Source organism: Myodes glareolus, chromosome 1 (assembly GCF_982192425.1).
Source record: "Myodes glareolus chromosome 1, mMyoGla1.1, whole genome shotgun sequence".
In the NCBI taxonomy this organism is placed as follows: domain Eukaryota; kingdom Metazoa; phylum Chordata; class Mammalia; order Rodentia; family Cricetidae; genus Myodes; species Myodes glareolus.
In genome coordinates this window covers 21,721,028-21,781,975 of record NC_142026.1, presented here as the reverse complement: position 1 = coordinate 21,781,975, position 60,948 = coordinate 21,721,028, and the positions used below count along the sequence as shown (strand labels likewise).

The 60,948-nt window shown below is 40.6% G+C and overlaps 1 long non-coding RNA gene across 1 annotated transcript; it reads left to right on the top strand.

Annotated features, from left to right (window-relative positions):
* Positions 1-4,915: 4,915 nt before the first annotated feature.
* LOC146896157 (uncharacterized) lies at positions 4,916-28,259 on the top strand. The gene is made up of 3 exons (XR_015004510.2): positions 4,916-5,020; positions 21,870-22,051; positions 23,394-28,259. It is a non-coding gene; the product is annotated as an uncharacterized LOC146896157 (long non-coding RNA).
* The last annotated feature ends 32,689 nt before the right edge of the window (positions 28,260-60,948 follow it).

The following is a 60,948-nucleotide window of genomic DNA, read 5'->3' as shown; positions in this document are numbered from 1 at the left end:
GAAGTAGAAAGTAGAAAACGACAAGCTCTCCTGAGTAAATTGGGAGCATGGGGACCATGGGAGAGGGTTGAAGAGGGGGGAAGACAGGGAAGGGAGCAGGGAAAAATGTAGAGCTCAATTAAAATCAATAAAAAAAATAAGAAAGAAAGAAATCCTGGAATGAAAGCGAGATGAGAATGGGCATTGTTAGCCCGGGACTGATGGGGGTGATGTGGAAATAAATGAAGGATTAAGCCAGCCTCCCCAGAAGCAGATTGCCTTTAATCAGGAAAGGATATCAGTCTCCCTGGGAGAAAAATGACTGCACTCATGGTGCAGTAAGGTTGGGGCTTTTATGGTGAGGGAAACTTTTGGGATGGAAAATTTCATCTGGAGGTCAGTCCCCCTGCAGTGTCAAAGTGGCAGTGTTCAGTGAAGGTCAGTGTTCTGATCCTCTTACCTGAAGCCTCCTGGGTGTGACCAGTCAAGTCAGCTCCCCTGCCTGGACTTTCCCAGTCTTCCTGAGGCCTTTAGGTCAGGAAGCCTTCAGTCATGACTGTGGCATGGAATGAATGTTGCTGTGTGTGTTGAAACCCTGCCCCTGGTGTGTGGATATTTGGAGAGGAGGACTCAAGGGATGGTTGCATCAGGTAGGTTCTGCACTTTGCCTCAATGGAATGTCTTCAATGTTTTCACAAGAAAAACGAAAAGAGGCCAAGTGCGCTGTAATCTCAGCACTTAGGGGAAGGAGAGAATGGAATCAAGAATTTAAGGTCATCCTCTACTGCATAGAGAGTTTGAGCCTAGCCTCGGCTACCTGGGACTCCTTCAAAATTAAATAACAAATAAACAAATAAATATGATAAAAGAAGAAAAGAGTTAAGAGGCTAGAACATTTGATTGCTTCTCTCTCACTCTCACGGGGAAGAGATGGCTGTTCGCCACCCTAAGAGGGCATTCACTGACCCTTTGAGGCTGGATTTTTCTCAGTCTCAGAACTGCTGGATACAAACAAGCCTTAATAAGCCTACCTCGTCTATGATCCACATGCTACAGCAGCTTGGAGAGACTGTAAGTCAAAGAAAACCGTGAGACACTCCATGAAAGGAACTGAAAGCCCTCAACGTTTTCCAGGGCAAGAACTTCCTAACAAAGACACAACGTATTGCTTGACAGGAAGAAAGACTTTTCTGCTTCTAGTTTTCCAGTTAGCTTGCACAGTGAAATCGACATCTCACAGCTGAAACTTTGAATTGTAATCATCTTTGCCAGGCGGGGGAGGAGGAAGCAGTTCTGACCCACACAGCTCTCAGGAGGGCATTTGGGTCATTCTGCCAGGCCGTTGCCCCTCTCCTCCTCCTCGGAAAGGAAGGAGGCTTTGACGTCGGAGGGATGAGTCATCTCCCCTCCCAGCACCTCCAGGCTGGACTTGCAGGCTCTTTGTAGCAGTTTGTTAGTCATTCACACACACAAGAAAAGCATATTGCCGGAGCAGAAGGGAAATGCTTGGAGGAGCAGGTGATTAAATTTCTATTTTCATGACTGAGGACCGGCTGACTTGCTCACAAAAGCAGCCTCATGCAGTATTGCGCACCCTAAGGGCACCCGGTAAATACTTAGGGCTTGGATGGCAGAAGGATCTGCTCGGCCTTTGTAAACCTTGGTGCAGAAACTGAATTTTCCAAAATGATTATGTGGCTGGTAGAGACCGCTTTGCGCCCGCTTACTCCTCTGTGCTGCTGTGAAATGTCAGCTCAGACTGACCTGATTTACATAGGGAGGTTAGTCAGTCTCAGGGTCCCACCATCAAGGACATTCTGAAAGGAAAGAAATAGGGACCTTTATCTGCAGGGACTCAGGCGAGAGTCCACGGGAGGAAAGTTGAACTATGATCTAAGAATTATTCCCCTTGCTCCTTTAGGAAGATGTCATCACGTCTGTTAATCTCTGCTTGTTAGGAAAAAAGAATAAAAATATCTCTCTACCTGTTATCCACAGAGGGGAGCAAGCAAAGGGAAGAGAAAGGAGGACTAATTAGACTTAGATCCTTCCAGTAGAAGCTGTTTTCTTTATGCTTTGTTACTACTGACTGACAGGGACTCTGAGCTCCATCCCGGGCATGGCAGTTTATTAACCACTGCAGTCTGGCCCGGTCCTTCATCTCTCCTCCCTCTGTCTTGCAGGTTTTACATCTCATGTACATGCCATGACTCTTACATTTATAATCTCTAGCCCTGGGCACAACCTCACATAGATGAGTTTTGTGCTTTATGTCTTTACTTGTTGGCCTAATATATTCAAACCAAACCTCATAATCAACCCTGAAAATAAAAAAAAAAAACTAAAACAAAATAAAATTTAAAAAGTCAAAACTCATTCCTTTTCTAGGAGGAAACACTGCTTGCAGCTATCCAATCCCAGAAGTCTAAGATTAATTCTGCATTCCTCTGGTCTTGTTTTCTCAAATTCATTAGGAAGTTTTAAATTCTGGATCTGTTCCCTTCTCTAGGCTCACTGCAAACACCCTGCTAAAAACCATGGTTGTTTCTGATGGATTTGACCTGTCTTCTTTCATTTCTAGCTCCAACGATGTATGTTTCCAAACATGAATTCAGGTAAAGGTGGGACCCAGGGCAGCCTGGCCATACATATGGGGCCCAGGTGGACAGCTGCCGTGGCAGGCTTTGATGGGGACCAGCTAAGAAGTAGGCCTAAGTTTCTCGGTTTACTGGCAGGCAGTACTGGGTTCCAGGAAAAGCCATAAACTGACACCACCCAGGAAGGGCCAGCCTCTAAAGGAGAGTACCTGGCATTCCAATCATTAGATAAGATTAGACAAGACCAACAGGTGTCCTGGAGCCCAGGACTCAGCTATTTCCCCTTTTGCAAAGATACCCCTAGACAAATGTCAGTCAATCAGGGTCTTGAACCCTGGAAATCCCCCTCACCCCAACCTCTACTATGACAAAAACCCTACCCTGACTGAGCTTGTCACTCTCTGCCCTCAACATTTTTTTTTTTTTTTTTTGCTTTTACATATGGGATTTGGTCTCTACGGTGCTCTTTTGGGGGGTCCCCCTTGTTAAGTTGGGAGCATAACTGCAGGCCTGAAAGTAGTATTGGTCTGAACTCCAAATCCTAGCATGCCAGGTCTTGACCCCTCCCTGTGGGGGGTATGGACCACTCCCACGGGTATTTAAGTGAGCTCCCAAGGGAGGAACATGTGGTCTCTTTCTTTTCCTCCCTGTGGTGGTTGCATTGGTCGCCTCCTGATTCCCCCTTGGGGCCACCCAAGAGCGCAGGAATCCCATTAAACCTGAATATTTCTTAATTTGGCTTGTTGTGATTTGGCTTGATTGGGATTTTTGTGTCGGCAGAGAGCTTGCGTTAGGAAAAATTCCTAACACCCATGATCTGGTCATAACAGTAAAACGCTGGAAATACAAATCAGACCCTTTACAGCTTAAAGAAAAGGTTCCTAGCTGCCCAGTATCTCACTTTGACATCAGACTCTTTATGAGTCTGGTCTATCCAATCGCACATTCCTATTGTTGTTAGCTTATTGTCAATTTAACATAGCCTGGAATCCACTGGGAAGAGTCTCAGTGAGGGATTGTCTAGGTTGGGTTGGTCTTTAGTCATGCATATTAATTGATGTGGAAAAACCCAGTTGACTATGGGTGGCACCATTCCCTAGGCAGGGGTCCTGGACTATAGTGAACTGAGCACAAGCTAGTAAATTGGAACAGACACTCTCTGTGACTAACTGCTTCAGGCTTCGGCCTCCGTGACTTTTTTCAGATGATAGACTATATAACCTGGAAGCTAAAATAAACCCTCTCTGCCCCAGATTGATTTACAAAAGAAAAATCAGAGAATTTTATCACAGCAATAGAAATGGAAGTAGAAAACTTATTCTTACTTAGGTTTCTCTCAGTTCCTCCACTATGTATGCCCATCTCATGCTGCCCAATAATCCGTCCAGCTTTGCAGTTGCCATTCTCTTTGGTGGACATCATTCTCCTTCCTCTTTTCTGTGGACCTACCTGTAATGATCTGTTCTGTCTCTTTAAGAAGCAAGCCACGCCCACTCCTTCCCCTGTCTGCTGAGGCAGGCAAATCTTTCCTGCTTGCAGCCCTTACCATCTCCCTCTTGGAGACCTTCCCTTACCGTCTCCCTCTTGGAGAGGCAGCTTCTGTCTCTCTCCTCTCTCTCTCTGCCTCTCTGTTCTTCTCCCTTCCCTCTCCATAACCCAACCAATAAATATCCAACCTCACTCTACATGGCGTGCCTATACATGTCTCTGTCTCTTGCCCGCTACATGTCTCCCTGCCCGGGGCCAGCCGCCTTCAGAGACATGCAGTGTGGTCTCATGGTGTGCCCATCTGTCTGTCTCTTCTCGTGGCCTGCTGCAGCCACTCGGGGAACTGAGCCAGTCCCTGCCTAGGACTGGCTGCTCTTGGGACCTGCTGTCTGCTACCACATGGCCTGCTGCCATCACTTGGGGGACCTGCGGTGTTTCTGCTGCTGCAGCCGCCGGGGATCCCGCAGCATTTTTAATTAATCCATTACACTATTTTTTTCCATCTTTGGATGTCATCTCTAAGGTCACTCCCCTGGGAAGTCCTTTCTGAATACCCTCTGTAAAGGAGCAGTCCTTCTCCTCTCTCCCATCCTTATGTATCACACCACTATTTAATTCCTTTGTAGAACTAGTGGCGTGCTGAAATTATCCAGATTCCTCATTTTCTTGTGTATTGCTTTTCTGTCATCTCCCTGCCTTGTTCTAAATAAGTTCTATGTGAGCAAAGGCTTTGTCTCAAAAGGAGTATTTACCATGAAGGCATAGCCTTAATTCAAAGCCCAACATTGGGACTTTCTAGGTATGTGACCCTGGGGAATTTTCTTAATCTCTCTGTTCTCTCCTATCTCCTGCAGTGGCCGTGAAAAGATCACTCTCATGGTGCATCCCCAGCACAAAGACCCATCCCTAGTAAGCAGGACTGGCCGTCGTGCTGTTAACAGCAGTGACTGCTGAAGGTATGGAAAACTCATGCATGGGTTGCATTTATTTAAAGATTGCTTCTGCTGCTTTAAAAGAGGTTTTGGAATATGCCTGGGAAGATGCAGCAGGGGCGCTGTCTTTGGAAGTTGTCAGGGAAGAGATGCTGCTGTGGAGAGATAGAGAATCTGGAATGGGGGGCTGGAGAGATGGCTCAGAGGGGCTGGAGAGATGGCTCAGAGGTTAAGAGCACTGTCTGCTCTTCCAAAGGTCCTGAGTTCAATTCCCAGCAACCACATGGTGGCTCACAACCATCTGTAATGAGGTCTGGTGCCCTCTTCTGGCCTTCGGGCATACATGCAGGCAGAATATTGTATACATAATAAATAAATAAATAAATAATTAAAAAAAAAGAATCTGGAATGGAAAGTCATAACAATAGAAGCCAACGTTTATCTTGTATTTATTTTGTGTATATACCCAGGCTCATTTCCTATTTTTTCTATCAAAATTGTTGATGGGTTTCATGGCAAGTTGTATCAAGAAACACTCCTTATGGTCACTGCTTACACCAGGCTTCCTTACACCACTGAACTGCTTGAGGTCATGCCCTAAAGGGAATGTCCTTTATCCTCTACTCATTTGCCTTCTGGGTACCCATAGGTCCTCAGCTCTCCACGCAAATGCAATTCATTCCCTTGGAGGCGCCTCACGTGACTCTACAGAATGTTCCAGATGTTCATGTCTCTAGAATACATCATTTTCCTGGTCTTCCCTTGATGTATCATGACTTAGCATTACGTGATTCTTTTCTGAATCTGCTTTCCCAGTCAGATGGCAAGTTTGGTGGAATCAGGCTCTACCTTGTATTTTTTACTGTCATACGGTGAGAGAGCTCCAGAAAGCCTCCCCATTGGGCAGGCAGTAAGAAACACCCGATGAAGTAGATGTCAGCTAATCAACAGAACAAAATGTCTAAACCCAACTTCGGCTCTCCTCCAGAAGTGGAAAACACTGGAGAATTTGATTTGAATTAAAAGTTTGTCCTGCTTTTACTTCTTTCCCATCTAAAATTAACTTGAAGTAATGATGCTAGACAAAATTTTTCTTCAGCTCTAAATGAAAAGAGAAGTCAAGTCAGGCATGGCTGTGTGTACTGAAAGCCCTAGGTCTTGAGAGGCTCAATCAGGACTGTTGTGAATTTGAGATCAGCCTGGGCTACAGACTGAGTCCTAGGGCGGCCTGAACTGAATTAGAGCCAATTTTTTTTAAAAGTTCTATTTAAATCAAAGAGAAATTAAAGTTTAAACTGTAGGAAATTGTTAAGTTTAAGTAAAACCAAGATACTTTAAAATTTTTTTTTATCATATTAAGAATATCTAGGGGGAAAATGACTTCTTATTTTTTGCTGCTGAGCAGATGTATTCCCATGGCTTCACGAGACTCCTGTAGACACAACACTGCTCAGAGGAAGACTTTATTCTCCTCAAAAATTTAGATTACAGTTCAAAGAATTTCTGCTGACACCATCCATCCTACAAATGAAAAAAACGAGCCAGAGTAATTGACATTATTTCTTAAGAGTTTGGCTCAACAACACAAAAATTCAAACCATGGAAATTCAAAGAAAAGGGAACACTGAGAAGCAGTATTTTCATGATCACTTGATGGGGTCCTCATTCAGCACCTTCTCATTTTCGTAAAAGTAAACATGACTTCACTGCAGCATGAACCACGCTCATGGTTGACAACTCTTGATTATTTCTGGCCACTTTCTCCAACCCCCAACCAGGGCTTATTAGGAAACTAGCTAGGAGTCTGAGGCAATTCAGAGAGAAAATAATCCCACTCAAAGGCAAAATCTTTAGAGAGGAGAAAGATGACCAAGAGAAGATATCGTTTTTACCCACTGAAATGGTGGCTTCTGAGAAGCAGGAATGCTTCCAAGGGGAGAGGTCAGAGCTTGGGACAGGAGCTCTTTTATAAAAGTTCATAAAAGAAACCATGACAGGTTTGAAATCTAAGACAAATCACAAGATATTTGTCAAGCGTGCTTGTGGAGAAAGCTGTTTCAGACATTATGTAATGCCAAGTCTCTTGTCTGGAATTTGAGGACCTTTCCCTTGCTTTTGACAAATTAATATTCAAGCAGGGATATGATTTGTTTGCACAAGGGAATGTGAAAGGTATATTTACCATTTGGCATTAGATGTCAGAGTCCTAAACTGAAATTACATTATTGATGAAGTTATTAGAAGGTCTCAATATGAATTGGAGCATCAAAGAAAAGTTTACATAAAAATATCTCTTCTGAATCAGTGTTCAGCCTAGGAAATATGACTTATATGACAGAAACAAAGTGGAAGAGAATAATAATAATAAAAGTGAACATAAAATGAGGACATTCCAAACAGGAGAGGAATCTAATCACCTAGCCATCTTTTTCCTCTTATAAGTGCTCTTTGTCATTCTTTTCATCTAATTTAAGTGTAAATTTACACAGCAGTTCAGGAACTTGACTCATTCTACAGCAATTCATATCTGTTATGAATCTACTTTGGTTAACTTTGCTAAAAGTTTCCCTAGAAAAATGTCCAAGTTCTGTTCAGTTTTTAGAATGTTTTTGTATAGAGGTCTACAAGGTAATCTCATTTTTTAAAAAAATCATATGTTTTAAGGATTGTTTTTCAGTTATTAATCCTTTATGTTTTCTCTGCTTTTCTCACTGATTAAATTAGCCAGTGTTTTTTATTATGTTTCTTCTTGATAAAGTCCAACATCTTGTCTCAGTGCTTAGATCGAAATTCTTTTACTGTCTCCCTGATAAACTTCTGCTTTTATATTTGCTATATCTCTCCTTCTACGGTATTTCAGTTTATTTTATTTTCGTTGTTTAACTTTTGTGGTTGGGCATTTGTCTTCTTTTCTTATTCTTTCCTTCTTTTAAACTTTCTTTTTATTTATTCTTTGAGTTTTTCATGCCGTGCATCTCAACCCCATTCATTTTCCGTATACTCCCTCTGCCCTTGCAGCAACCCTCACCAGAAAAAAAAAAATTGAGAGAAAAAAGAAAAGAAAAATAAGGGTGGTGGGAGATCTCGTCTTGGAAACTGTAGTGTGACATAGTGAGTCACACAGTAAACCATTTTATCCATATATCTTTACTTGTAAGTGTTCATTGCAGAGAGTCAGTGGTCTGGTTCGAGGCCTGTGGTTTTTACTACACTGTTGATGCTGGGCCCTCACTGGAACCCCTCTTGGATATCCTGCTGCTGCCCTGTGTCATAGAGACCCTGCAGTTTTGGGTCTGCAGGACCAGTTCCTTCACATGCTCCAGCAGATCACAGATGGGGTGGGTATTGGGGCCGGCCAACACATAAGCCTGGTTCTGGGCTTTGGTAGTTGCTCGATTGGTCAACCTGCCAGCTCTCCTTTGTCCTCACCACCAGGGTGAGCTCTTCTGCATATTCTTGGTAGTTTTCCCTTTGCAGTGATGAGCAAGGGGTGGGACCAGTTCTCTTCCTTTCCTGTCCTCAGGGTCAGATCTCCCACTTCTACAGCTTCAGGGCCAGCTCTACTGTGTTGCCTAGGCACCTACCTCAGGCGTTGTTGGGTGGAGGGGGGCATCTCTCTCATGCCCATGCCACATGACAGCTTTTCTATGCTCACAATATTGGGGCTGCCAATGGGTTTGCCTCTATTTTGCTGCCCAGGAGAGGTGCAGGGCCTGCTTTTCTGACTTTTGCAGCTGGTGATGGGCAGGAGCAACTCTCCCACCCTTCCAAACTCAAAGCCAGCTCAGCACTTCCGCCTGCCTCAGGCATTGATGGGAGGTGGGGTAGGGGGTGGGGGGTAGGGGGTGGGGGGGTGGAGAGTGGGGGGGCGTAGGACAGAGGTCTTCCCTTTGTTTTAACAAACAACTTAAGACTACGAATTCCCCTCTGATAACAACTTTAAGTATGTGCTATGGACTTTAAAATAAAATTTTTATTTTATTTTAAATAAAATTTAAAATGTTTTCATGATCATTCATCCTTACAGATTCTGCTATTTCTGGTGCACATTTCCTTTTTTAATAACTGTTTATTCAGTGTTATGGCCATGTCACACACAGTGCACCTGATCTTGTCTGAATTTGGAAGCAATGCAGAGTCAGGCCTGATTAGTCCTTGGGCGTGGGAAGTGCTTTACCCTCCTTCCGTGGGTGTCCAGCCATGGAATCGATCCAGGAGTCCATTAACAGAGGGATGAGGAGAAAAAAACCAAAACAAACACCCCAAAGAAAACAACCATGGTCTATGTACAGAATGAAATTTTACTGATATACAAAGAATTGAATCATGTTCTTTGTAGGAAAATAACTGGAATTGGAGGTTACTATGTTAAGTGAAATGAGCTATACAAACAGCAAAGTGTCTCATGAAAGCCAAAAACTAAGGACAATGTCATTACCAAAACATGACAAGATGACCTTAACACAGAGGGTGCCTCCTAAGAAAAGGGAAGGTGGTGGGGGTAGGGCAAGCAACAGATGGTATTTAGAGAAGTAGGTAGATCAAAACACAACAAGTACACGTATGAAACCCATTATCTTATACAATTAATATCACTGAGTAATAACAACAAGTATTGAATTACGTTTTTTAATTTTAGCATTTTATAATTTTAGAGGTAGGGCAGATATTTTGCATGTATAATATGAGATTTTGATGTAAGTGTATTTTATGCGATGGTTGTAACAGTCAAGCTATTAGCATATGCACCATCTGACACAGTTACCAATTTTTATGTCATATGGTGAGAAATGATGGTATCTGCTCTAATAGACTTCAGTTCTAAAATACGTTACTCCTTTCATCATGTTGTATGCTGTCTAGTTTTGTGTCAACTTGGCCCAAGCTAGAGTCATCAGAGAGGAGGAAGTCACAACGGAGAAAGTGCCCAGCCCGTTGTGGCTGGGACCATACCTGGGATGTGACCCTGGGTTTTAGAAGAAGGTAGACTGAGTAAGCCATCCAGGGAAGCCAGTAAGCAGCACTGGCTTCCCGACCTCTACGTTAGCACTAGGTCCCTGCCCCGTTTGAGTTCCTGTCCTGACCTCCTTCAATGATAAACAGTTATCTGAAGGTGTAAGCCAAATAAACCCTGTCTTCACCCAGGTTGCTTTTGATCATGTTGTTTCTTAATGACAATAGCAATAATAGCCTAACTAAGGCATGTTATTTGTTACATCTCAAGAACTTATTCACAAGGAAAAGTTTTCATCCCTTGACCAATGAATGTATCTCCATTTATTCTGTACTGATTTTATATTTCCAGAAAAACTATAAACACAGTACAGAGAATCCTCATATACACTTCAACCATTTTTGTCTACTATTAATATCTTATGTTATTATGTTATATCAGTCAAAGATAAGAATCAATGTTGATATACTAATATGAGTTATTTTTCATTTTTTTATTTAGATTTCTTTAGCTGTCCCTGTTCAAGTTGTTTTTTCTGTACCAGAACCCAGTCCAGGTCACCACATTGTATCTCACTGCCACATCGACCCTCTGGTCTGTGACAGGCAGTTATATATAAGTTTTTAAATTTCAATGAAAAAAGACCTTATCGGTAACTGAAGATTTGATTGAGTTGTCAATAGAGGGCGTTAGTGGTCTATTTTGTGTAACTTATTCTCCCCCCCCCCCCTTTGACCTAAGATAGAATCACTGTTGCACGTGTTCTGTGAGTGATTTGGAAGAAAATGTGTTTTCTGTTATTAGGACATAACATTCACTAACAATTCATGAGATCCATCTTCTTGATTGTGGCATTGAGTCTTCTCTACTTTACTGTCTTATGCTGAGAGTGATGTGCTAACATTCCATATTACAGTATGGTTCCTGGCCTTTCTCTCCATGCATACATGCTCATAACCAATTGCTTTTCATTTTGTATTGTTACTGTTTAGCATTGAAAATCGTCCTTCACCTCATTTAATAACTCAAATTCCCTTTTGTCTGGCATCAAAACCTCAGGTGTCATTTTGTTATAATTTTCATTTTCTGTTCCACCTTCATTTTAAACTTTTCTGAATCATGTTCATTTTAGTATTTCTTGTGTACAGCATAAAACCAGGTCTTTCAAACTTAATTGGGCATTTTTTCTTTAAAAGTTAACACAAGCTCATTTGTGTTTATTGACACAGCTGTTACGTTTGGTTTAATGCTTTAAAATTATTTTATAGGCACTATAAGAGATATATTGCCCATACTTTTAATATAATATGCTTTCTTTGCTCTTAAAATATTTTTATTTTCATATTTTTGAAAATTTGTATTTTTCTATTTTTTTGCTAATCTTTTACTATCTAGTTTTTGAGTCTTAAGTCATATTCCTTTTTTTTTGTTTTTTTTTTGAGACAGTGTTTCTCTGGATCTTTTGAGTCTATTCTGGAACTAGCTCTATAGACCAGGTTGGCCTCGAACTCACAGAGATCAGCCTGCTTCTGCCTATCAAGTGCTGGAATTAAAGGTGTGCGCCACCACTGCCTGGCTTTTATGTCATATTCTTTAATGCTATTAACAATCAATGAGTTTGAGCTTCCTTTCTATCAGTCTCTCTCTCACTCCCTTGCTTTCATTGAAGATCACATATCTAATTATTCTTCCATCCTGTTCTGACCTTATTCTTAATTGGACTAAATATTCTAAGCATTCACCATGAATTCTTTTTGCATTGTTTCTCTAACTTTCTCTCAATTGGGTTAGGTTCATCTTCTAACAAGAAGCACACACTTATACAATAGACCCCAAATTCTTTACACTTAAAACTTCTGCATCTTTACATCTTGAATACATCAAAGTCAGCTTGGCTGGATACAAAATATTTTCATACTTCAGTCCTGTGAAAATGATAAGAATGTGTTCCCAGGTGGCTGTCAACTAAAGAAATGGATGTCGGTTGGAAGGTTGTCAAAAAGTCCTAGCTGAATATTTAGCTCCAGTTTGAGTCATGTTAACTACTTATTCACTATTAATTTTTTGACGTTTATGAACCAGGTGTTGTGTTTACATAACATTTGCATAACTCGTTTCTGTTAAGAATTGTCTTTTGTGATGAACAAGTTGAAGGTTTTAAAAACGATATATATCATGAGTCATATGGAAGAACTCTAGGTGGGAATTTATCTAAACCTACATATACTTGCTTAAGGTCTAATTGGGTGACAGCTGAGATCACAGACTATAGGGTCAGACATACCGGGTTCTAATATTGTCTCCAGCGTTTACTAGCATCTTTTTGTTGGGAAAGTCACTCACTGTCTCTGTGCTTCTACTACTCTTCCTGTTAAGCCGACCACTTTCTTTTATATCACTGTTCTTTCCAATGTATTCATGCATGGATAGGAGAACCCTTTTGTTGTATTGTCTAATCCCTATATTTTACCTAGAACTCAGCTTGAGGGCAGCTCATTTGTGAAATTTCCTTCAGCCACCATACATCCTTCTTTCTTTAGCCTTTTAGGGTGACATTCAGAATGAAATCTGGTCACATCTTTTCCATACATCCTGTCACAATTATTTTCCAGTCCAATTGCTACTGTATCACAAGCCTGTCAGGATAAAATGAGATAATCCTTTTAGTAAGTTGTGCCCTGCATAGTAAGTGCTCTCAATATTTTAGATACCACTATTGGCAGTAATTGAATCAATGACTCTTAGGATGAATGTGATAGTCAGTTTTGCTTGCCATCTTAATGGCATTGAGAGTCACCTAGGAGACACACCCCTGAGCCCATCTTGGGTGGTGTTTCCAGAGAGGTTTAAGTAAGGTTGCAAGATACACCCTGAGTGTGATTAGTACCACTTCATGGACAGGAGTCTTAGACTGAAAAGAAAAAAGACAAGACAAAACAAAAAAACCAGTGAAGTACCAATGTTCATCTCTCTTTGCTTATTGATTATGGATACCAAGTGACCATCTGCCTTACACTCAGCTTGCAGTGCTCCCCCATGATGATCTGTACCCTGAAACTTTGAGCTTTTGTAAAATAAACCATTTTTCATTAAGTTGTTTCCTGCTGGTGTTTGGTCATGGTAATGAGGAGAGTAACTAATACATGGGTTTTTATTTATTTTCCTAATCGTTAACTGAGGTTGGAAGTCTAAAACTGGAAGTAGAACCGCTACTTTGTTCAACGTTCCCCTAAAGATGAGCATATAGAAGAGAAGTCTGTATGGAGACAGCTAAAAGTCTAAATAAAGGTGATAGAAACCTGTGCACAGCAGTATCAAGGCAGCTTCAGAGTTGAGGAAGAAGTAAAGGGGAAACTCAATTTGGTGCCGAAGAAACGATTTGTCTGGCTGGAGGAGACACTTGAAATAACATGAGAATTCTGTATATTAAATGCCACATAGTCTCTTTAGGGCACAGTGATACATACTGATAATCCAGCAATCAGGAGGCATGAGCTGGAACACAATAGATTGTAAAGAGTGAAAGACCCCAAATAACTTAAGCTACCTTTAGAAGCATTGGACTAGATTGTATAGAGTTTTACTTTTAAAAGACTAAGAAAAAAAAAGTCAGGATATATTGATATTTTTTTTTAAGATTTCACTTCAAAAACCAAATGACATCTATTCTATTTTTCCACTAAAGACAACATACCTATCTTGATGGATTTTCTCTTTCTGTTATGCCTGACCGGACAGGGTCATCTTCAAGGTAGGTTGCGGATTGTCAAGATGGTGCTCTAGCACATTGGAAGGGCGCGTCCTAGCATGTTTGAGAGTGAGTGAGGCTTGGGTTGAAACCCCAGCAACTGCAGCTTTAAAAAAAAGGGCAAAAATCTTATCCTTACCTTTAATACTCCATGACATTTAAAAAGTTTTGTTCCCTTAAGAAGATTTCAGTGGTGGAGTAAGAGTGACAATGACATAATATTCTTCTTTAATGAGCTTTCTGCAATGGAGGTCGCAGAGTTTAATGGAATTAATTTGGCCAACACATTTAAGTTTAGAAGGAACTGTGGCACCTTCACCAGGCGGCATGGATTCTGACACGCAGAAACTCAAATCCTGCCAATTTCATGCAGAAGTGTGACTCAGGCAGTGGTAGTTTTGATTGAAAAGAAGCTCTCAAGGGTGCTGGTTCCTGAGATGACAGACAGACAGACGGACTGACAGACAGATAGATCAGCTAATATTCCTGGACTTCCATGGGAACAAATTCCTGGAGACCTTCAGGTTCTCCTCGATCTGACTCGGGGACCCACTTACTGTGTGTACTAAAAGTACATTCTGGTATAGGAGATGTAGGCTTCCCTGGGACTTAGCAGAGTTGAAGAAGGTTAAGTTGAAAGGTCAAAGTTACAGCTTCCTGTTGTGGATGCAGCCTTGTGTCCCATGATTTTCCCTTTTCCACCTTCACTTTTTTTTTATTTGGGCTTAAGAACAATAGCTTTGTGTTGGTGACATATGCTCTGGAGGAAATGTGTGTTGATGTCATCAAAGACCTAGAGGTGTCAGTATCAGGAACTAGATGGACCACGCTTAAATCACTAAAGATACAACTTCAGATTCAGACAGGCAACTACCATTGATTGACTCTTCATCTTTTTTTTTTAAAAAAAGATTTATTTATTTATTATACATACAATATTCTGCCTGCATGTATCCCTGTGGGCCAGAAGATGGCACCAGATCTCGTTTCAGATGGTTATGAGCTACCATGTGGTTGTCTGGAATTGAACTCAGGACCTCTGGAAGAGCAGTCAGTGCTCTTATCCTCTGATCCATCTCGTTAGTGCTGACTCTTTATCTTTTTATACTCATGTGCTACTTGAGTTGGAGACTTAACCTTCTCAAGAGCATCTACTACATAGGTAAGCACTAGGTGAAGAAATTTAAGCATTCAATATTAGCTATTATAGGTGGACTTTTCTGCCTAGACCTCTCATCCGCTTTCTCTTGTGAGTTACTCCCCAAATAACCAGACAGAGATGTAACATTTATTATAAATGCTCAGCCAATAGCTTAAGCTTGTTTTTTGCTAACTTAAACTAGCCCATTTCTATTAATCTTTGTGCTGCCCCAAGACTTGTTTACCTCATGTAGGTACTTCCCATCCTGCTGGTTCTGCATCTCATGGTGTCTCCTCAGACTTTGCCCTTCTTCTTCCCAGCATCCTCTGTTTTATGGCTGTCTTGCCTATCCTCCTGTGTAGCTAATGGCTGTTTAAATTTTTATTAAACCAATCCAAGTAACAAATCTTCACAGGGTACAAAGGATTATTCCACAGCAAGTTATCATTAAGACATAGATAATATCTTCTCTATTTCTTCTTCTTTTTCTCCCCCCCATCCAGATTCCAGGCTTCTTGGATTTGAGTTAAACCAGTTAGATTGATAGAAAAGGCAAAGAAAAGAGAAGGCCACAGAGACTTTACAGGGAAAAGAAAAGCACGAGATGTATGTTCTGAAAACATGAGAGTGGGCTCAGACCATCGTTAGGTTTGGAAATTGAGACAGAGCAGATGGTAAGGCTGTTAGTCTTCTGCTGCCACTTTAAGAACTAACCACACCCACCCCAGCCACTTTGGACTTCCCTCGCCGCCATCTTTCTCTCTCTCTGGTGCGTGTGTGTGTGTGTGTGTGTGTGTGTGTGTGTGTGTGTGTGTGTCTTTGTTTTCTCTCTGTTTTCTCTTCTTTAAGCAATAAATGTCTCCCTCTTCTTTAAATAATACTATGTCCTATGAGCCTTTTATCCGCCGTAACCGCCCACCTGACTCCCCTGGCCGCATGGCGTTGCAGGGACTCACAGCCATCCTTGCTGGACTCCGCGAGCCGTCCGGGACATCCCATCATCATATTATTTTTAAAAGAACAAAAAAGGCGATGGGCCATGTAGTAAGGAGAGGAATATGCTTGGAGATGAAATGTGAAGAGGTTAATTGCTCATAGGAAGACACTTGGAATTGATGAGACATTTAGTCCAAATGTCAAGCCAGTGAACACAGGAAAAATAATCTTTTACTTATTTATAGAAATTAGTAAAGAAACAACTATGAAATGAGTTTGATAGTTTTTTTTCTGGATATATATTCACTTATTTCTCTCAAATAAAATATGTACTTACTTTTACTTTGTGTGTATAAATGTTTTGCTAGCACATATGTCTGTGTACCATGTGTGTGCCTGGTGCCCATGAAGGCCAAAAGAGGTCATCAAATTCCCAGGGACTAGAGTTAAGAGAAGGTTGTAAGCTGCTATGGAGGTACTGGGAATAGAACTCCCGTCCTCTGGAAAAGCAGGTAGTGCTTGTAAGCGCTGAGCCATCTCTCCAGTCACTACTCTTACTTTTTTTAAATTTTGAGATTATAATATACTTAAATATTTCTCCCATCCCTTTCTCCCCTTCAAACCCTCCCATATACTCCTTCCTGCTCTCCTTCAGATCCATGGACCTCTTTTTCATTAATTGTTACTGCATGCACGCATCTTTTAGTAGCATATAATTTACTTATTTTTGTTCACCAGTATTTGAGACATTTTAAGCTAAATGTCTGAATTTGTGTTTTTTTTGTTTAGAGGATGTTTATGTTATAATTTTGGAATCAATATTGTTGTTTGTGGGGGGTTTCCTCAAAGAATTTGACCCTGATCTGAAGATGTGTTAAACTTTTGTTTACCTTAAACACTGCAAAGTTAATAAAGCAACACTTGAAATGTCCAACGCGAGTGAGAAAAAGACACGAGACGCAAACAAACCCATGGAAAGACGTGCCTACGTCAGACGCTGATGACAGGCGTCCCTATGCCTTGCACATGCGCACAAGGGTTTTGCGGGAGTACATCAGACGCTGATGACACAGATGGTGGACGACCCACCCATGCCCATACAGGGGGTTAGTTGACTCGCGGGTAGAGCTAACCACGCATGTGTGCTTGTGGGTCACGCAGGCCCTTTGTTCCCAAGGGTCCGCCCACATGTGCCTTAGGACCCAGAAGTGCAACCTTATGGTTGGCTGAATAATTCCAACATTTCCTGGAATTTAGGAGCTCGGATTATTCAGAACTGGACTCCTTACTTATCAGTTCATTGATTAGGAATTAAAGTGTTCCCTTTGAAAGAGCTTTGAGAAACTAGGCTGTGGTGGTGCATTCCCTTAATCCGAACTCTGGGGAGACAGAGGCAGGTGGACCTCTGACTCTGAGGTTAGCCTGGTCTACATAGGGAATTCTAAGACAACCAGAGAAACCATGTCTCGAAAAACCATAATAAATAAATAAATAAATAAATAAATAAATAATTCTAAATAAAATGCTGCGTGCAGGATAACTTCTATTATCAAGTCCAGATACCTTTTTTTCCAGGTCTGGGGAGGAAAAAAAAAATCAAAAAAGAGCGAATGAAAAGTAAGCACTGGTAGAAAATATATATTTCACTTCAGAAAATAATAAAAATATTTATAATGCAACTGTCAGTTTCTGGACAGGGGAAAAATTATGTCTGCTAAAGATTAAATCCTCATCACATTTGGGTGAAAAAAATCTTTTCCACTACCAATGTCAGTTTGAAACCTTAATTAGTCATGTGTACTTCTAAAAGTGAAGAAAAATGTTTTTATACTCTTAGGTGGGTTTACTTCTTCTGATGTTCAGTATTGTTTCCCAGATCTTTGTGTTCCCATTTCATCTTGTTTTCCTTTGCTCTCAAGGTGAATCTGCAGGTTATGGAATTGTTCAGTTCCATCTGACAACTTCTTTATTGACTTTTGAAGCATATTTTTGGGAGAGCTAAATATTTTGTACTGACATAAAATCATCAATTTATTGCTTGGAAAGTGTATTTTCTTACCTGTTGTAGAATATTATTTTAAAGTGCGTTACTTATGTTTATGCTCTGGAACATTTGTTTAATGATGCAAAGATGTGTTTGATTAAATAAAATTCTTCAGCATAAGGGAGTTGAGTCAGCAACTAGCTGGCTGGAAGCTGGGAGAAGCCAGGTGAAGGAAAAGGGTTCTTAAGGGGGGCAAGGAGACTTGGGAGGAGGTGAACTAGGTGACCTGCTTGCTATTCAGCCTCTTTGGGAAGCAGAATTCTACCTCAGCCTTTGAATCTTGAGTTCTTTGGAGGGACAGAGATTTAGATACAATCCTTTGGTAGCTTTGAAATAGCGCTGGAGGAAACAGAATTTCCTCAGGCTGTAGCTCTTGCTGCCAAACCACTGCTTGGTAGGGGCAGAGTTGCAGTTGCTGACTAGGGTAACTTTCGTTTAAAAGGCAGCAACGATAAAGAAAGCAAACATTGCTCGCGCCCACTGCCGCTAGTGAGAACCCAGTGATCATTTGACTTGGGGCCTTTTTGCAACACATTTTTGGCCTTGTTTTGTGTTTGTATTTCTGTTGTTACTGTTTTGTCTTTTGAGACAAGGTTTTTCTGTGTAGCCCTGACTGTCCCGCAACTCACTCTGTAGACCAGGTTGGCCTGGAATTCTGACATCTTCCTGTCTCTGCCTCCCTAGTGCTGGGATTACAGGCGAGGGCCACCACTGCTAGGCTGTCTTTTGTTTTGACGATGTCGTCTTTAGCCTTGGTTTCCACAGGACTGTCTGCAAAGCCAATGGCCCTAGTTATTTCATCTACCACAGGTAGGCACATTTAAGCCACTATTTATTCTACTTCATACTTTCACCTTCTCTTTTCTCATGATGGAGCTCCAATAAGAACTTAATAAATAAACCTTTTGATATCGTCCCGCAGCTCTCAAAGCTAGCATTATTTTTATCTTTGTGTGTGTGTGTGTGTTTATGTGTATTTGCATGCTCCTGTTTGCATGAGGCATGCATATATAGGCCAGAGGACCATCTGGGATGTTGCTATGCAGCTGATGTTCACACCTTTTCTGTTGCTTTGTTTTCACACTGAAATTCTCACTGATGTAACTGACTGGCTTGACTAAGCCAGCTGGCCAGTGAGTCTCTAGGATCCTATCACGACTTCCGCGGTTCTGAGATTACATGCTTGCCATCATGTCTGACTTTTATTATGTGGGTTCTGGGGAGAAAACTCCGGTCCTTGTGCTTGAGATGCAAACACTTCACCAAAGCATTTGTCTCCCCATCCCTTTTTGATCTGTTTTAAACTTGGGCCACCTTCCTCTTTCATCTCTACTCTGATGCTAACCTTGTCTAGTAATGTTTATTTTTCAGAAAAAGAGGGTTGGGGATGGGAATACAGCTGCATGCCTGAGGTTCTAGGTTTAATTTCTAGCACTGAAAAAAAAGTCATACACATATAAGACAAATATATATATATACATATATATATATAAACTTATACAACTATAAATTGTTATTTAAATATGTGTTGGTAGGGATCAAATAACTGACAAAAGCAGACTAGGAAGCAATGGTTTAGTTTGGTTCACAGTTTGGGAGTATGGTTTGTTAATACTGGGAAAACATGGCAGTGAGGGAGGCGTTAGCTGTAGTGGTAAGAACATGAGACAGCTGGCCACACTGAGTCTGAGACACATGCTGTTGTTGTTTGCTTTCTTGTGTACATCTAGTCTGGGAATCTACCCCATGGGTACATTTCTCAAGAAACATCAGAACATGATGATCATAAATATAAAATAAAAGTCTGAACATTTGTTTAATTTTCTACATGTGATGGTAAACCCTTTCTTCCCCTCAGCTGCTTAAAAAAAACCCAACTTTTATTGATTCTTTGTGGATTTCATATCATGTGTCCCCATCCTCCTCATCTCCCTGTCCCTTCGAATCTGCCCTCTGCCCTTGCAACCTCCCCCAGTCAAAATCAAACTTAAAAGAATAACCAAAAAAAAAAATCCAAAGGAACAAAACAAAACAACAGCAGCAAAACCAAAACAAGCAAGACAATCATTATTATCATCTTGTCATGGAAGCTGTAGTGTGGGCCATTGAGGCACAGTTTTCCCTTTAGTCCATCCATCTTTACCTGCAAGTGTTCTGTCAGAAGATCTGGCTCAAGGCCTCCTTTTTCTGCTACCCTACCAATAATGGGTTCTTGCTGGGGCTCCTCTTGGATATTCTGTTGTCCTGTGTCATGGAGATCCTGCTGTTTCGGATCTGTAGATTCATCTTCTTCACACGCTCCAGCAGTTCACAGATGCAGGGTATGTCATGGTGGGCCACCTCATAGCTCTGGTTAGGGGTCTGGGTGGTAGCTGGGTTGCTCAGCCGGCCAGCTTTCCCTCATCGCCATTACCTGGACAAGCTCTCCAGCACAGCCTCAGCTAGCTCACCTAATGCAGCGTGCAACAAGGGCCAGCTCTTCTACCCCCATGTCCTCAGGTTGGGGTCACCCACACTCAGATCACTAGGACCAGTTCTACTGTTTTGCTCAGGCACAGTGCAGAGCCCTCTCTCCTGATTGCTGTAGAAGACATACAAGGAGAATGCCCTGCACCCAACCTGGGCAGCACACTAGAGCTGACCTTGTTGTTGGGGGAAGTGAGCCAGCCCTGAGGGTGTCAGAGTAGAAGAGCTGATCCCTCAGCTGCTTTTGGTCTCAGTGTTTTTATCACAGCAACAGAAAACAAATTAGAACAGACCTGGTTTCAAAGAGTCAAACAGAAACAAGCACTTGAATATAGGGAAGAGCATACCTTTTATGGTGAAGGAGAATAAACACTATGGATTTTTTTTTCTTCAAGGGAATTTGGCAGTTTCTGGTAAAATTTAAAACACATATACTTATAAGAAGTAATTTCACTTCTAGAAATATCTATGTGATTATAAATACAGAAAATAAAAGTAGCAATCATTAATTCAGCTATAGCTTCTACACAGTGAGCGTTTCAGGCTGGATTCTTGTTCTATATACTTTTTATTATTATACCACACAAACACCAGGACATTCTTCAAGGAGTTCTGAAAGGCAGGAAGAAGACAGTGTATATAACCCAAAGTGTAAGATTAGTGACATCAGTTTATATCATGAATACATCTTGTTTTTACGACACTATGTGTTACATAAGAAAGAAAAACATTATGAATAACCCAAATCACAAACAAGTGCATTAAAATCTGTTTGATTATTAACTATGGATTGAATACAATAACCCACCCCTAAGAAAACAATTCAAATGTTAGATGACTTACTATTCATAAGGTTGAGGAAAGGCAATATTTTGAACCAACGGAGACATGTTATATCAATTGCTAAGTCATCTGGTGCAAATAACAGTTGCTATAGCAATCCAGAGAAGGAATCCCAGTACAGTACATGTAGCTTCTGGCAGGCAGATCCATCTCTATGATTCCTGCCGCCCTGAATTTCTCCAATTTCTATATCTAATGTTGCCCGGGTGGCTCAGTAATACAGCTATGGCTGTTGGTCCATCTGCTCTTCAATCGAGACATCTATTTCTTCTGGCTCAGGTTTAAATCCCTCTTGTTCCTTTCAAATTATGGCCAACACCTAAAGTAACTACAGACTACAGACACGGAAGAGAAATGTGGTGCTTTTACCTGTCAGGTTTGCTGGCCCTGTTTCTAGAAACACCCCTCATCAATAAGTTTCCTTTGTAATCCAAGCAGGGCACTATGGAATACTGTTCAAATACTATGGCATAAAGGAGTTAGACCTTTATGCCAGCAGCCCCACTGCTGAGCTGTGTGACATTGACAGTCTATTGTCACTCACGTGTTCATCTCATTCTCCCTAATATAGAGACAACAATACCTTCCTCGTGTTCTTTCAATGAAGTCCAAATGAGTCAATCTATAACACAAAGTGTTTAGAATAAATAGAAGCTTTAAGGTATAGCTGTTGAAGAAGTTTTAGTTACTGGGTTATTTCCGGGGTTTCCTTCCTCATCACGAAACTGTGTATTTCCTCAGGGATGCTGCTTGTACTCTGCCCTGGACCCCGACAGATGATTTGGCAGATTAAACCACATGTGATCCTCTGGCACTTGCTTATCAGCTTGACTCTTTGTTGCCGGCTTCGGGTACCAGTGTTCCACTCATACTTGGGCAATGCAGCTGCAGTTTTCGTGCATTCTGCTGGACAAATGTGGAAGGTAAACGAAGTTAAACTGAGAAGAACGAGAGCGATTCCAACAAGTTTCCATGGAAACAAAAAACAACAGAGACAGCTAAACCTGTTTTCTGAGACGATTGGAGCAGCTAATAAGGGTAGCCTGATAATGATGAGTTTTATTTTCAATTAACGAATTAAACATTGTGTGTGTGTGTGTGTGTGTGTGTGTGATGGGATCTATCTATGCAGCTAGGCTTGAGATTAACTCTGCCTCAAACTTGAGAGCCCCCTGCTCGCCTCCCAAGAGCTGGAGCTGCAGGCATCTGCCACTAGGGTCTAATTTGAAAAGGATACAATGAGGCCTCAGAAATGTGTCATGCTTCCTTTACTTGGTTGTCATGGAGACGTGAAAAGGGCCATGAAAGACAAAATGATAAAACAGTAGAAGGAGAAAGTAAGTTTGATAGGAACACAAGAGAGTTTCCTAATTGTCTCCATGGTTGATATGGTATAAATGTCCCCATCAGAGCTCCTGTTGAAATTAAAACCTCATTGTGACTTATCCAAAGGTCACAAGGACAGAACCTTTTTGAATGGACTTATCCATTCATTGATTAATGGACAGGGAAGTTGCTATATCATTTCAAGAGTGGCTCTGCGATAAGACAGAGTTTGGCTCTGTCCTTCACATGTGCCCACCTTACCTAATGTGATGGTCGACTCTCTCCTTGGAGTCCATGCAGACAATACCTACCAACAAGAAGTTGTGTGCCCCATGTGGCCTCTCAGTCTTGGCCTTCCCAGGTGCCAACACTGTAAGAACAAAACTCCTTTTATAAGTTGCCCGATCTTAGGTTTTCTGTTCTACTTTAGAAGCAGAAAATAAACCGGGACAAAGTTCTTCCTTTGCCTTAAAAGAGAAGTTCATTCATCACAACAGTGTTTGGATGAACTGAATGTAGAGAAATGAAGTCTATCTTCCCACTCAGTGACAATCTGATATTTTATTGACTAAAATTTGTAAACGTTTTCTAGACCCTGAGGTGGCACATTTTGTGATGTTGCCTGTTGCATAGTTACTGTGACTGCTGCTTTCAAATTGTTAATTTAGCTTCTTTTAAACATGTATTGATTTTCATGCCCCTTAGAGAGAAAACATAAATCATCTCTTTGGGTTTAGGTGTTTTCTATACTTTTAGTAGGCACCATGCTTAATACAGATGTTTATCAGAAAAAGCCAGAAGGCCATTTGGACTTTTGAAAGTGAAAAACTTCACTGTAAGATTCGATCGGAAGTCATGGGATTCAGACATGCATTTCATGCCGGAAGATAATAATCTTACTGTTAACACGTCTTTACTAACTTTGCTTCTCTGTTTCAGACAAACTGTAAGTCAGGTTGGCTGGCTGTGATGCCAAAGCTCCAAGAGCCGAGTACACCATCCTCTGACTCATTTCCTTCGGCTCCTGACTCATGGTTCTTTGTTCGTGTGGACCTTCGCAAGAGCACTCAAGATAGACTCGAAGTGCCCTGTGTTCTTTTGTAAGGCAGTAGGCGATCGCTACTAACGCTACCATTGTCTCTTGGATATGTGCTGCCTTTTACGGGCAGCATTGAGAGGCCACTGAATACCACCCACAGGGCTCAAGCCTTTCTTCTTCTCCATTCTTCCAAGCACGTCCTTCACTGTCTTCCTGTCTCCAGGATGACGCAACTGAACTTTGTTTCTTGGAACCAATTGGAACCCTCTATGTGGGAGTTGGTTAAACTGAGTCAGCTCTCTTGTCCCTTTCAATGCTTCCTTTCCAGGAGCTACCTGCCCATTACCTCACCCACTTCTGAGATTCAGTTTGAAATTCCAGCCTTGCTATCCTTTGTTCTCACATCCTGATATCCCTCTGTCAGCCGGATTAGTTGCTGAGGTAGGCTGATTGATTCCTCAGGGAACATGGCAGCTGAACTGCAAACAAAGAACAGTTGTCTCAGGAGTAGCCGACATGGACTCGCTTTTGTAATCAGAATGTATAAAAGGCATTATCTTGAGACATATGGGCAAACTTTATTACCCCGTCTCAGCCCAACTTCCTCTATTTGAGAAAAAAACCTTAGAGGAAATTGAGTTGAAAGGCCAGGAAGCAATAAAAACTAGGAAAGAATTTTATACAACTGGGAACCTTAAAAGAAGCCAGCTCTCAGGGCTCTGGAGAAGACTCACTGAGTAAAACCTGCTGGTAAGTTCGAGAATCCAAGTTCAGATCCTTAGCACCTACGTGAAAGCTGGTGAGGCTTATGCACTTGTCACTCCTCTGGTGGCAGCTTGGTGACGGTGGAGAGGATGTACAGAGACAGGCAGATCCCTGGTTGCTCGGTGGCCAGTGTAGCCCAAATATAAGCTAAAAAACCGAGTGTAGCTCAAAAACTAAAGTGGAGACCAATAACAAAAGGCATCTGAAGTTGACCTCTGACCTCCCTCATACATGCACAGTTAGAGCCAACAGATATATTTAAAAAGAAAAAGAAAAAAAATCCAGCTCTAAATTGGGATATGTTCTCTAATAGCAATTACACTTGTTTGCAATGAACAGTGTACTTCCCTTCACTAGAAGGAATCATAATTTTAAGAAGTAATCCCAGAGAAAAGATAGAGCCTTAGATTCAAGACAGTATCCATCTTGGCTTGTTCCAAGCGTCAACACAAAATCAGTTTGAAGGCAATCTCCCATAGCTACATCTCCTACGGAGAACTGATGGTTTTGTGTAGTGAACACTGACAATCAAAAGTATAGCAGGGGAAGATGAAGTTCAATACTTGGCCTTGTGCACATTCTGCTAACATAGCTGCTTTTTGGCACCATTTTAATACACAGTGACGTGTCAGTAGAAAGACCATGCTGAGAACATGCCGGAAAAAAACAGGTAAGACTACAAAACAAAGACGACATTTATAGAGGTGAGAGACATAGCCTACCAACACAGGAAATGGATCTCTACCCTGCCCCAATCCTGGCCCAAGGGTTGCTCTGCAGAAAATTATTTAACTGTGCCTTAAATGATGATGTGGATACAGAAGGTCATCAAACGCCAGCATCAGACACTGGGGACATAATAAAGGCAGTGAAAAAGTATGTTTTCTCTCTTTCAGAATCCTACCCAGAAGATTCTCTATCAAAGAGAACGTCTGCTGGTCCACGTGTATGCTGTGTTATGACCTTGGCAGGGAAGTTCTGCATCTTGCTGTGACTATGTCCTTGCCTTTGTAAAATGAGTGGTTCTCCCTCCCCCCCCCTTGTGGTGACACAGAACAATCTTTCTGCTTCTCCTTAGTAATCTTAATACTGATGAGAATCTATTTTTTTTCTAAATCCCGGAGGCCAGATCACAGGGTTCTTCAAACTGAGACATAAATGAAAGTTAGATGAATTGCCTTGTCCTTAACGAAAAAGTGGGTGTGAGATCTCTCTGTAGTTGTTTACGATTCACAAGAAATAAATGAAAAGGGCTCACAGAACAGAATCGATGCAATCAATTGTGCCTTCTCTTGGTAATTACAAGACCCTAGTCTTATTTGGATTGGCTCGGTCAATGAAAGATCAGTTTCTATGGCAAACCATTTCAGTTAAATGCATAAGCCAGTAACTAGGGCGCGTGAGCATCTTTCGGCTTCAGGGATTATACTTTTAATTTAGTAATATTCTTTGAAACATGTTGCGTTCTAATAAGTACCCAGGGTCTTAAAGTACTGGTGTGGAGTTATGACAGGTGATGCCTACCCTGATGTTAGTGTCTGGAAGCCCGAGGGAAGAAAATGTTGGAAAATGTTATTATCACACCATGAGTGATCTGCCTCAGATAGGCAGTGACAAAATGTTAGGTCTGTGAATTTATAATGAAAATCAACCGAGTCCTCTGAGACTTTGAGCAAACACATCCCTTCCATTTGATACAACGCTACCGCCTCGTGTTGCTATTCTCCAATAATTTCAACTTGCACCCTCGTGTTGCTATTCTCCAATAATTTCAACTTGCACTCATAGTCTAAGACTAGTCCCAAAAGGCAATAGGGTTTAGCTTACAATAAAGTTCCAGACTAAGAAAGGAACTGAGAATTTTATTCCTCTCCTCTTGAAGGGAACTCAAGGTTGTGCAGAAAAATTGAGTCAATGACAGACTCAGGAGTGTGCAGAGCCGCAGCGTCATTTTGTGTCCCAGTGTTCAGGGAATGTTGGAATGTGCCTAACGGATTTCCATTCCTTTAGGAACTGCTTGCTCTCTGTAGAAATTCAGTTTGCAGCCAAAAGCCATATGTCGTTAAAATAGTGTGACTTCACACAGAAAGAAACATGGGACCACGAGGCCGTTCCTCCTGCTTTATGCCAAGGAAGCACTGGCGTTAGGTAGAAACCACTTATGTTAAGTAGGAATATCCTAGGAAGACTCAACACTTTTTTGTTTAGTTGCAAATTCTTTTAAAATTAATTAGGAAAAATTAAAATTCACCAAAGAGAGAGCTGGGGAATGACTTAGCCATTACTTGACTGAACTATTGAGTGTTATTTTGATTTTTTTTTCTGATCTAGGGTTATAAACTATGGATGCTCACCAAACATCTCTAAGGCTTTTAAAACATGCATTTGAGCCCTGTCAAGATCTATTAAATTTGTGTTTCTGGAGCAGAATATGGCATTTGCAACCTGTAAGCTCCAGGGTTACTCAGAAGGGGAGGCTGGGTTAAGAATGGACACCCAGAGCTGTGGGGATGGATGCTCAATGAGCTCCATGACTCCTCTTCCCTATCTTTTGTAGAATGTTCAGGGTTATATTTTTAGTTATTGGATTTCCTTGTGTGACGGCTTAAGAGCAGTTTGAAGGGGCTCACAGTTCCCCATTCCCTGTACCCTGCTTCTCTCCCTGTCTTGGAGAAGACAGAGAGGGTGCATGTTCTTACAGAGCAAAGACAGAGCACTGTGGTATGGGAAGGACCTTGGTGGCGTGTCCGGATGACCTGGTAGGGTCCTTCATTTTAGGATGTTTAGGATGACGCAGGAGTGGAGGAAGCAGAACCAAAGATTCCAGAGAGAAGCTAAGGGCGAGTGCTGATGTATTAACTCTGAAGTGTAGTTCCTCTGAGGAATGGGCTCAGGGAGGCGAGACGGAATCCTAAAAGTCTCTGTGAGTTTCTTAATGATGTCAGAGATCTGGGCCCTTCCCATCGCTCCACATCAGCTCTAGTGAGTTGGCCTTTGGGTATCATGCTTGCCCCTCATGATCACAAGATGGCAGCATACAGGATTTCAAAGCAGGGAGAGAGAAGGGGTTAAAGGCAGGAGCAAGGGACTCTGGAAGCTTTCTACAAAGAAGCTAAGGCCTTGCAGCTCTGCTTCTTGTCGGCCTCTTGTGGATTACTGGTCAGATTCTGTTAGACTGTCATCATTAACTGAAAGAAACTACCACCGTTTATGGAGATTTTGATTTTTCTCAGCAGAGCAGACGGCAGGAAAGAAGAAAGGAGCTGGTGGCTAAGAGAGCAGCTACAGGAGCATGTGATGACTCATTGCCACTCCATGGGCCTCCCTCGCTCTTGAATGATAACAAGCAATACCCAGAAAAATAAATCTGCAAGCCATTATCTTAGAAGGTTCTCAAATTCATAGTCTGACTTGTTTGGGGATAGAACTGGAGGCCTGTCTTTTGAGGAATCCCCTCTGGTTGTTCTGATTCAGGGGATCTGTGGAACACACTTTCAGAAAATGGTTTTGAGAAGTTGAAAATTGGCTCAGTGGCTCTCAAACCAGCTGGACTGTTAGAAACCTTCGGAAATGTCAAAGCAATGCTTGCACATGGACCTCTTCCACAATCAATTCAGTAAAACTCCTAAGATGGAGGAGTCAGCATCCATTTACATCTCCCAAGATAGTTTTACTGTGTAGTAAGAGAAGCCTTCCAGGGACAGCAGCAGTGGGAGGAAGAAGGTACCAAATTATCCATGCTGGCTTGTGGAACTCTTTAGAGGAATGGATTCAGGGGAGACGATGAAGCAGAAGAAACATAAGTTAAGATAAACACCAATTAAAGAAAGACAATTATCATATAAACTCACTCATAGGTGGTTTTTAAACATGAAGCAAAGAAAACCAACCTACAAACTACAATCCCAGAGAACTTAGACAACAATGAGGACACTAAGAGAGACTTACATAGATCTAATCTACATGGGAAGTAGAAAAAGACAAGATCTCCTGAGTAAATTGGGAGCATGGGAACCATAGGGGAAGGTTGAAGGGGAAGGGAGAGGCAGAGAGGGGAGCAGAGAAAAATGTAGAGCTCAATAAAAATCAACAAAAAAAGATAAACACCAATTGATTTGCAAGAGATAATAGAAAAAGTCAATTGTCTTAGTCAATGTTCCATTGCTATGGAGAGACACCATAGCCATGACAGCTCTTACAAAGGGAAGCATTTAATTGGAACTTGCTTGCATTTCAGACATTTAGTTCAATGTCACCATGTTGGGAGGCATGGCGGCATATAGGCAGACACAGTGCTGGACAGAAGTCGCTTTAGAGTTCCACATCTGGATCTGTAGGCAGCAGGTAGATAGAGACAGTGGGTCTGGCTTGAGCATTTGAAGCCCCAAAGCCCACCCCCAGTGACACACTTCCTCCATCAAGGCCGTATCTACTCTCAGTAGGTGCACCTACTAATTCTGTCAAATAGCTCCACTCTCTAATGATCAAGCATTTAAATACATAAACTTACTGGGGCCATTCCTACTCAAACCACCACAGCAATACACAAAATAAATCACTCTTTCTTGGCTTTAACTACTGATTTTGAACACAAATTTTAGGCACAGGTATCTAAATGCTGTTTTCAACGTATTCTATCATTTATCATAATACATCCATGAACACACATACACCAAGACTTATGCATATATTGTAATTAAATGCTCACTTTTCCAGGAATATTAAAAAATTTTAAAATCTATCATGTTCAGAATCTTCTATATTTTATATTTCTAAAGCTGAGGTTACCAGTTGATTCTGACATCTTAATGTAGCCCAATTCCGTTGCATAGCATTTGTGTGCTGGCTAGTTTAGAAACTTAGTGTTGCTTTTCAGTTAAGAAAATACAACCACTAGATTATCCCATGGGAAGTCCATGGGGCATTTTCTTAATTAGTAACTGATGCGGGCGAGCCTAACTTACTGTGGGGCCATGCTCCCCCTGGGTTGGTGGTCTTGAATGCCATATGAAAGTAGCCTGAGCCATAAGGTGCAAACCTGGAAGTAGCATTCAGTACTACTCTATGCTTCCAGGTCATTCCTTGAGTTCTTGCCCCAACTGCCTTTGATGATGATGGACTGTGATATAGAAATATAAGCCAAATAAACTCTTTCCTTCCCAACTTGCTTTTGAACATGGTGGTTTATCACAGAAGTAGAAACCCTAACTATGACAAGAGGGTTCTGGGGACCTGAAGAGCCTCTTGCCATCAGTAACAGGTTTAGAGTTCCAATGTGACCACTTCAAACTCTCAGTGAATCTAGTGCCACTGTGCTGAGAAAGCATTCATGTCTGTGTAACTTTCTGTAGGGCACCAACCTGGCTTCCTGAAATGAATGTCTTTATGACTCATGTCTGTGTGTTTAAGCTTTCAAAGTGCAAGCCAAAGAGCCAGGGAGGCGTTAGTTCAAGCAAAGTGTGCATCGTGCACACCACTGGCTCAGCTCCATGGTGATGCACGGCACCGGATACAGACATGCTGTGGGTGTTGCTCGTTGTAGTTTCTCGTCAGGAAAGCAATGACAAAGTGATGGCATGTAAAGAAACCAAAGGAAGGGTTTGACATCCTAGCCCACTGATGAGACACCATCTGTGTGCAAGATCATGCTCATGGAGAGAGCAGAAAGATCAGAAAGAAAGAAAAAGCAAGCCAACAGCAAAAAAAGCACAGTTCTACTTTCAGGGGAAGAAAACACGTGGTAAGTAAGTAGGAAACACGATTTAGAGGTCACATGGCATCCAAAACCCACATTGTTCTGTGTGAATACACAGTGAGGAATTTACGTTATGTGGGGATGATTTTAAATGAAGCAGAGATCTCAAGTGTGAGAATAGAAGGTAGTGTAATGGGATCCCTTGTGTCCCCCCACCCTCCAACTCACAACAGAGTCATAACCTCTGTGTCTTAGGCTGTGAACATCTTCGGAAGTGAAATACTTGACGATGTCATAGGTTAAGATAAGGATACGCTGGGATATGGTGGGCTCCTAATGGAATGTAAGTGGTACCTTATAAAAAGGGAAACATTACGGACACTCTAGGACACTCTCTTTGTGAACAGGAAGGCGGGGACCAGAGGTGAAGTTCCCAGGCAAGGACTGAATGCCAAAGTTTCCAGCAAAGCCCTGGAATGTATTGAGTGACATTTGCCCTTTTGCTCCCTTGTCCCAGCAGCGCTAGGGAGCCACATGCATGGGTGTCATTTCTGCCACCATTCATTAGTTGGAAAGCTGTACGACAGCAGCATGGATTACATCATGGAGGTCATTGCTGTGACCTGGGGGTGGGGGTAGAAGTTCAGTCAGGGAATTACTTTCTGGAAGATTGTGATAAACCTTCAATATTATGATAGGACTAGGGGCTCTCTTATTTTTTGGGCTAGGGCTTCTGTTGGAGGGTGAGATGTCTAATCCTATAGTCCTGACCACCAAAATCTCAGAGTTCTCAGTCGACTGAGGCAAAAGGGCAGTAAGTTTGAGGGCAAAGTGGACTATGTTGTGAAGCCATGTCTCACTGAGCAATTGGAACATGAATTAATTTTAGCTATATGAAACATTTTTGGAGGAAATATCTGAGGAGATATTTCTGGAACCTGGTGCGAGAAAATGGGCATACTTGCATTAGCTTATGGATGAGAGATTCTTATTTCTTCCCAATTCTGCTGAATGCTCCTGTCTCAAGCATCAAGTTTCAGCAAGGCTGCTGTACTGTTGTACAGCAGTAATCTTTTTTCCTCCCATTTTTCCTTTTATTGAAAATAGATTCTTTTCTGATTGGTTTCCCCTCCTTTGACTCCTCCCAGTTCTTCTCCACCCCGCCTCCCCTCTGGGTCCACTCCTTTTCTGTCTCTCATTAGAAAAGAGCAGGTTTCTAAGAGACAATAATAAAACATGACAAAATTATAGGTAAAATATAATACAATAATATACAATTAGTATCAATAAAATATTTTATATAATTATTTTATATAAAATAAAATATAATAAGATGAAGCAAAACTTTCATATCAAAGTTGGACAAGGCAACACAACAGAAGAACAGGCACAAGAGTCAGAGGCCCACCTGGTCTCTCACTCAGAAGTCCCGTGAACATACTAAGCTGAAAGCTATGACATATATGCAGAGGACCTGGTACAGACCCTTGTAGGTTCTGTGCTTGCTGATTCGGTCTTTGTGAGCTCATATGCACCTTGTTTAGTTGATTCAGTGGGCCTTGTTCTCATGAGTTCTTAACAGGCTCACTGCCCTTTGATTGCACTAGCAGTTAATCACACAGAATTTCCGACACCTAGCTTCTTATACATGGTTAGTAGCTGAGCAGAAGAGTTGATCATTACAAAAGTTTACAAGTCGGGGCTGGAGAGATGGCTCAGTGGTTAAGAGCATTGCCTGCTCTTCCAAAGGTCCTGAGTTCAATTCCCAGCAACCACATGGTGGCTCACAACCATCTGTAATGAGGTCTGGTGCCCTCTTCTGGCCTGCAGACATATACACAGACAGAATATTGTATGCATTATATATATATATATATTTACATATATATATATATATATAATAAAAAGTTTTCAAGTGGCATTATCATTCAAAGCATTGAGTAGAACATTTTATTTTTTTAATTGCTTTTATTGAGCTATATATTTTTCTCCACTCCTCTCCCTTTCTCCCCTCTCTCCCTCTACCCTTTCCCATGATCCCCACGCTCCCAACTTACCCAGGAGATCTTGTCTTTTTCTACTTCCTGTGTAGATTTGGTCCATGTATGTCTCTTTTAGTGTTTTTTTGTTGTGAAGGTTCTCTGAGGTTGTGAATTTTAGACTGGTTTTTCTTTGCTTTATGTCTAAAAGCCACTTATGTGTGAGTCCATATTATATTTGTCTTTCTGGGTCTGGATTACTTCACAAAATATGGTGTTTTCTAGATTCATCCATTTGCTGCAAATTTCAAGATGCCATTGTTTTTTCCCACTGTGTAGTACTCCATTGTTTAAATGTACTGTATAATCTTTATCCATTCTTCAGCCAAGGGGCATTTAGATTATTTCCAGGTTCTGGCTATTACAAATAATGCTGCTATGAACATGGTTGAGCACATTTCCTAGTGATATGATTGAGCATACTTTGGGTGTATACCCAAAAATGGTATTACTGGGTCTTGAGGTAGGTTGTTTTCTAATTTTCTGAGAAATCATCATACTGATTTTCAAAGCGTTTGTAACATATCAACATGTAGAAGAATGAAAATAGATCCATATTTATCACCATGCACAAAACTCAAGTCCAAATGGATCAAAGACTTCAACATAAAACCAACCACAATAAACCTCATAGAAGAGAAAGTGAGAAGCACACTTAAACACATTGGCACAGGAGACCACTTCCTAAATATAGCATTTTTTGTGTGTTATTATATCTCATTAGTTACTGGTTCCCCTGATGGATAAAACCAGGATAATAATGCAGCAGGCTGTGGATGCCTTAGTCAGTTAAGAGGTTTACCCTGAGGAACTGGCTCAAACATGCAGTCTGTCATCTGAAATTGGGAAACCTAGGAAAACCAGGTCTGCAAGTCCAGGCCAAATCCAAAGGTCAGGAGCCAGGCAACGCTAATAGCGCAGAGGTTAAAAGTCACCATTTCTTTGGCTCTAAATCCTGTGTTATTTCTGCCTTCCACTCTGCCTACTTAATGGGTGCTGGTCCACCACACTTAATGAGCTTTCAGCTTCACTCTGGCTTTTCTTTTCTTTTCTTTTCTTTTTTTTTAATCATTACTTATTTCTCCTGACACCTATTATAACATCATCTTTCCATGCGAACTCCTCGTCCGTGTCAGACATGACAAGACTCAAGCAAACTTCCCGAGCCGCCGTGAAGAGCAGTGTAAAACGCTGATGTGGGGAAGCAAGCGTGGGCCAGAAGGACCCGCTTTTTCTCCACAACGGCAGCACTGATGGTGCCGAGATGAACAGACTGTTCTCCAGAGGGGCTGAGGTCCCAGGGAAGCAGCAGACTCTTGTACACGGTCAGCAGGCTGCACACGGCTGCAGACAACATTGCTTTCACAGAGGCTGGGGAAGGCTTTCTTTCCCCCGCCATCCCTAGTAACGAATTATGGTTGGAAATGCAAACAACAGGGCTTCTGGCTAACCGTGAAAGTTAACATCTGGCAAGAGGTGTGTTCCTGCCAGGAGCTCTTCCTGTTTACCTCTGCAACTGATATTTATAGCTTGGAGGCACCCTCTGGGCTTGGTATCCCTGCAGATGGCAAATTGCTGAGAGCATGGCGTTCCTTGTGACCAAAGTTCACAAGGAAGCTGTACTCAGTAATTCCCTGATTCATCGACAAAACCTATACCACTGATGGAAATCTGTATCTGTTAGGAAAAGCAAGGTTGCACTGTAGTAACAAATATTCTCATAGTATTAGTGGCTGTTACAGCCTCATTGTGTCTTTTACTCTTGCTTAACACAGATGCAGCAAATTGATAGCTCCTGCCTTTCTTTGTTACATCTGTCTGCCTACTGAGTATCAACAGTCAAGTGCATTTAGTATCTCCTTTAATATATTATTATACGTATTATCTGTGTTTTGCAGATATGAAAATTGAGATCAAGTTCATTAAGCAGTAGACCTACCTGTTTTTGGACCTAGATTTTTTTGGTGCTAAACCTTAGTCTCTGCTGTTCTCTTGAGGTCTCAGAATTTTATTATTTTTTTATTATTTTATGTGTATGGATGTTTTGTGTGCAAGTGTGTCTGTTCACCAAGACAGAGGCCTGTGGCAGCCAAAAGAAGGCAGCAGATCCCTTGGGACTGGAGTTACAGATGGTTGTAAGATGCCATGTGGGTGCAGGAAATTGAATTCTGGTGTCAGAAAAGCATAGCTTTTAGAAAATTAAGCATATTCTTAATTGAGCCATGTCTCCACTCTTTTCTAAATTTTGTTTTTAAGTGGGTATTCCCTGATGTGGTGTGGACAATTCTGCATTCTGTCTATTATGTTTTAAATAAACACTGATTACTGCCAGTAGCCAGGCAGGAAGTATAGGAAGGACAACCAGACAGGAAGTACAGGCAGGACAATGAAAACAGAAGAATTCTGGGAAGAGGGAAGCCCATTCCTTTGGAGTCCTGCCCAGACACAGAAGAAGACAGATGTGATTGCCCCGCTGCACAAGGTACTGAATCATGTGGCTAGCATAGATAAGAATAATGGGCTAATATAAGTTGTAAGAGTTAATAAAAAGCCTGAGCTAATGGGCCAATCAGTTTATAACTAATGTAGACCTCTGTGTGATTTCTTTGGGACTCAACGTTTGTGGGAACCGGGCAGGACAGAAACCTCTGACAACACTGATGTTATTCCATTATTTTTCTTAGGGTAAAAGAACATATAAATCACATTCTTTTAACAAGTGGAGCATCAAACCGAGACAAGAGACATTATGAATTTAACCTGTTTGGCCAAGACAATTAGAATCAACAGTTAAGACCATTTTGACCACATGGCCAAGTCAGGATCTCCTTGTGTGACTCATGGAAATGCAGACTGCAGAGTTTTCTTTGAGTAGGGCAGAGGCTATTGCCATTCTTCTGAGAATAGAGACACTGGGGGACCACAAAGTTGTATCTTCACTCCTTTCCCGGGACAATTTCCAGTAGTCTATGCTATCACTTAGAAAGCACTTGGAGCACAAGTTTGGCTCTCTGATGTTGTGAATGCCTCTGCCCAGAGAGAACGCCTGAACTCGAAGGCTGAATTTGAAAGTGCCACGGAACTTCTGATTAGAGTCCCTCTACTGTATTAGCTGTGTGAAGAGAAGTGTCACTGTCTATAGTACATTCAAATCTGCATCTCTGCAAAAGCAATTAGCTTAATTAGTGTAGTCATGAATAATATTAACCTTCAAAATATCATTATGGAGTCTGAAATGCCAGCTTACTTCTGTCCATTGATTTAATGTGTCATTTGGTATTGAGATGGAAGCGGGTAACTTTATAACTCAAAACCACTGTTCAGTTAGGTTACATAGGGGACTGAAAATATGTCAGACTAATGGCGTGAAGACAAGAATAGCTGATGGATTATTTAAATGCTGCCCGTTTTAATGCGGCTGTTTCAGCGCTGGGAAAAGATTGCTGAAACAGCCCAAAAGCTTCGATTGTTGGCTGAAATGCTCTTCAATGACTGTAGGTTTGTTTGTTCAGAATTGGTTTACTGTCATTTTCTTAGTATGTGTGCTGCCGAAGTGAACACTCATTTTTTTTTTTTTCTTCTCAAGTCAGCATTTCCAAATTGGCTTTCATCAGTTTTTGAATGTAAGCATTTCCAGGATTGGATAGACAGGCCTGTAATTCCAGCTATCTGGGAGGCAGAGACAGAGAGATTACAAGTTTAAGGCCTGTCCAGGTTACGGAGGAAGGTTGAAGCCTGCCTGGGCATCTTGGTGAGACTCTACCTCAAAATAAAAATTAAAAAAAAAAAAAAAGAACCGCAGATAAAGCTGACCACGGGAGCTTTTCCCTTCGTGTCTGAGGTCCCAGGGTCAATCTCGGCACCTGGAAACAGTTGTGGGATTTTAAAAACTTCACAAGGTTCTCGATTCTTCCTGGAGTTCTAGCCACCATTTTTATTCACTTCCGGAATCTGTTTGCACGAGACAACGTCTCTATATAGCTGGAACTGGCCTGGAATACATTGTGCAGCCTAGATTGACCTTGAACTGACATTGCCCCCCCCTTTCAGATTTCTAGCTGTGCCATTTTCTCCCAAGACCCCCTTTGTAATGGAAGTGATGTAGGCTTATCCAGTCTACCACCTACCTCAAAGAGAAGGTGTCTTATCTAGGGTTTCTATTGCTGTGAAGAGACACCATGACCACGACAACTCTTATAAGGAAAACATTTAATTGGGGTAGCTTGCTTACAGTTACCGAGTTTCAGTGCGTAATCATAGGGAGCATGGTGGCTTGAGGGTAAATGTGCTAGCTACATCTTGATTTACAGGGAACAGGAAGTCAACTGAGACACTGGGCAGTATCCTGAGCATAGGAAAGCTCAAAGTCCATCCCCACAGTGACTTCCTCCAACAAGGCTATACTCACTCAACAAAGCCACACCTCCTAAAGTGCCACTTTCCATGAGATTATAGGGGTCAATTACATTCAAACTGCCATATAAGGGGTCGCAAAGGGTTGCTGAAAATACCCTTGCAGGTCTTGGTACGCTTGTCCATACACTTTGGATTAGCAGCTCATTGGTCCTCAGTGAATTTAATCAAAGCAGAGGTCCCAGTGTTTTAATTATGGATTTAGTATCTGTAAGACTTCAGCTATATTTTTCCAGTTTGGTAACCAGTTGTGTCCCAACCAGTACCACCCAGTTTTTCCTCTAGACATAGAAGAGTTAATGCACGTCTCTGTACAATGAACAGATTAATGGAGGAAAACTCCGGAAACTTTCACCCGAAAGCTATGGACGTCATTGGGGACATAAAAAGTCAAGTAGGACTTGCAACAAGTGGTGCCCTGCCCACCGCTGTAAGCTGTGCCCTTTTATCTGAGACTCATTAGCAAATCTCTGGGGTCTGTCTTTCTGATATAGTCCCGTGTTAGAGAGATGAAACAGACACAGTTCCTTATGGAGAAAATCAGAGGCAGTTCACACCTGTAATTTCTGAAACCTCGGAGAGAAACCAGAGAAGGCTTTTGAAACAATTGGCTGAATATGGCAGAAGCATTGCCAGTCACATCCTGAGACGTGGTCTGAAACTACATTTCTCAATTCTATGAAAACCAAGTCCTTGTAGACCTACCAGATTATTTATATAATATATATATATATAGTTACTACGATAGCAAAGTAAAATGTGTCAATATGTAGCACATAAAATAATATGATATCACCTTGTATTAGAAATATGTTCTAGACTGTGCTTTTACTTGGAAGTCAGTTATACAAATTATAGAAACCACCCTGTTTTATTATAGTACATATTTCACATAACATTTATTTTATAGTCTAATATATAGCATATGTAGAGTGTATGTAATGGTGTATTTCATCATTGTTTCTAGAATTATAAATGGTGATTAGCTCCATGGTAAACACACAGATGGAGTAGATTCTCTTTATGTTTCTGAAACAGTTTACACTTGATAAAAACGTTTTTCTGTTATTATTCATTTCTATGTCCAAGTAGTACCGTTGTAGGGTACAAGAGGAGGTTTTTTTTTTTTTTTCATTTTCATTTTTGGTTTATCTAGACAGGGTTTCTTTGTGTAGCCCTGGATGTACTGGAACTAGCTCTGTAGATCAAGCTGTCCCCAAACTTGACAGAGACCCACCTGCCTCTGCCTCCCGAGTGCTGGGATTAAAGGCGTGTGCCACTGCCTCCCGACTGTTTTAATTCTCTTATCGAGACAAACGATGATCATTTGTCATGAAGTCTGTCAGTGACAAGAGAATATGGCGGCTTGGGAACAATTTCTTCTGGTCTCTTGTTCTTTTTGGTCCTGTGGAATCCTCTCTCATCTGGTATGGCCCATATATGTTTATGTATTTAGACACCTATATATGTGTAATTAATAAAGCATTCACCCCAATCCTGCTATATTTATAGCAATGATCAGGGAAGAGGAATGGTAGGGTAGGACAGGTGGTGGCAGCCCAGCATTTTGGAGACTGATCCTGGAGGTTTATGATTTTGACTCTGAACCACATTGTGGGACCATGCTTCAGAAGGTGACGAATCAGAGCAAAAGAAGAACATATCTACTCAGAGCTTGTGGAGCGCAGGTACTGCGGTGAGGACATACTTTGAGTCCCTAATCCAGCTTTAGGGTATGATATAGGGAAAACACCTCTGTTTTAGCATTCATAACTATTCTTAAAGCCTTTTTTAAAACATGGTTCTTTGAAGAATGTCCTCCACATACATACAAGCAGAGATGTGACAAAATATAAGCAGTAATATAATTATCAGAGCACACATAAGATAAAAGCTATAAGAATACAATTCATCATTTGTATTGATATGTTTAAAATAGGTATCTAATTTTATTTTATTTTAATTTTATTTTTAAAAATATTTAATTATTTATTATGCATACAATATTCTGTCTGTGTGTATGCCTGCAGGCCAGAAGAGGGTATCAGACCCCATTACAGATGGTTGTGAGCCACCATGTGGTTGCTGGGAATTGAACTTAGGACCTTTGGAGGAACAGGCAATGCTCTTAACCTCTGAGCCATCTCTCCAGCCCCTAGGCATCTAATTTTAATAAAAGCATGTACAATAACATAATTCAATATCCACACATTTTTTCTAATAAAGCTTATCTCTGTATTTGAGCTTATCTCTATATTACTCATGGCAATGGGTACATCTTTATCCTAACAGGAGGCTAAGAATTCCAATTTATGAATAAAATGATTTCTTTCATCAGCTCCTGATTATTTAACAAGTGTGTTCTCTATCGTATTTTTCAATCACAAAAGTTTGTTTGAGGGAACCGAGAGATGGCTGAACAGTTAAAAACACTGGCTCCTTGCTCTACAGAGGATTTGGGTTCCATTTCCAGTACTCACAAGGCAGCTCACAACCATCTGTAACTACAGTTCCAGGGGACCCAATGTCATCGGCTGGCTCTGAAGACACCACACACGGTGCACAGACCTACATGCAGGTAAATACTCATAAACATAAAATTAGGAAGTACTTTGGGAGACCATCTTATGCATTTGCTTTTCCTAATGTGCCCTTTTAACTCATTAGTATAGGCTCAAAGAACTGGAATTACAAGGTCAGCATGTACGACTCAAGGATCATTCCACATATATGATTTAAGGATCATTAAATAGGCTTGTAATTGAAGACAACCCCACCAGTGTAAATTCACAATGGTATTGTGCAAGAAGTCTGTTTCCCTTTCCAGCACACTATCTTGGTAATATTAGCCTATCTAATAAGCAAAAAAGGTCATTTTTGCTTTTCACTTTTTTTGTGTGTTTGCCTTCAATTACGAATTATTATTCAATTATTTATACTCATGTTCTGTCCATTGTCTTGTCAGTTTTCGCTTATTGACTATAAACATACTTTATATATCTTATATATACTTTATATATCTTAAAGACATTAGTATTTAATTGCACAATTTGTTCCTCCTTTATGTACCATGCTGTCTTACTTTTCAAATGTTTTTTGCCTTCATGAAATCATGTCTCTCCATTTATAAACTTCAGTATATTTTATTGTAACTTTATTGAGCTATAATTTGCATACCATTTCAGTGTATTTATGGCGTTGGACAACCACTACCACTAACTTCATAAGACATTCCTCACTTTGAAAGGAAACCCTACAGCCCGGGATCCACTCACCATTTCTTATTCCCTTGAGCTCCTGGGATTGTTAATCTTTCCTCTACCTTCATGAATTTTTCTTTTTTCTTTTGGATACTTCATATAGATGTGACCATAAAACATGATTTTTTTTGTCTGCTTTTATTTTTGTTTCCTTTGGCTTTTTCAGTTGGAGTCTTACTGTATAGCCCAAGCCAGCCTTGACCTCATCAGTATCCTCTTCCTCTGTGCTGAGTGTAAGTGTGTGTGAGCGACCATATTTGGCTTACCTCTGCCTTTCTTCACTAATCATGCTTTCAAATTTATTCATGTTGCAAATAATTCCTTTGGACTGTCAAATGACATTCAAGTGTATAAATGTAACATAGTTGTTTATTTATTTAGCAATTGATAGACATGTGAGTTGTTTGTATATTATGTCTATTGTGAATAATGTCACTGGAAGCATCTTATATAGGTTTTTCTTTCTTTAGTCATCCCAGAGGAATGACTGGGCCACACAATAACTCTGCATTTGCTGTGTAGATTTAACATTGAGAATGATCAGCCTATTTTCCAAAATGGTAGAACTAGTTTAAACTCTATCAGTATGGTGGGTTGAATGACAATGACTCCCATACGATCGTATATTTGAATGTTTAGTCCCCAGTTAGTGGAACTGTTTGGGAAAAATTAGGAGGCAGGACCTTGGAGGAAGTGTTTCACTGCGGTTAAGCTTTGAGGTTTTAAAAGAACAGGTAGTTGCCAGTTAACACTTTTTCTTTGTCTCTGTTTTTCTGACCCTCTCTCTTCCAGCTCTTTCTCCCCCTCACCCTCTCTGTTCCATCCCATCACCACGTAATGCTTAGGATGTAAGCATTCAGGAACTGCTCCATCACCAGGCCTGCTGCCATGCTCCTTGTTGTCATGGTCACGGGCTAATCCTCTGCAACTGTAAAGCCTAGTAAACTGGTTTTTATAAGTTGCTTTCATCATGGTGCCTCTTCAGAGTAATACAACAGTAACTAAGACGGCCAGTATTAGTGAAGTTTCTAATTTCTCTGTATCCAACACAGCATCTGTCTTTAAAAAGCTTTTTATCTACTCTAGTGGATGTACAATAGAATTCACTGTGGTTTTGATTTGCATTTTCTTAATGACTAATGATGTTAAATATCTTTTAATGAGCGTTTTGAGCATCTATGTATCTTTGGGGAAATCTATTTTCAAACCTTTTGCTCATTTTAGGTATACTGATTGTCTTTTTATTGTTGCTTTGTATTATTTCTGTATTTTGAATGCTATACTTTTAAAAGATATACAACCATTTTTGTTCTTCTAATTTTTTTGGTTGTCATTTTTACTTTCTTGGTATTCTTTGAAGTGAATGAAAATTGAAATTAGACTTACCCTCACTTTCTTTTTTCAGATATGCCTTTGGTATCATTCATCCACAAAAATATTGTGTAACTGAAGTTTGCAAAGAGTCACTGCCATTTTCTCCTAACTATTCGGCAATTTTTGCTGTAACATTTAGGTCTTTGAACCATTTCAAGTTAACCTTTCAATATGCCATAAGAGGACAAATTCACTATTTATAAATGGAGATCCAGTTGTACCATGAGCGTTTGTTGTAAAGGCATTTATTTCCTTACTGAGTTGTACTGGCATGCTTGTCAAAATTAAATGAGCATAGATTCATTTCTGGAATCTTTATTCTGTTAATTTTTGTTATTTGGGGCCAGGGAAGGAAGTTTTGCTGTGTGCCCTTCTTGCAGAGAACTCCAAGCATTCCTGCTTTCCTTGTCATGCCCACCTACTCTCTGTGTCTGTCCTCACACCAGCTCTATACTGTCATGGTTGGTTACGGTAATTTGTAGTAAGCTTTATGGTCAAGGACATGTGAATCTTCTGACTTTTTTTGTTCTTCAAGATTATTTTAGCTGTAGCATCTCCCTCAAATTTCCCTATGCTCTTTAAAAATAGGTTGGTAATTTCTGCAAAAAGGCACTTGGAGTCTTATCTTCCAATCCATGCACAACTTCCTTTCATTTAGTTTTTAAAAGTTCAGGTAAGATGTTTAATATCTAATAATAGTGGTGGTGGTAGTAACAAGGTATCATGTTAATCTTTTCATATGGACTGTCTCATTCAATCCATGTCTGCAAACCCTCATGCAGACTCGTATAACAAGATCCTATCATAGAACTAGATAACATTAGCAGAGGAGAGAATATTTTTAATACTTTTTATTATGTATATTTGCTTATTTGCATGTGTGTGTGTGTGCGCGCGTGTGCATGCACGCATACTGATATACAAATGCTGTACGCTGCAGGGTACATGTGGAGGTCAGGGGACTGCTGTGGGACAATGGTAAAGATTTGCTACTTGTATTTTAATAAAATGCTGATTGGCCAGTAGCCAGGCAAAAAGTATAAGTGGGGTGACCAGAACAGGAGAATTCTGGGAAGAGGAAAGGTGCAGTTTGCAGGTGTCACCCAGACAAAGGGAAGCAAGATGAGAAAGCCTCGCTGATAAAGGTACCAAGCCATGTGACTAACACAGACAAGAACTATGGGTTAATGTAAGTTATAAGAGTTAATAAGGAGCCGGAGTTAATAGGCCAACCAGTTTATAATTAATAAAATGTGTGTTTCTTTAGGACTGAATGACTGTGGAATGGGGCAGGACAGAAACCTCTGTCAGATCTCTCCTCCCACCACAGGGAATCCATGACTGAATTCAGGGCATCAGACTGGGCAGTAAGTAGCATTACCGCTAAGCCATTTTGATGACCACAACAAGTCTTCTCAAATGTGTGGGGTTTGTATAACTTGCTGAGGATGCTGAAGAGTGTTTGACTTGCACTTTACACCTATCATATTTTGCCATATTAAATAGTAAAATGAAAACATTTGACATCCATTTGTTATTTTTCTTCAAAAGAACAATAATAAACCTATGATCTATCACCACTGTACTTTCAAATGAAAGATAGACAAACTGGGGGCTGAAGAGATGAATCAATAGTTAATAGTGCCGGTTGAAGGATCAGAATTCAGTTCCCAGAATCAATGTGGTGACTCATGGCTGCTTGTAACTCCAGTTCCAGGGCACCTACCACCCTCTCTGATCTCCACCACCACTGCAGGCACGCAGAACACATAACGCATGCATGCAAACTATTGTATGCCTGAAATAAAAGGTAAGTCTTAAAGAAGAGCTAAATTTTCCCTAAGAGTGGCATTAATTTTCATTTTAGGGAGATGTGTCTTTAATGACTTGCTTAATTTATAACTTCAGGAGTCTCATATTTTATTCTATATTTAATTTGTGGTAATACATCATATCATGAAATATATGGAAAAATGTAACACTCATGAAGGAACAAGTGTAAAGGGAAAGATCATATCTTAATGTGGTTATGAAAGTAGCTTTGAGCCTCTCGAGTGTCTGAACAGTGCTGGACTTCTCTGGTCAACTGCTGGTGTACAGGACCATTGCTGGGATGACTAGTGGAGGAGCTGGATGTTTCTGTTTGAGTCTAAGCTTATTTTACATTTTTGGCCCTAGTTTCGTTATTTGTAAAGTAGGAGTTACGATAGTGTGGATTAAAGCCACAGGGTTTTAATACCATGATAAAGAAGACAGAGTCTTGGAAATTGTGTATTAACCAACACTATAATAATATACAACTTATTATTATAATATCTGTAATAACCAACACTCCCTTTATTATCACCTCCTGTACTGAAAATGAGGTCCTACGCTGAGACTTGAATTTTATTTCTACCTTTTAAAAACATTTATTGTTTATTTTATTTGTGTGTGTGTATGTATGTATGTATGTAAATCAGAGGCTATCTCGTGGGAATCTGTTCTGTCTTTCCACCATGTTCCCAGGGATTGAACCCAGGTCCTTAGGCTTGGTAGCAGATGCTTTTACCTGCTGAGCAATTCACCCATTTTTAAACATGAAACATTGGCACTTTTCTAACCCTTGAAAACTAGAATTCCCATTTGGAGGCTGAGAACAACAGAAATAGTTTACCAAAGAGATGTAGCAAAGCATTGACTGAGATACACATGTGAAAAGGTACGCGGTCTTCTGAAAGGCAGACCTTTGTGTTACTACTGGTATAATTATCACGACTATTCATATATATGATTGTACACATTCAGAGACACTGTCTTATGAAACTTATTGTTAAATGTTTGTGTCCCCTCAGGATCTGTAGTTGAAATCTAATCCCTATGTGATAGCATTTGGGGTGATTGGGACATGATTTCATTAGGAGGCTATGAACCTGAGCCTTTGTGGATGGGGTCGGTAGCATTATAAAAAGACCCGAGAGAACTCTTTCTCTCTTTCTATACTAGAGATGTAGAGAGATGCAAGCAGCCGACAAACCTGAGGAAAGTCCTCACTAGTCATGGTGGTACCCTGGCCTAGGACTTCAGTCTCCACCATTGTGGGAAATAAATTTCATTTGTCTCAAAGCCATCCAGCACATAGTACTTTGTTACAACTGCCCAATATGATTAAAACATGTGAAGTATTATCGCTAGTCCCTGGGGACAGGCAGGTAAATCATGTTGTGGTCAAGATAGGCTGTTCAGTTTAATTAGAAATCTGGCCAGGAGGTTGCTGTTTGTACCTGGAGTTTCTGAAGTAGTTGAGGGTTGCCTTTTATTAGCATTAAGAGGCAGGAAGATATGGATGTCGGTCAAATACCAATCTCCTGCTGTCAGTCACCTGGAGCTCTTCATGTACACCCTTCATTTACTAAGAAATTCTCACTGCTGCCTCTTGACAATTAAATTTCAGAGTAGGCCTCTGAAATAGCTAAATGGATGACTGGTCTCTTGAAATGGCAATTTTAGATTAATTAGCAATTAAAGCAGTGTGACATTTCACATGTAAAGCGAGGGGACTGTCCAAGCTAACTTTTCTGTTGATTAAATGTGATGTATAGTGATCACAGTTGATTGGGTGTGTTTGTTTTGCTATAAATATTACTTTCAGGTAAATTTTATTAGTGTGCCTCTGGTACCACAAAACTGGTCCTTAGAGGGGGTTTTCAGGCCACATCCATCTTGAGTTCTCTGGATCCTGTGTCTGGAGTCTATGGTGTCTACAGCAATAGGGACTTTCCTGAACCTTCAAAGTGGGTGGAAGGAAACCAAAGGCAACGGCAATAAACAGTGTTTTGGGAGACTCTTGGGCAACCCTAATCAATATCTCAAAAAAGGGATTCTCGTGTCTGGTGTTGGTGTTTTTATTATGTAGTCTGTGACATCGGGAGAAGCACTGGCAGCCATTTAAACTATGTATGTGTGTCTAATAGTAAATGGATGCAGTTGTATCTGCTCATGTTTAAACTTTCACTTTTGTTCCATTGGTCTCTATATCCATCTTTGTGTCAAAACCACCTTGTTTGTTTTTTTTTTTTACTTTGAATCTGTAGTACTATTATTTTATTACTGTGATTCTTAGGATCTGGATTGATGATCCCTTCATCTTTATCCTCTTTTGCTGAGGAGCATTTTGGCTATTGGGGATCTTCTGTGCTTCTGTAAGGATTTTAGAGTTTGTTTTCTATTTCTGTGAAAGATGAGATAAGGGGTTTTGATTGAGATCGCATTGGATCTATAAATAGGCTTGCATAAAATGGTCTTTTTCACACCAATAATTCCACTAATCCATGAGTGTGAATATCTTTTCATTTTCTAGTGTCTTTACCTTCTTCAGCAGTTTAAAGTTTTCATGATAGAGGCTCTTCACTTCCTTGGTTAGGTTATTCCTAGTTACTTTCTTCTCTTTGAGGCTATTGTAAACGGAAGTACGTCCATGAGCTCTTTCTTTGTATGTATGTTGTTGTTGTACAGAAAAGCTATAAGTTTGCCCAAGTTGATTTTGTATCCTGCTACACATGGAATTTGTTAATCATTCATAGAGGTTTCCTGGTAGAACTTTTCCTATCTCTAACATATAATATCATGTCATCAAGTAGGGATAACTTAGCTTTTTTCTTTTCTTATTTGTATCCTTTTAATAACTTACTTTATTGCTCCAACTGGTTTTTGGTGCACATTGTTGAAAAGGAGTGGGGAGTGTAGACAGTCTTATTTGTGGTTTCGGTGGGATTGCCATAAGTTTCTCTGCATTTAGAATAATGTTGGCTATGGGTTTTTTATATACAGCTTTTATTGTGGCAGGTGAGTTCCTCTAGTCCTGCATTCTTTGAGACTTTTTATTGTGACTGGATTTGGCAAAGGCTCACTTTTTTCTGCATCTATTGAGATCAGCATGTGATTTTTTTTGTCTTCATGTCCATTTATGTGGTTTGTTGCATCATGGTGAATGTTTTAATGTATGTCTATATTCTGTGTGTAAGTATTTTATTGAGCATTCTTCTATCTGTGCTCATCAGAGGCCTTGTCCTCCACGTTTCTTTTTGTATTTGTGTCTTTACCTGTTTTTGCTATCAGAGTGATACTGGCTACATAGGAGGAGCTTGGACATACTCTTTCTGCTTCTGTTATGCTAAATGATTTAAGAAAGACTGGCTTAGGCTTTTAAAAGTCTGTAAAATTCTTCTTTAAACCCCACTGACTCTGGACCTTTTTCATTACTATTTCTGTCTCCTCATTTGTTAGGCATGTTTAGGTTGTTGATCTCTTTTTGGTTAATTTTGATGATTTGGCCACATCTTTAAAAAAAATCCGTCTTATTTTTCAAGTTAATAAAGTATAGATTTTTGAAGTATTCCATTATAACATTCTGAATGTCTTTGGTGCCTATTGTAATGCTGTAAGGTAACGAATAATTTCAGATTCTCTTTATGTGGATCCTTTTTGGTTTGCTCGGCCAAAGGTCTACCAATCTTGTTTATCTTCTCAAAGAACCAACTCTTAGATTCACTGATTCTCTGTATTGTTTCTATTTCATTAATTTCTGCTCTGGATTAAGTCATTTATTTTTGTTCTTTCTGGTATATTTCTTTTAAGGATGTAAGCATTGAGGGCTGTAAGTTTCCAGCTATGATTCTTTTTAACGTGTCCTAGAGGTTTTGTTGTTTTTCATCTATTCCAGGAAAATTAAAAAAATTCCTTTCTTGATTTCATCACTATCAATCAATGAATCCTTTAATGAATTTGTGTCTACTAAGATACTCATTTGCTGTTGATTTTATGTTTTATTGAACGTGTATATTTTAAGGTGAATTAATTGACTGTAGTTTCAAATACACCTTCTGTTTGCCTTTAAATTCTACTGCAGTTGGACATAAGAGATACATTGACTCCTACGAATGGAGGCTTAATTCAATGAAACTGCAAACCTGATTATATCTTAAGAATTTGATATTTGGGAAAAATCTGTGCATGTGTGTGCTGATTTTGGATCAAAGAGTGAACTGTATCATTTCTAGAATGACAAGAATGTGGGGTGATTTCCCCTAAAATGTTTGCTCACTGTATGGACCCCACAAAGCCAAAATGACTCTGAATGAATGGCAACAGTGTCTACAACCCAGACTGAGAACCCTGACTTGTAGGTAGAGATAAGTCTTATTCACTGTTGTTGGGTCCGAAGGAAACTCCAGTTCTCCAAACTCCAAAAGGTTGTCCAAATATCCAGAAATGTGCTCCACCTGGACTCTAGGAAGGTTTCTGACAGTTAGATAAAAGGCAGACTTCCCTAGGAACCCATGAGACTTGTTATCATCTGTGCAAAGAGCCATTCCCTTTACCTCTGGCAGAGGGACATCTGATGTAGGAGAGTCTTATGTATTTCTGTTGCTTTCATTGGCTAATTAATAAAGAAACTGCTTGGCCTGATAGGTCAGAACATAGGTGGGTGGAGTAGACAGAACAGAATGCTCAGAAGAAGGGAAGTGAGGTAGTCGCCATGACTCTCCTCTCCGAGACAGATGCCGGTTAGAATCCTCCCAGTAAGCCACCACCTCGTGGTGCAACACAGATTATTTATTAGAAATGGGTTAGATCAATATGTAAGAGTTAGCCAATAAGAGGCTACAGATAATGGGCCAGGCAGTGTTTAAATGACACAGTTTCCGTGTAATTATTTCGGGGTAAGCTAGCTGGGATCCAGATGGGAACGCAGCCCGCTGCTCCTTTTACAGACATCTGCTCTCCACTGGCAGATACCTGTGGTGACATATCAAAGCGCACGCTGTTCTCCAGGCTTCCTCAATCCTACATATTTGTTATACATTTCAAAGTTCCCATGCCAGCCTTCTGGCTCTTCCCTCTCCCTAGTGACTCTTTCATTTTTTTCAATTATTTATTTTATTGGTGTTTTAGCTGTTATGTATAAATGTGTGAGAGTGCTGGAGTTATATACAGTTCTGAGCTGCCATATGAGTGCTGGGAATCGAACCCGGGTCCTCTAGAAGAGCAGGTCAGTGTTCTTAACCGCTGAGCCATCTCTCCAGCCCTGATTCCTTTTATAACCCGATTAGTCTTGGTATTCTCTACTCTTGCTATTCTCACTATCCTCTCTCTTACTTGCACTTACTCGATCTTATTCTTGTCCTTTCTGTCTCTTTCTATCCTCTTGTTCTTGATAAGCTCTATTCTCTATCCCTTGCTATCTCCCTGTATCTATTATCTCTCTGTCCCCAGCCCTAGCCATATCCAGCCTGCTGGACTGTTCAGTCTGCTTTTTTTTCTCTTTGTTTCTTCTCTCTTATTTCTGTAAGAAAAGCCTTCCCCTTATTCATATATCATGGAGTAGTCATGTCGGTGATGATTTTTCTGTGCCCCCTCACATCCAATTGCCAACTAAGGTCTCAGGCCACCCTTCAGTGTTTCATTTGGGGCTACACTTTCAACACTTCAGTATAGATGCCTTTTGCTGGATATTGAAAACCCTGAGTGAATGTACATGCCTGGCTTTCTTCTCTGTCTTGATCAAACACAGAACAGCAATTAAGAGCATCTTCAAACCCTGGGAAATAAATTAGGAGCATTTTAGCAATTAGCTTCACAAGATTGCTTGCTTTGTAGAGCCCCTATAGCAAAGAGTTAATGCTGTAGCTACTTAAAGATTCAATGGTGGTTATCACAGCTGTTTAAGGTGCTTCATTACTTCATGATCACATCAGGCTTTCTGTACAGATTTTTAAAAATATCCACACAGTTTTTTTTAAAAGAAAATAAATTTCTTGTTTCATTGCAAATTTCAAATGAATAATTTAGCAGTAACTCTTTTATTTTATTTTTTCAGTTATGCCATAGGATACTGTTATATTGCTTGCTGGACTACAGTGGTGGGAGAAGAAATTCTAAATCATAACCTACTTATTTGTTAAAATCAGCCAGTTTTCACAGGGTCTCCAGCCCTATGCGATCTTAACTTAGGAGTGAGGAGAATGGGGGTCTTCACCGCCATTCTATGCAATCCGAGTTGTATAAAATTGCCTCCATGATCCAAAAAGAGTATTTGAGGTTCCCCCTGGGAACTTACAGTGACCAGTTGAGGCCCACTGCATCCTAACACAAAACAAATGTAAAACAAAAACAAAAAAACTTGAAAAGGAGAATGAAACCAGCCAACCAAATCAGCAAATCCATGACTTTGGTATGTGCCTTTGACCTTGGTAGGGAACATTGGGGGAATTATGGTAAGAAAATAAGTTCTGAATTGAATCTTGAAGAAAGCAAATGAAGTTTTCAAGCAACTTGGCCCATGTGACAAGTCAATGACTTATACATATCGTCCCTGTGCCACCGAGCAATGATTTACACATAGTGTAAACCACTATTGCCACTATGCCAATGACACAGTGTGTCTTCCTTCCTTGAAAGACATCTCATGAGCCAAAGAACTCCAGTGGGATACGCTACTTTGCTCATCGTTGTCTGTTCATTTCTCACCTTTGTCCCTCCCTGTAGTGGCAAATGCTTTGCCTATGCTTTTTACAATGCTTTATCCTTATCGATTTCCTTGGCTTTGGATGTTCTGGCCTAGATAAATGTCTCCTGGTGTGTGGTATAGAAAAAGGAAAAACTGGGTGATGCTCTCTGGTGGCAGTCCCCAGGACCAGCTTTGTCTTCTATTTAACTTCTTTCTCCTGTGTTAAGCTTCATTCTTGCAAAACGTTATTGTTCTTATTCTGCTTCTTTGACCATATTCCATGCCTGCCTTTTGAGCACATCACGTCTCAGGAACATAAGCGTCTACCAGAGTCAGTCGCTGGCCTTTCTGATGTTTTACAATGAGATCTTTCTTCTTCCACAATTCTTTTGGAATGGCTTTCTTCCCCCTCTTAGTGGAGTTGTACTGAATTAATGTCCACATTTGTATTATTTTTTTCTAATCTCTGACAATGTAGGGAAGTCTCCCTTAGTTAGCTAGAGGTGGTCAGCTGGCATTTTGCCATTGACTGGCTTGCCCAAGTATAGTTGCATATTGCACGGTTGAAGTGGTATGGGGTGACTGTTCCAAAGCTCCTCTGAAGACAGCAAGCTCCGGATACTGAAAGAAAACACTAGTTCTCGGCTCCTGTTTTCCAAATTGTTCTTTATGCCTTGCATCTCTGAGACACCTGTGTTCCTGGAATGAGAAGGAGGATGAGGATCCATTTCTTTCAGAAGGTTCTACAAAACTTTCTTGGTTTTGTAGTCAAATAAGACATCATCTCTCTCTCCCTTCATCCTTCTCTCCCTTCTTCCTTCTATCCTTCTATTCTTTCTTCCTTTTTTACTTCCTTCCTTTCTTGGCCAGGACATATGTAGCCCAGGCTGACTTCAAATCCACTATATAGATTTTGGATGTCTCAACTTCCCACACGCTGAGATTATAGGCATGCACATACATGGTTTATGTGGTCTAGGAATTAAACTCCGGGCTGTGTGAATGTTATATTAATACAGCACCAACTGAGCTCCATCCTCAGTGTCCCCTCGGAGTTTTTATAGCTGATACACAGAAGGCTGAGCTGAACACCATGAAGATGCGGGTACAGCGTGACTCTTGGCAGATGTACTGAGATGGAATGAGGCCTACCCAGAGAGCTACTAGCTGCACAGCTCACTGGAGAGGTTGCTGAATGAGAATCTAGCCTTCAGCTCTGTAACCGTTACTTGCTCACCATGAGTTTATCACATGATGAAATTTGAGGTGGAGAGGAGAAATGATCACATACTTAAAACAGCCACACCAGCCTTTGCAGTGTGGTTCAAACGTTTTCTAAATGAGACTAAAGAAGGATGCATAAGTCAAGTTATTCAAATTGATTATTCTCCATCTATTGCAATTAAGAGATATTTATGACATAGGATCCAATTTGTTGGGATGATTTGGCTTGAAGTGAGCAACATCTTTACTTAGATCTAACCTTTAAAAATGGTTTTCATTTTTAGAATAATTGTTTGTATAATATGTTTTACAATCTAAAAATCAGGGGATATAATAAGGATCAATAGTGTGTCACTGTTAGTTGCAGAAATAATCAAGTTAGTGAAACACAAGGCTTTCATAGCAGGTTTTATTCGTAAGTGTCTGGATGCACATCCATAAGGGTAGGCTTATGCTTGACCTAAACAGGGACATAGTCCAAGACTTCCAAAGACAAAGTTGATGGGTTAATTTTTGTCTTTGGTCAGTATTCTGGTTTGCTGTGATAAAAAACTGACCCAAGATCAACTTGGGGAAAGAAAGAGTTTGTTTGTTATACTTCCACATCACAGTGTGTCATCGAGGGAAGTCAGAGCAGGAACTTGGAATCCAAAGACAGCAGCTGAAGCAGAGACCACAGAGCAAAGCTGCGTACTGGCTCACCTTTCCTGGCTTGCTCAGTTTGCTTTCTTACGCAATTCAGAGTCACCTTCCCAGGGTGGCATCACTCTCAGTGAGTTTGGTCATTTCAGATCAATCACCAATCAAAAAATGCCCCACAAACATGCCCACAAACCAGTCTCATGGATGCAATCCCTTAGGTAAGATTTCTTCTTTCTAGGTGACTCAAATTGTGTCAACTTGGAAAAAAAAATCTAACCTGCACAACTGACCACGCACTGGCCTGACACTCTTTACTCTCGGACCATAAACTTCCTCTTCTAATTTATCCCCAAGACCTCATGTCGACATCACAATATAGAACATTAAAAGTCTTGCAGTCTTTAAAAAAATTAAACACTTCAAAAGTTCAAAGTCTCTTTAAAATGCCAAAGTATCTTAACTGTGGATTCTTGTAAAATCAAAAAAATAAATTTATACAGTCCTATTTTCCAAAGGGAATAACCGGCATATAAAAACAATTATAATAATATCAAACCTAGCAGTATTGCTCCAGAGTCTTATATCTCAATGTCTGCCATCTGGGACTCACAATCTTCTGGGCTTCAAAGGGCCGAGGCAGCTCCACTTTTCTGAGTCTATCAGCTATAGCACACTCCGCTTGTTAGTAGACGCAGGCTGGCTCTACTCCACACCTACCAATGTCCGTGGTGGTTGTCTCATGGTCTTGGCCTCTCCAATACCCCGGAATCTCTACTGCATCTAAGGCTGTGTCTTCATCAATGGCCACTCACAGTGCCAAGCCTTAGTTGCTCTCTAAACCCTTTAAATCTTCACAATCAGTACCATGGGAGAGACTCTTAGACATTACCCAGTTCAGCTGCCACCTTGAGATGCAGCCTTGGCACCCTCTGGATTATGGCTTCTGTGCACTGACCCTGAGGAAATACTCCTAGCAGATTTCACCTTGATGATGCTGTTCTCTTCTTAATCACAGGTCATTTCTCAGCCACAGCCAATCCACATCATTTGTCCCAGTAAAGCGATCATTTTATGTGAGAGGTGCTGGCCTCTTATTAGTCAAAGTGGAGTCTTCAGCCCCAGCTGATCAGAGACCACAAATTATCAACTCAAAACATGGCACAAAGAGGCATAATAGAGTCAATGTTTCCCCCGGGAACTTAACAAGCCAGGCTTGCATTGCCTGCACCCCTTTCAACATTACTATCATTGAAACTCCCACAGAAGCTCATTAAGTTATGAGCACTCAACAACCTCTTCTAGCCCAAAGGTCTAAAAGTCTTCCGCAATGCTCCTCTCCCAACACACACGTCAAAACAACTCAACACAGTCAGGCCCATCACAGCGAGATCCCACTTACTGGTTTCAATTTCTAGCCTAGTTTGTTTCTTTGTGTTGTGATAAAACACTAACAAAACCCAATTTGGGGCAGGAAAGGGTTTATTTCACCTTAGAATTATAGTTGATCATGAAGGGAAGTCAGGGCAGAAGCTCAGGACAGAAACTTGGAAGCCGGGGCCACAGAGGGGAGCGGCTTACTGACTTCTTCATGACTGCCTCAGCTTACTGTTCTTACAGAACACAGGACCTATTCAGAGTGGCACCATCCATGTTGGGTTGGGCCCTCCCACATCAATCAATTAACCAAGAAAATGCTCCACAGACCACTCTGATGAAGACAGCTCTTCCACTGTGGTTCCCTCCTTGTAGGGAACTCTAGTTTGGCTCAGGTTGACAAACCTAGCTGGCACAGTCGAAAAGTTGACCCATCTTATGGTTTTCTAATTCTGTCTGCTAAAGTCCTGTCATCAGCAGTCCCGTAACGGTCAGTTTCACTGTCTCTCTCTAAGAAGCATTCATTGGCTTGGGTCGATTCATCGGAAACTTCCCTGAGAATTTGCAGGTCACAGATCTTTCATCTCATTTCATGGCTGCGTCCCAGGCCTACTTTAGACCTTCACTTTTTAGTAGCTAAATCATTTGATTAGTTTGTTAAATAATTCCAATTTGTACCCCTTCCAAACAAGAGTTGCCTGATATGCTTTGAATATAATAGGTTCTTTGTTTTATTTACTACAGCATTTGCAGTGTCAATAAAAGTACTGGGCATATTTGATGGAGTGATAGGATATCAAATTAGGCCAGCCCCTCATACACAAAACAAATAAAATTTCTCAATGCCGCCATACTTTAATGGTTCCTCCTGGATTTACATACTTAAGTTCTTGACTTGGTGCTCACAGCCCACTCCGATATTTCACTCTCCAGTGACATCTATTTGTCACATTACCGACTCTGTCCCACTTCCACTCTTTTTTTTTATATTGTAGGTCGATCTAGAAGGTCCCTGTTGCCAACACACTTCCTTGGAGTTTTGACCTTTACCCTTCTTATTTCCTAAAATCTTCTTACTAAAAAACTCACCTTTGAGTCTCAGCTCTGACATTATTTTTACTATACTGCATATGCTGGTGTCTGTATATGTCTTTCAGGCTTTTTACCTTCTCATATACTGGTGGAACCTTTAAAAGGTGGGACCCATTTGAAATTAGGTTGGGGGCCTGCCTTTGGAGAGAACATGGGAACACAAGTCTCTTCTTTATCTCTTTCTCTCTCTCCTGTTTCCTGACAGCGAGGGGATGAGCAGCATCCCTGCTAATGTAGTCTTGATGGTTTTTCCTGTCGCAAAACCTAAGTGCCATGGCCAATGTGTACTACTATCTCTCAGACCACAAGTTAGACCTTTCCTCCTTGTTTGTTTGTCTTAGCTATTTGGTCACAGTGATGGGAAGTTACCACATATGCCTTCCATGTGCAGGAGATGTTTTTGTCCATTAGGTAATGCATCCCACACTTTGTGTGTCCCTTTGTGATAGGCCAGTACAGAAATGAGGGCGCCAGAGTTGCTCAGGTAGATGCTTTTCAGTCAAGTGTCTCCCATCAATCTGTCCTAAAGCTGCTTCACTCAGTTCAGATTTTATGAGGCTTTTGAAGACAGTGTTTTAATTAGACTCGGGCACCATGTTGTTTTCGATTCCCTGGGAGGGATGGCACAGTCATTCATTAGTATAATGCTTGGGATGAGTAAGTCTGATTGGTAATTCTACATCCAGGCCTTCTTGGGATTATAGATAGCAGGGGTTCTCAGTACCAATTGATTATCAGAGTCACCTGGGACCCACTTAAAATCTAACTTCCTAAATATAATGCCATTAACACAGACACTGAGAGAAACAATTAATAAACGGGACTTCCTGAAACTGAAAAGCTTATGTAAAGCAAAGGACATGATCAACAACATAAAATGACAGCCTACAGAATGGGGAAAGATCTTCACCAACCCCACATCAGACAAAGATCTGATCGCCAAAATATGCTAAGAACTCAAGAAATTGGTCATCAAAAGAACAAATAATCTAATAGAAAAATGGAGTACAGACATAAACAGAGAACTCTCAATAGAGAAATCTAAAATGGCTGAAAGACACTTAAGGAAATGCTCAACATCCTTAGCCATCAGAGAAATGCAAATCAAAATAACTCTGAGATTCCATCTTACACCTGCAAAAATGGCCAAGATCAAAAACACTGATGACAGCTTATGCTGGAAAGGATGTGGGGTAAAGGGAACACTTCTGCATTGCTGGTGGGAATGCAAGCTGGTACAACTCCTTTGGATGTCAGTGTGGTGATTTCTCAGAAAATTAGGAAATAGCCTTCCTCAAGACCAGTAATACTACTTTTGGATATATATCCAAAGGATGCTCAATTGTGCCACAAGGACATGTGCTCAACTATGTTCATAGCAGCTTTGTTTGTCATAGCCAGAAACTGGACACAACCTAAATGCCCCTCGACTGAAGAATGGATAAGGAAAATGTGGTACATTTACACAACGGAGTACTACACAGCAGGAAAAAATAATGACATCTTGAAATTTGTAGGCAAATGGATGGAGCTAGAAAACATCATATTGAGTGAGGTAACCCAGATCCAGAAAGACAATTATCACATGTCCACACTCATAAGTGGTTTTTAAACATAAAACAAAGAAAACCAGCCTACAAATAACAATCCCAGAGAACCTACACAACAAAGAGGACCCTAAGAGAAACATGCATAGATGTAATCTACATGAGAAGTAGAAAAAGTCAAGATCTCCTGAATTAATTGGGAGCATGGTGACCATGGGAAAGAGTAGAAGGGGAAGGGGAAGGAAGGGAGGGGAGCAGAGAAAAATGTATAACTCAATAAAAGAAAATAAAATTAAAAAACAATAAAAAATTAAAAGGTGAAAAAAAATCTAACTTCCCATAGGTGTTGATTTGGGTAAGTTATGAACACACCAGAAAAGTGTGTTTGCAAGAGGCTGCTCTGGCGAGTCTAGTGCCACACTGGGCTGGAAACTAACATGTTGTAGACATAGATGTTCAGACAGCTTCTGTATCTCTGTTTGCCTTCTCCAACCAAAAAAGTTCTTTTTTTTTTTTTTTTTGCTTTATTTTTCCTTTTAGACAAGAACTCATTATGAAGCCCAGGCCAGCTACATGATGCTTTCTAAGAATTATATCATCAATTTAAAATTATTATTATTATTATTTGAGACAGGGTTTCTCTGTAGCTTTGGATCATGTCCTGGAACTAGCTCTTGTAGACCAGGTTGGTCTCAAACTTATAGAGATCTGCCTGCCTCTGTCTCCCAAGTGCTGGGATTAAAGGAGTATGCCACTACTGCCCAGCTAAAATTAATTTTAAACAGTGTACAAAATGATGTGTTTCACTATGCTATGGATGTATTATTGTACGTTTTGTACAAAATGATGTTTCACTATGCTATGGATGGATCATTGTACTATGTTCATATTTGCCCCCTTTGCCAACCTCCCCGACTTCTGCTGATTCAATCCCTCCCTCATTTCCTTCTTTTTCTTTTTCACGTCTTGTGTGTGTATGTTTATATATTTAGTTCCATCTAGATTCTGCATATTAAACATCCAATCTGTGTCTTCCTCTTGTTACTCTCAATTGTTCTCTCTTACCTCCAATGAAAGTAATATTTCTAAGAAGTATATGAAATAACATAATAGAACTGAATATGATGTATATAATGGATGGAAAAGAGAAACAATATCAAACAAAAAGCGACTCATTTTCTCACTGACAAGTGCTCTTTGTTGACCAGCCTGGGTGGTCCTGGGGAACAGACTATCTTCTCAGTGGTGTTCTCCAGTGAGGAGACTCACCTATGCTTAGGATAAAAAACTGTGGTTGTGGCTGTTGTTATTTTTTTCATTGTCGTAGGAAGGAAGAAGAAAATGACAAGGACAAACTATGTGAGAAAGTTCAATGAATTAGTTCAGAAAATTGATGGAGCTCTTGTCTCTTTTCACCCATTTTTTTCATATGAGGTGAGAGGTGAAACAATTTTCACACTGAGGGGAAGCCGCTTCCAGAGTAGAAACATCACAGAGCTGTAAAATATCCCTTCCAGGGCATGGGATAAGAGGCGTGACTAAAGGCAGTGCCTGCTGGTATTAGGAGGTCCACGACGCCAGTGCTGGCTAATGAACATCCTACATCTATGCTTCATGGGTTTGCAAGCATTGCCTGATGCTCAGACTGTAGGGAAGGTAAGAGGTTAGGTTGAACTTGAATTCCCAGCATGACTGATCACACAACACTCATCACTTTCATCATTTTAAACAGAGCTGTGATTATTAACATCTCTCTTTATAATAGCTATGTTCCTTTAGAAGGGTGGCTTATACACCAGAAACTAATATGCTCTTGGCTCAAAAGACCCAAAGAAGTCAAGGAAACCATGTCTTGGGAACAACAAAGCACTCAAGATGGAGAAATGAGAGAGGGATAGAGTAGGCTCATTCAGATAATCCTAGAGTTTCCTCAGGCTTCCATTTGAGGGTCCAATTGACTATCTTAGCAACTGAGTATTAATACAAGGAAAGTATTATAGGATCCAGTCAACAGATATGGGAGAAGCAGGAGTCTTATTGTTTCCTATGTGTTTTTCAAATACGGAAGAAGAATGGCATGTTTCTGAGGTCATTTGTGAGGAGATTTGCTTCATGAGGGAGCAGCAAATTTGTATGTTTTCAACCTAAACTCCATGCCGGTTGGAGAAGATGCTGATTAGCAAGGCACACACTATGGTTCATTTTTTACACATGGAATAGCCTAAGCTTGATTCACAGACAGTGCAACACAGGGTAGTTTCTGTGAAACAGCCCATTTCATGTGGGGCATTCACTTTTAATGGGAAAATTTGTGCTATGACATTCCAAGTCTAACCGCCCGACTGCCCCCGCCTTCACCATTCTTTACATTGCTGCCATTTGTATCACAGGTCATTCTTTTAGAACCAATTGCCAATGTTTTATTCATACTGTATGTGAAGTGATGACTATTGGGCTAAGAAGGAAGTTGTGCTGTATTTTTGAGTGGGCCTTTGAATTGTTATTCTGACAGACATCAAATGTGCCAATCTTCCTGCTTCTAGAAAGTCCCTTCTAATTGGAAAGCCTTCTACCCTACTTCTTGGAGATTTTTTTTGAACTGATAAACAGAATAAGCCATTTACACAGACAAAATTCAGTCAGGACACTTTCATGAGTATCTTGGCATTTCCCCAGATTAATGTTGTAAAGGCATTTGATCTTCTTTCTTTTCAATTGTCTTTTCTTTTTAAAACCTCCTGGACAATTGGTACCTTGATTCTCTTCAAGTCTCCCTGTGGTATGTAGTGCGCTCAATGTCTTTGCCTATTTCCTTCTTCTGTCAGTCCAGAAGCACAGATGGTACTTAGGCTCAGCTCCTCCAGGTAAAAATCTTCTCAGAACTGTCTTCCCTCGGGTGGGAACCCTTAGCAGGTACATTTCTAGAGACAGGAATGACTGAGCTCCAAAGATAGTTACCTGAGACTTAACACAAAGCAGTATGATGAATATTTGAGTGTAGGATGCTAAAATTTGGTGCTTTTTCCATCTTTCCATAACCAGCTCAACTTAATGTGTTCTAACTATGGTCTATTATATCCAAAAGCAGACTTTTTCTACTTTTAAGAGGTCCAATTCTGTGTGTACATGATTTAGAAGTTATCCAAGTCAGAATAGGCAAAGGTATACTACAGTTACAACTAACTCCACAAGCCACACAATTATTTCACTGTCATCACTATGTGATGTTTCCCTATCAATCATGGCCACCCAAGGACCTGAACAATAGAAACTCCAGCTATACATGAACTCAATATTATACATTGCTATGATCACCCAGCTCTGGAGGGAAATGAGATGAATCATGACGTTGTTCTTTTTGTTGGGCAGATAAATACTCTTGACCACCCCCAAAGTTCAAAATAGGAAGGAAAGTGCAAGTCCTTATGTGCCCCAATGGCAGTGAATTTGAAATATGTACTTAGCAGAGTTAATAACCTTTTCAGGAGAAACACAAATTAACCACTGAAGAAAATTTGAGAAAGTAGAAAGATAGAGAAAAAAAATTGTTTAGTCTGCTTGAGTTTCCACAATGAAAATCCATATCTTGAATGTTCTAAATAATACGAATCTATTTTTTACACATTTCTGGAGGTTAGGGAGTGCAAGTTCCGTGTATCATCTACTCAGTTCCTGGCTTGCAGATGACTATGTTATTTTTCTGACATGGCCTTTGTTGGTGAATGTGCACAGAGAGAGAGAAAGTAAGCTATCAGTGTGTCCTCATATAGGGACACTAACTGTATCAGAATTGGGTTCCCACACATAAATGCAATAAGATTTAATTTCCTCTTTAGAACTCTATATTAGTTACTTTCCTCATTACTGTGACAAATTCTCTGAATAGAGCTATTCACAGAAGGAGTTCATTTTGGCTCCTAATTTCATTAGAGCATAATCCGTCATGGTGGGGAAGCCATGGTGATGTGAGCAGTCCCATACTGGCTGGAGTTTGGATATTAGTAGATCATAGAGAAGAGACCTTGGGTGAGAACCAAGAGTAGACACAGCTGTTGAAGGCTTGCCCAATCTGCCTCTGGACCTCATAGTCTTCTAAAATTAGCTGGAGACCAGGTGTTCAAAGGTAAAAACCCTTAGAGGACATTTCAAACCATAACCAGCCCGACCTCCAAATATAGCCATATTGAGAGTTAGAGTTTCTAACCTATGTATTTTGAGGGATGCAAACCTCCAGTTCACAACACGAATATCAATTGTAGATGCAATTTCAGTATATGGGAGGATTGACAAACTGCAGAAATTATTCTCACAACAAGGAGTTGTATAATATGGTTCACTTCTAATACTTGTTTGAGCTGGAAAAAAAATTGAAAGGAATTCAAAGCCAGAGGGGAAAACTGTCAAGAAACTGATTTCCCAGGGACCTCATAAGACCTGACGGAGAGCCTGGGGAGTGGGGCTAGGGATTTCCTGCCCACTGGGAAGCAGAAGAAAAGCAGTCCACTGTAACACAAGGACAGAAAATCTTTGCTCAGTGGATTAGAAGAGGATAAGGAAAGCAGTGTTTATCTTTGAGAGAAACAGATTCCTGTGAAATACTGTGATTCTCATTCTGCCTTCCAGACTGGTGTATCCAGCCACACAGAACAGGATTTTAAGCAAAGAAATAAACAAAAAAACTTGTCTAAGTCGTAAGCATCCCTGGGTCCTCAGAAGAAAGAGGTACAAGTTGCTTCTTAAGAAACTGGCGTAATTCCACAGGAAATAGCTTGGCATCTCATCATCTAAGACATAAAGACCTTAATAAGTAAGTAACATTGCCTATGGGGATTTTTCCTATACACATCACACATCTATATGCCTATTCATGCATCCAGTTATCGCTGTAGAAGTTTTACTTGTGGAAAGCAACATTGTCTGCAAGAAAGATGTGGCTAGCACCTACCATAAAAAAATCAAAGTGAGGGGGCAGGAGAGATGGCTCAGCCGTTAAGAGCATTGCCTGCTCTTCCAAAGGTCCTGCGTTCAATTCCTAGCAACCACATAGTGGCTCACAACCATCTGTCATGAGGTCTGGTGCCCTCTTCTGGCCTTCAGGCACACACGCAGAAAGAATATTGTATACATAATAAAATAAACAAATAAATAAACAAATAAATAAATAAATATTTTATAAAAAAAAGGCAGGGAGAGGACATGTTATATTAAAAAAGAAATCAAAGTGAATAAATTGGAACAAAAGAGGAATTTAGATAAAGGCATTCCATAAAAATGTGGCTCAATAAGGAACAATCCAAGGCTCACCAAAGTGACATAGTGAAACCCTGTCTTAAAAACAATAACAAACGCCAAATCATATTGTTGCCCCGAGTGTGTTGTAACAGGTGAAACACCATTTCCATTTGATTGATTTATGCAGGTGTTTCTCTTAGTAAAGAGGCTTCCAGATCTACTCACATCAATGCCCTTCATATCAATGCCTCAGGGTTATCTCCTTCAGGTCTGATTATAGTCAGAGAAGGGTTATTTTCTCCAGAGCATC